The sequence below is a fragment of the Equus caballus genome, chromosome 5 (assembly GCF_041296265.1).
Source record: "Equus caballus isolate H_3958 breed thoroughbred chromosome 5, TB-T2T, whole genome shotgun sequence".
NCBI lineage: Eukaryota > Metazoa > Chordata > Mammalia > Perissodactyla > Equidae > Equus > Equus caballus.
Window position 1 is genome coordinate 27,372,422 of NC_091688.1, and position 60,960 is coordinate 27,433,381.

The 60,960-nt window shown below is 42.6% G+C and overlaps 1 protein-coding gene across 3 annotated transcripts; it reads left to right on the forward strand.

Moving 5' to 3' along the window:
* The first annotated feature begins 33,721 nt into the window (after positions 1-33,721).
* CD34 (CD34 molecule) lies at positions 33,722-58,042 on the forward strand. Of its 3 annotated transcripts, none has more exons than XM_005609830.4 (8): positions 33,722-35,403; positions 45,222-45,392; positions 46,037-46,290; positions 47,330-47,410; positions 54,836-54,986; positions 55,236-55,288; positions 55,628-55,792; positions 56,351-58,042. In XM_005609830.4, the coding sequence occupies exons 1-8, from the start codon at positions 35,325-35,327 to the stop codon at positions 56,363-56,365; spliced, it is 969 nt and encodes a 322-aa protein (XP_005609887.2). In that variant the 5' UTR covers positions 33,722-35,324; the 3' UTR covers positions 56,366-58,042. The 3 variants fall into 3 exon arrangements, with proteins under 3 accessions (XP_005609887.2, XP_001491646.2, XP_023496556.2); XM_001491596.5 differs by having other exon boundaries at positions 56,496-58,042; XM_023640788.2 differs by lacking the exon at positions 55,628-55,792 and having other exon boundaries at positions 56,496-58,042.
* Positions 58,043-60,960: the final 2,918 nt, after the last annotated feature.

The following is a 60,960-nucleotide window of genomic DNA, read 5'->3' on the forward strand; positions in this document are numbered from 1 at the left end:
GTGGGCCCCGTGGCCGAGTGGTCAAGTTCGCGCACTCTGCTGCAGGCGGCCCAGTGTTTCGTTGGTTCGAATCCTGGGCACGGACATGGCTCTGCTCATCAAGCCACGCTGAGGCAGCATCCCACATGCTACAACTAGAAGAACCCACAACGAAGAATATACAACTATATGCCAGGGGGCTTTGGGGAGAAAAAGGGAAAAATAAAATAAAATCTTTAAAAAAAAAGGTAAAGTGGCATATTTTATGTTATATAAATATTGTTCCCACAAAACAGTATGGTTCTATCTTTTAGAATCTTCTCCTGTGATATAGTAACATCCAAATGAGAGAAGTGAATGCCACCTGCATTTTCATATTCCTTATAGTCATGAACGTGGGCTCTAGAGTCACTTTGCCTGGGTTCGAATCCTCCTTCTGTCACTTACCACCTGTGCCATCTGGGGCAAAGTACTCAAATTTTTTGAACTTCAGTTTCCTCATCTGTATAATGGAGATAAAAATAATCCTTACCTCATAGGGTTGTTAATGAGGAAACTGTGACGTGCTTACATAGTGCCTTGTCTGAAGAAGGTGTTTAAGAAATAGAAGTTCTTATTATTCCTTGAGAAGCACCACTAAAGTGGTGGCGGAAGGTAGAGAGAGTCAGAGAGGGGAGTGCCCAGTGGTGCTGGGGCAGAAGCTCTTGACGCCCTCGATTCTGATTTCCCAAGATGCTCCCCATTGAGGTGGGAACTGAAGGGCTCGCTGCCCTTGGCTCTCATCCCCACGACGATCGGAAGACAACAAAGTCCTCCTTGAAGCTCTGCTTCAAGCCTGCTCTTTCCTTCCCACTTTAGGCAGAGAGCTTGTTCTAACCCTTCGATAATAGCACCTCACTACTCTTAGAATCCAGTGGAAACTCTTGAATAAGGCTTACAAGGTGCCTCACAGTCTAGCCCATTTAATTCCTCTTTCTCAACTCTCACCATACCTCACCTCACCCTTATGTTCCAACCATGTTGATCTGCTTACAGCTCTGCCCAATTGCTCCCCACCTCACCACCTCACCTGACTCTCCTCCCCATCCTTCTGGTCTACACTTGGACATCATCTCTTCCAGGCGAGTTTCTCTGACTCACCAAGGTTGAATTAGATGCTTCTCCTGTGAGCTCACATAATGCTCTTTCCTCTACTCCTGCCATTGCATACTCATTCTGATGTTATTGCCTTTTTTCTTATTGCCTCTCCAGTAAGACTATAAGCTTCCCGTGCTATTAACCTTTTCATCCCTAGTACCAAACACAGTGCATACAGTGCTGGGCTCTTAGAAACACTTGCTAGTTGAATACATGAATGAACTTGAGTGAATGGAAGAATAGATGGATGACCTGACATTGGTTCTATAAAATGCATCGGGTTGTAAGACGGCAACGTCAGGTCCTATATGTCTTTTGCCTCTTTCAGACCTTTACCAGACTGTTATGGACCCTTGACATTGTATCAGTATTAATGGGAACGAGTAAGTGACAGCGCAGGTCCCAAACAAGGGAGGTGGATTGACTATTAGTTTTTTAGAACCTTCACTGGCCCTGACCATCCAACTTCCAATAGATTTCTATGTGTGATCCCTGTCCCTTTACCATCCAAAGCTACCTGGTTCTTAACTTTCCTACTTCTGCTGATGGTGGCACCATCTTCTGAGCTACTAAAACTTAAAATCCTTGTTATCTTTGACTCATAGCCTCTTAAATCTCTACAGTCCCTCAGTCTACCAATTCGACCTTCCTTCTACTCCCACTTTCCCAGTCCTATTATGACTATAAAAAATGCTTTATAGAAGAACAAAGCTCTATTAAAGAATAAGTTTTCCTCCACACGGTGAAATCATCAAGGACACCTGGGCAACTCAACATCCTTTAGTACATACCACAAACTTCAGGCTAACCTCTGCTTCTCTAGCACCTCTAAAAAAACAGCACTATTAAAATAGTTAGATTCTCATGGCAGATACAGTACCAGTTTTAAATGGCGTCAAATGGGGCAATGACCTAGACTGCTCCTTTTTCACTCTTTATAATACTAGGAAAATTAGGTGCATATCTCTCTGCCATAGGAAACAGGAAGTCTAGCCTTTCTCCTTCGAACCAATGGCATTGTTTTATTGTCTTTGACTGGGAAAGGTCTTGAGCAGCAATTGAATTCGCAGTTTAGCTTCAGCCAGAAGGAACATTAATCAATATTAATTACACCACATTGAAATCACAGAAACAAGTAAGCATGCATCAAAATTTAAAAGAGCAATTTTATACAATCTTCTCCAACTGGTTAAATTGAATCATCCTGCTATTTACGTTGCTTTTTCACACTCTTATGTATTTGTCGCACCCAATAGACGTCTTCTTCAGAAAAAAGTACAGAATAATAGAGAAGTTTGTTTTGAGAAGGCGTAGACAAATGATAACGTCCAGCCTAATCACTTGTCAAGCTAAAGTCTTGTTTTCCCAAGTAGTATGGACTAGGGTTCTTAAGTCTCTTGGATCAGAATTGCACTCTGAGAGCAGAGTTTCCACAGTCAAAGATGCTTATATCTGATCTTTGATTTCTCTGAGCCTCAGTTTCCTCATCTGAAGAATGTAAATAATAGTATCAGGCAGCCTGTCTGAGAGCCTGTCCAGCTCTGAATATTGCAACATAGGATGGCACATTTCTTTCTTTCCCATCTTATGTCTAAAGTTATAGCTCTCATTTTAATAAACAGTTAAGAAAAATCTATGTTGTTTAGAGGATGTGGTCCTTATTTATAGGTAGTTGGCATGTGCCCAGATATTGTTTAGGCATCTGGTATTGGGGAGAGTCAGAGCATATAAATCCCCCATCAGGGATTCTCTGAGTTCTAATCATCTTATGTTAGCCCTGCAGGAAGCACAGCATCACATTTTTTCAGCCTATGGAGATGCTTTAACAAGTAAAGGTTAATAGGTAAGGGCATCTGCTCTTATTTAAAAACAATATGACAACCAGCTACCTGAATGACTCTTCTGTGTCTCATAAAACCAAGGTTAGATATCTTCCACGTTGCTGCCTAATTCCCTTCATTTCAAGGCTCATACGTTCATTCCTACTTGAGTTGTCTGCAGCTGAATTTTATTCTTCTTACTGTAAGGAAACGAAAACTATGCCATCTAATGTCTTTAGCTTTTGCTTTTGCTGCCAGAAAGCTTATAACCAGCTTATTGCCTGTGTGTGCCAATCAGATCAATGTAAAAGCCTAATTGTCTGCTTTCTCTGCCTCCCTCAAGTGTACTCTGCAGGACTTTACTGTTAGTTATCTTGTTTTGCACTATTTTTTAATCTTAGAGTCCTTTCTGAAATAAAAGGCAGTACAATATTCAACCTTAAATGAAAAAAATTAAATAGTTCATCCAATTCAACAATAGCAATACCAGCAAAAATACTGGGTAGGTATTATAAGGAAATGTGAGTAAATCACATATAGATATTTAAGATTCTGTTCCAAAAGGATTAAATAGAAGTGATAAGTAAAAAAAAAAACAAAACATTAGGGATGTTTTATATAGATACATATCATATATATAGATATATATCATAGATATAGACACATCATATATATGTCATATGTATCATATATATTTTTATATAGAAACATATTATATATATGTGTGTGTGTGTGCAAAGATGTCAAATTCTGGAGTCAGACTCTCTAGGTTTGAATCCTAGCTTCACCTGTTACCAGCTTTATGTTCTTGTGCCAGTTATTTATCATCTCATTGCCCCAAGTTCGTCATCTCAAATTTGCAGGTAAAAACAGTTCCAACTAATGTTGCTTGGAAGATTAATGAAATACTTAGGATATGGCAAGCTCTCGATAAATACTAGCTTTTCCTCTTACAACTCCTCTTTTCTAATTTATGATAACAACATTCCTGACAATGTTTGAAAGTCCAATATTCAGAAGCTTACATGTTTTAAGGCCAGATGGGATATGTCCCTAAAATGCTAAAGATTGGAAAGTCCTTAATTTTGCTTCCCGGAGACATTGCCTCACTCAGACTCCAGTAATCTAGGACTTATGAAAACCTTTAACAGGCACAACTGGCCAGGGCAGAAGCAGCTGTGACTGTGGGAGGGGGGCTCAAGGCTTGGTAACCCATAGGACCAGCACAGTAAAGCCAGGCAGCCCCATCCTTGACCCCTCTGCAGGACATTCAGGATACACAAGGACCAGGGTGGGGGAAGGGAGATGTCTTTCCTTGCTTCCAAAACAATAGCTGAATGAAAGCTTGGTCTGCTGTGTCCCACAAGCCCATCTTTGAATCAGGTCCTCCACTCACAGCCAGCCATCCCTGTACAGGTGGTCAGAGAGGAGGGAGCCTAGCAAGATACTAGCTTGAGATGACGAGTTCATGTGGTGAGCAAGGTCCACATCCTGGCTGTCAGGGATGGGGTCACCAGTTGGGGAAGGGGATGGTGTGAGGACAGCTGCTCCCTTAGAAGCCCAGCCACAGCATCCAACCATCACCCTTGGCCCTGCCCCCACCCCCAGCAGCAGCAGCAAATGGACAACAGCACCAAACTCCTTGGGCTCAAAATCATCAGCAATCAGATGACTCAGGGAAAAAAAAACCAAGGGTGTCACTTATTATGCTCCAGAAATTGTGTTAAATAGTTTACATGGAATATCCTATTTAATATAATATGTAATTAAGAAAAATGTGGAACATGTGAAAGCTAGATTTCTGAAAGTTGAGATTTTTTTATTCTTAATTTATATTTTTATTTCATTATGTCCTTATTTAGAAGAGTCACAATGAATTGTAGCATAATCATATTTTTAAAATATCTGTGAATGTGTTTTTAAATATTCACTTAAGGAGAGGGAATCAAAAATCCCTTTATGGAGGTTTTTAGATTCAGCTAGGTGTCTACCGGGTCTACTTACTACCTAATCTGAGGCTGCACTATTCAAAACAGTAACCTGGAGCCACATGTGGCCACTGAGCACTTGAAATGTGGCTAGTGCTACTGTGGTACTGCATTTTTTATTTTACTGAATTGTAATAATTTACATTTAAAAACCAAAGTAATGTAAAATATTTTTCCAATAACACAACTTGATCATTCAGTTAGGACTACACTTCACCTTAGCCATTTCTCACTGTATTGTATTATGGTATACTTGTCAAGCATGTACACTATTTCTAGTATTACGTGTAAACTGATCTAGTTGATGGCCAAATATTGATTCAGTTCAAATGATTTTTTTCTATACACCAATATAACATTATAATGTGTTTATTTGAATATTTTATAGAGTTACAATGATAGCTATATAAATCATAATTGGTAATTAAAATTATTGTTTTAATTACAACACAATTAAATTATTTTTATAGTTTAAAAAAATGAATATGGACAAATTTTTATTTTTTCTTATTGAGGAAGATTAGCCCTGAGCTAACTACTGCCAATCCTCCTCTTTTTGCTGAGGAAGCCTGGCCCCGAGCTAACATCCATGCCCATCCTCTACTTTATACGTGGGACGCCTACCACAGCATGGCTTTTGCCAAGCAGTGCCGTGTCTGCACCCGGGACCCGAACCGGCGAACCCTGGGCCGCCGAAAAGCGGAACGTGGGAACTTAACCACTGCGCCCCAGCGCTGGCCGCTGGACAAATTTTTAAATTCAAAATGAAGGCATACTATTGATACAGAATTGTGTACAGGCGCAAAAGCTAGTACAGTGATGGGAACACTAAAAGACGGAGATTGGAAAAGACGTTGTAAATTTCACATGAATGGCAATTGCAATTTGCTGAAGTGGAGCAAAATCAGGAAGCTGCTTGTTGTATAAAAAGTTTTTAAAGATAAAGTGTACAATATTAAGAGACATTTTCAGCAAATGCATTGTGAATTTGATAAATTTCCTCTCAATGCTCAAAGAAGAATTGATGAAATTAGTTACCTCAAATCAGAATTAAATATCTTAAAAAAAAAGGCTTTTTCCCCTTTGCAGACAATCTATTTTCTTTTTCAAAGCTTTATTGAAGTACAATTGAAACTTTAGAAGCCGCACATAATGTGTACACTTTGATGAGTTTAGACATATGCATACACCTGTGATACTAACACTACAGTCAAGGTAGTAAACATATATATCACCTCCAAAAGTTTCCTTGTATCCCTTTGCTCTATGTGTGTGTGTGGGCGTGTGTGTGTTAAAAACACTTAACATGAGACCTACCCTCTTAACAATTTTGTGTGTGTTTGTGAGGAAGATTGGCCCTGAGCTAACGTCTGTGCCAATCTTCCTCTATTTTATGCAGGGTGCCGCCTCAGCATGGCTTGACGAGAAGTGCCAGGTCTGCACCCAGGATCCGAACCTGCAAACCCTGGGCTTCTGAAGCTGAGCGCACCAACTTAACCACTCTGCCACCGGGCCAGCTCCCTTAACAATTTTCTAAGTGCACCATACAATATGGTTAACTATAAGCACTATATGGTGCAGTGGATCTTTAGAACTTATTCATCTGGTATAACTGTAACTTTATACCCATTGAACAACTCCCCATTTTCCCTCTCCCCCCCACCCTCTAGCAACAGACATTCTACTTTCTGCTTCTGTAAGTTTGACTCGTTTAGATACATCATATAAGTGGAGTCATGCAGCAGTTGCCCTTATATGACTGACTTATTTCACTCAACATAACGTCCTCTAGGTCCACCCATGTTGTCAAAAAATGTCAAGACTTTTAATAGGATCTGAGTTTGTCACTTTGGCCAGATATAAAATTGCTTTGATTCTCACATACAAACACAGACACATGTGTTTATAAATGGAGAGATGGTAAAAGAAACTATTATCTCAGCTATAGAAATTTTGTTAGAAAATTATGAGGAAAATACTAAAAGAAAGATATTTCACAAAAAATAAGAACTTCAATTAAGTGACCAAACAATCACTTATAAAATACAAGATATTTTTTTCACAATGTCAAAGATCAATTGATTCAAAATCTGAAAAATGGCAAGGCTCTTTTTTTTGTTTTTTGGGGGCTTTTTGGCTTTAAATGAGTCACAAGATATAAAAGACGCTGCCCAATTAGTGCTTTATGTTTTGACTCCAAAGACTTCTTAATTTACGGAGAAATATTGCCCATTCATGGCTTAAAATATCAAAATTGTGGCAGAGGTATTTTTCAATATTTTATATCTGTCAGAAAAGAATTTTGGCTAGATATTTAAAAAATTAGTTTCTAACACAACAAACAGTTTTCCAGCTATGTTAGGTTGAAAACCCAGATTAAAAACTGGAAGTTTTTAAAAGGAAGCTATGTTTCCTTTATATTTTTGTTTCACTGTATGATACATCTTACAAATATTTATACTCAGTTTTCTGAAGCAGACTCCATGAAATTTGTCCTGGATACAGTTGTTAAAATCTTTCAGAGTACACACGCAAATGCAGTGAATCATCACAAATGAATAAAACTGTTGAAAGCAATAGAAGACAGTGAATTTAATGGCCTCATGACTACTTTGCCAATGCTCTTTGGTTAAATTATGGAAGGGTTTTACAAAGATTTACTGTACTGTTAACTCCAATCCAAGATTTTCTTGAAAATAAAAGAATATTTTCCAAATATCCAATAGTCAAAGACCAAAAAATGGCAGTGTGGTTTACATTTTCACAACAATATCACACTTCATATGAATGAGCTAAATTTGAAGCTCCAAGGAAAGGAAAAGCTTATCAGGGACCTAGTTAGACAGATACAAGATTTTAAGTTGAAACTGAACCTTTTCATAATATATTCAGCAATAATGATTTTTACAGTATTCTTACATGAGTCAATATGCGGAAAATTTTAATTGTAATTGATAGCATTATGTAAAGTGGCTGCAAAAACTACAAGAAAATGCTAATGTGAAGATTGATAAAGACTGATAAAGCTTTTCAATCTGCCAATACCACATTAAGTTAAATGTAAATAATACTGAGTTCACACAAGAGTTAATAAATTTACTTAGACAGATGTAGATTGGAAACTAACATCTTTTGCTTTAAAGTTTAAGCAATTATTTTTAAAAAGATGAGTCAGTTTTGTCAATGAGGAAGCAGAGATTAAAGGAGAATGATTTTTTAGTTATGTGAAACCTTTTAGGTATGTTGGGAGCACCTTAGGTATGTAAATACACTTTTGCAACTGTAATTTATATAAAATCATACACTTCAACTATTCCCCCATAAAAACTGAGCATCCGAATTTGGTGTGCTGTTAAGTGTAATAGTAAGAAGAAAAGAACCTAAAATATCTCATTAATATTTTTTGTATTGGTTTATGTTGAAAGATAATATTTTGAGTGCATTATATTATATAAAGTATATTATTAAAATTAATATACCTATTTATTTTCTTAATGTGGCTGCAACAGAGTTTTAAATGACTTAAGTGACTTACAATATATTTCTATCAGACAATGCTGGCCCAGGGTGGGGATGCAGGGGGAGGTAGTCTGTGCAAACTGCCTCCTCAATAAATTCTGCACTTAGGTGCTTTGAAGAGCAAGGAGGGGAGGAAGTCAGCCTGGGTGAGTGACAGAGAACTTTTTGCCCTGTTGGGTATGTAAGTGTTTGTCAGTGCTTGCCATTGTCTTCCTGCTCTTTCCTCTTCTAACCACAGAAAGAAAAGAAAGAGGAAGGTCACTTCTGGAAGCTTAAAGCCAGATTTCCTCTGGACGTCTAGCTGGCTGGTTAAAATACATCAGAGTCTACTCAGAGAACCAAAGAGTGAAATAGAATGCCCTTTCTCTAGTAAGTCTAAGTAAATAACTACAGGCTTTTGACCCCAGAACCATCAGAAGCCCTGAGGCAGAGAAATGGAGAAACTCTGAGCTACTGGAACCTTTGGAAGGGCTAGGATATTTTGACACGGGAAACTTCATCTAAGAAAGTAAAAGGTTGTTTTTACAAAATAAGAAAAGCAGAGTTAAGGAAGAAGTGATTGGGGCTAAAAGTAGAAGTCTAACAGGAGAAAGATTTAATTTGCCCTCATGTATTTTCATTTCTTTCTATTTTTTTCTCTAAAACATACAAGAATCACACACAATGGTTAGGAACTAATCATGATCTAATAATTCATGCTCTTACTTTAATAATCACATTTTGAAGGAATATCAGTATCAACAATTGGATCGTCTGGTACCTTGGCTTGCTGGTGTTGGTTATGGAAAGGTTTTGTTTGTTTGAGGAGGTGGGGTGCTATGGAGATATAACCCATTTACCTGGTGGCAGATACATGGAATCCAGACATGGAAACTGGGAAGAAACAAACACTTTCTGGAGCAAGCTTACAAACCCAGCTGAGGTGCTCGGTCTGTGTCATAAGCAGCTCTCTGCCTGGCGCAGTGCCTGCCACCACGTAGGCGGCCAGCATCATTTATTGGATTGAATTGTAAAATGAGGTCATTTCCACACAGAGATTTGTTGTCTAATCAGAAGATGGAATGCAAACCACAAGAAATTAAATATAGTTGGTTTTATTTTGTGTGTTTTTGTATTTATTTTTGCTAATGATACAAATGTTTTTCCAGTTTTTTTTTTTTTTTTTTTTTTTTAGAGAGAAGACAGGGATACACAGGACACCACAATATAGATATTGAATTTACTACCTGAATTCTCTCTCTCCAAATATTCCCTGTAATGACTTGGAACCATTTTTACCCCACATGCATTACACTAATTGAAATCCTGCTATAAAGTATCTGCATGCCGGGGCCAGTGAAGATTCTTCATTTGAACGCAAGTCTGGGCAAGAGGATGGAGGGCACCCTGCTGTCTGTCTTAGCTATTTCCTCTGCGAGATGGCTTCTCTCTTGCTTGCACTGTTGATTGCATTGTTTAAACGTGTGTGTTATTGCCGTTATCTTCCTCACATTGTTAAGTGAAAATGCCTTCTAAGAAAGTGTAGAAGCCTGTGGAAAAGTACCAAAGAGGCCTAGAAAAACTCAATCACTCAAAAGAGAGTTGAGAGTGACAAAGCACTTTGAGAGAGGAAAATGAATAAAAAACACAAGCAGGTAGAAAGGACAACATAATTTGTGTTGGATACTGGACAACATGGTTGTACAGAGTTCTTGTCTGTGCTCACTAATGAGTTCATTCAATGCAATTAATTGGTGTTTTAAATCCTTTGTACCTCTCAGAAACCCTCCGAGGATTATTGTATGGATTTCTAAGAGGGTTTTAGTGATGTATGGGGAGATTGGTTGGGGTTTTAAGAAATGCTTTTTTCATTTTTCTCACTTAAAATAATGAAGTATGCCTCAAGCTGTTTGAAATTTTAATATCCAAAATATTTTCAGGAATAAATTGGACTTATACAACACAGGATGCCTGAGGTCACAGAGTGAAAGCAGAATTAGGTGGTGTTATGAACAAATCTGTTTTAGAGTTTCCATATCTAGAAAGGCCTTTAAACTACAAAGAACTTCATATTTTTATGTTACTTACAGATATTTGGTAAACATATGACTCTAGATAATGTTTCCTAACAAGAACTTCAAAGCAGCCGTGTGATGTTGAAATAAAGCTGGAATCCCAAATCAAAATTAAAACCAAAAAAACAACTGAAATTTTTGAGATCTTGTAAACTCTTCTTGCCCCAAAAAAGAAAAAAAAATTAAGGGTGGAGCCATAGTCAGTCCATGTTCCTAGCTGTTTTCTTTCTCTCTAGTCATCCCTAACCCTCCCTGTCCAGGAGTCAGCACTAAGCTCTCTCTGGTGAAACACACTATTGAATCTTAATAGCTTCTGGTTCTCATTTCTTTTTGTGTCAGATGGAAGTGTCTCCTTCCCGTGATCAAGTTCTCCCCACGTTACCCAGCCTCCTTCAACAGTCAGCATTGCTCTGTCAGCTTGCCCTCTTTTGTATGTTCCTTTGTGGTTCTTCCAAACCTCCCAGGTTGGCAGACCCTCTTGTGCTCAGTTACGGACACAGCTCAGAACCGCTTTGTTCTGTTCAGTTCTCTACTCCTCTTGGGCACAAGTACAACAGAGACATATTCCCATGTAGCTTCAAGCACAGGCTAAAGTTTGTTAAAGGAAAGAATGAATATGACATTATCTGCTTAAGCAACCATCGCCAGTCTTGAGAGACTAAGAATCCAAAGGAGACTTCCATCTTTAATCATAGGGTGGACTGGATATCCTGAAATGGGTCCTGCTGTAAACAAACTAAAATATAATTGACATCTCTTTAAATGCAAAGCTTAGCTCACAAGAAAGTAAGAGAAATCCATAAAGGAACAAGAAAACAGAGTCATAAACCTGTGTGCCTCCCAACCTCTGGTCAAGCAGAGGTTTGGGTTAAAGGACCATACGGAAGAGAAGAAATAAGGCCCATTCCACGTGGGACCTGGAACCAAAACCTCTGGAGACACTATTGGTGAAACCATAAAGGCTATTCACTTGGTGAAGGAGGATCAGAAAAAATGTACTGTACTCCCAGATATATGTGGAGGATGAACACATCATTTACTGCCGCCCTTTCTGAAGCCCCACTAAAATCAGAGCAGAGAGACTTGTTAATGAACAAACCACAAGAACAAAGAGTAAAGGAGAGAATTTGTAAGGGTAAAATATTGGAAGCTTGAAAACATACGGAAGACTGATAACTGACTCAGAAGATCCTTAGAAGACTGAATCCTAAACGTGCAGTTGGAAAAGATGAGAAACAACAGAATTTTTACTGCAAAATCTCCCCCAAAAGCTCAGAATTGGCCTGAGAATGCAAGGGGCAAAGTTGAGGTTAAAAATGAAATGATTGCTTGAAGGTCAGTTTGGTGGAAGCAGTTAATCCTCAAATTTTCACCCTGCCTCCCCTTGTCCCATCCATGGGTGACCGCCCCTTCTAAATCACAGCGAGATGACTGGAGACTTCGTGTCTGAAGGATATACAACAAAGAGTCTTTAGACGGTCAGACAGCCCTTGCTTAGGACAGGTGCTTCATTCTGAAAACAGAGGCACAAATTGAATGCCAGGATTCCCAGGCCACTTCTCCCACTAGTTCCCAGGTTACGGGCAACCAGGACTAAACACTCTAGGCTGGAGAGTGGAAAACCTTCTGGGGCCTCTGGAAAGCACAAGAGGAAAGATCTAGACGTACTGATGCCAGGGGCTCCCCAAAGATATATCCCAGCCAGAACACCCAAGAGTGGAGACCACAGTTGACAAGCCAAACCCTCTCTCTGGGAGCTTCCGTTCAGCTTGCTAGTGCCCGACTCATATATACCGAGAGTCATCAGATGTCAAAGAAAGCCTCTATCAGGAAAGACGTAGACCCAAACAAAAAAGCAAATAAACAGAAAGAAAGAAAGCAACATTGACGAAATGGAGACTGTACAGGAAGAAGAAAATTTTTTTTAAAAAAGGAAGAATAACTACCAATATCCTCAGAGAGATAAGGGAAGATATCAAGGACATAAAACAAAAACAGAATGCCAAAAAAATACAGAAAAGAAACAACTTAACATTTAGAAAACAAATTAACAAGCACTCTGGAAATAAAAAATATTCTAGTAGAAATTAAAAATGCAATAAAAGAGTCAAAAATCACCCAGAATGGAATAGAAACACAAGCTGGATAACATTATTGAAAAGATCAAGCCAGAGGACGAGTTCAGAAAGTCCAACATCCAAACAACAAAATAACTCAAGATATTTTCCCTAAATGGGCAGATACGTGTTTCCAGAGAGAAAGAACTTATTGAGTGCCCAGCAGTTACAGATGAGCATAACCCACACCAAGGCACATAACGGCTTCTCCGAATACGGAGGTACAAAGGAAATATCCTACAGGTTTCCAGAGAGAGGCAAACATATCACATCCAAAGATCAGGAATTAGAATAGCTTTGGACCTCCTAAGAGCAACAGTAGGCCCTAAAAGGCAATGGAGCAATGCTTTCAAAATTATAAAAGCAATTAGTTTATAATCAAGAATTCTATTCTTAGCTGTACTAAGTGTGAGAGTGGAATAAAGACAATTTCAAACATATAAGGTGCGAAAAAGTTTGCCTCTCGAACATTGATCCTCAGAAAGCCAGTGAAGGATGTACTTGTCGCAAGTGAGGGAGTAAGCTAAGAAAGAGGAAGACTGAGTACAGGAAACAGGGAATCCAACACAGGAGAGAAACAAAGAAAATCCCTGGGATGAGGGTAAAGGGGGAGCCCAGGGTGAGAACTGTGCTTCAGGCATAGAGGGCAGCTTGTCCAGACTGGAGCAGGTTCGAAGGCTCTAAGATATTTCTTTAAAAAGATGAAATTGATAGAATGACTGGTGTATCCGAATGTCTTGGAGAGTTTAAGACTGAATCCGTGATGAATGCACAGGAACCTAAGTAAATAAAACTTAAGACTATGGCTATTTCCAGGGAAGATAAAAAGATAGGAAAGGAAAATAATTTAAAAGTTATTTGGTTCACCTATAAATAGAGTTTGTATAGTTACAAAATAGCTAGCGCAGAATATAGATCATATAGGCCAACACTAGGATATAACTATGCAAAATGAGCCACTTACTGTCTTTCCTGGAGTTCACCTTGTGGGGACACTGAGAGTGAATGGAATGATGGAGGAGGTGACGGGAAAGATAACCGCGTCACCTGCCAACCTCGGGAATTTATGTGTGATGACTTAAATGAAAAATCTGGAGGTAGTAACGTAAACATGTCACTTAGAAGTATGGAGGTAAATACCAAAAGAATTAGCTAAAAGAGAGGAAAGTGGCTGATCTGGAGAGGGGAAATAAGAGAAAAGGTATGCCTTTTTTGTTCTTTTTGTTCTTTTTTCTTTTCTGTCAATAAGCCCTATGAAATAACAGGAATCTTTAAACTATGTTGAGACGTATTTTGATAATATCTGTGTGTGTTTGTATATACATATATTATATACGTATATTTATAAATTTGTGTATGTGTGTTCAGTATAACTGATCTATTTCGACTTCTATTTCTATCAGCTTATATACAAAGGTAAATCATAAGTGGAATTTTATTATTTTTGCCTGGACTTTGGGTCTTGTAGGGGTGGAGGTAGGAGGGACCAAAATAAAGGTCCCCTAGAACTCTTAACTACAGGCCTGTCTTCATAAAGGTGTGAGATAAGAATTCTTATTTTGGAAGATTTTGCTTACTGATGTATCCCACACTACTAGCACACTGTTGTCACATATTAAGCACTCAATAAAAATTTGCTGAGTGAATGGATAAATGTACGAAGATAGAATTAAATTAGTGGACTATAATAACATGTAAGACAAAAGGGGAAATCCTTGTATGTAGACTTTGTCAAAATTAATATACTTGTTAAAAGTTTAAGGTTAACCTCTAAAATAATTGAAATAGAATGTAAAACTTCCAAATTAGTATAAGAAAAAAATTATGAGTCATGAAAAATGACCTATCTAAAAGAATTTTTAAAAAAGGAAAAAGAATACACAACGTAGGACCAAAAGAAAATGTGAAATTAGATGGTAGAAACAAATCCAAATGGATAAGTAATCACAGTAAATGCAAATGGACTGAAAACTTATTAATTAAAGGACAGAGATTATTAAAATGGATTTTAGAAAATTCAGCTTTATACTGTTTACAAAAGATCCACCTTAAATGTAAGCACACAGAAATGTCAAAAGTAAGAGGATGAAAAATGATATTTCAGGCAAATACTAATAGAAAGAAAGGTCATGTAACTATATTAATGTGAAACAAAATACTCTTTAGCACAAAGGCATTACTAAAGATTGAAAATATCATTAAATATTGATAAGTTTTCATTCACTGTGAAAATATAACAATTATTTTTCCATATCTACTAATACAGTTTCAAACATATAAAGCAAAAATTGATAGAACTACAAAAAGAAAATAGCAAAATCCACCTAGTCAGTGGAAGACTTTAATATAATTCCCTCCAAATATGATAGATCAAGCAGGCAAAAAATTAGCTGGAAATAGAAGATCTGAATGACATAATTAACATACTTATTCCAGTGGCTGTATATGGAACTCTGAAAGCAACAATTGGCAAGTACACATTGTGCTCAAGCACACATGGAACTCTTATGAAAATGAAACGTGTGTTATTAGGCCATTAAGCAAGTCTCTGTAAGTGGGAAAGCTGTCACATCATAGAACTGTCTTTTCTGACCAAAATGGAATTATGTTTTTTTAAAATAACATAACGAACCCAATAGGTTTGAAAATTTTAAAACATACTTCTAGAAAACCCGTGGATCAAAAAATAAATCAAGAGGGCCAGTTCCATGGCCTAGTGGTTAAGTTTGGCATGCTCCACTTCAGTAGCCTGGGTTCAGTTCCTGGGTGCATACCTACACCACTCAGTGGCAGCCATGCTGTGGTGATGACCCACATACAAATAGAGGAAAATTGACACTGATGTTAACTCAGGGAGAATCTTCCTCAGCAAAAAAAAAAGAATACATCAATCAATCAATTGATCAATTAATCAATCAAGGTAGAAATTGGAAAATACATAAACCTGAAGGATAATAAAATAGTACTATCAAAATATGTGTGAAGAACAAAGGTGATATTAGTGGGAATTTTACAGACTTAAGTGTTTATGTCAGAAAATAAGAAGAATGGAAATTAATAAGGTAAATGTCTTTAAAAAATTACAGAAAGAACAACAGAATGCACACAAAGAACAAAGCCAAAAGTTGACGTTTTGAAAATCTTAAAACTGATATCTTTGACTAGATTGATTTTTTTAAAAAGAAAGAAGGAAAATAATATTAGGATTTAAAAATCATTCATAACTCTAGATATAGGAGATATTTTTAAATATTAAGAGAATAGTATGAACAATTGTATACCTTTAAATTAAAAAATTTAGAAGAAAGGGAAAATATTACACACCAAAACTGACTCAGGAAGAAGTAGAAAATCTGAATATTACTATAACTATGAAAAAAATTGAATGAGTAGTTAAAAATTGACCCACACACATACTCACTCTCACCCAAGACTCAGACTTTCTAGCAGTTAGTTCTGTAAAACAGTCAAGGAACAAATAATTCCAATTTTATACCAACACTTCCAGATAACAGACAAAGAGGAAATACTAACCAACTCAACTTTACCAAGCTAATATAACTTTAAAGCAAAAGTACATTAAGATAGCAAGAGAAATAAAAATACATATCAACCTATTAATAAATAGAAGTATAAAATTCAAGACAAAATACTAGCAAACCAAAGCCAGCAATGTATTAAAACACACTCACACACACATACACACAGAAAAAATCTATTAACATCATTTTCTATATTAAACAATTAAAGAAAAAAAACCAATATGATCACCTCAATAGATGCCATACATAATTTAATAAAAGTCAATACAGGTGCATGATAAAAAAAGATGTGAATGTTCTCAATCTAAAAAAGAGCATTGTATTAATTAGGATTAGAATCATCTGCACATAACGCAAACCTGCCAAAATATCAAGAGAGAAGATAATTTCTCTCTTATGTAGATGACATTCAGAGACACACACTACTGACGGTATGGCAGCTCTATGGGGTCACAAGGGACCTAGGCTTCTTTCTGCTTTGCCATCACAGTGCTTGGCTTCAACTTCATGGTCCAATGTGACCACCATGGTTCTGCCATTACATCTGCTTTGCATCCCTCCTGTCGCATTTTGTATATTCCTAAGATGGCCACAGCAATCGCAGATGCTCTTTTGCAATATGACCTTTCCACCCACCCCCCTTACCCATCCCTCCAACACCAAAGAGTGAAGTTATTTCTCCACCCTCTTGAAAACAGAAGGGTCCTAGTACTGCTTTGACCTAGAGAATATGGCAGAAATAACACTGCCAGTTCCAGGCATATCCATTAACAGAACTGGCGACTGCTGCTTCCTGCCTCTTTTCTGAGACCACTATGCTATGATAGTCCCAAGCCATGTAGAAACGCCCTGGAGGAAGAGACGCCATGTGAAGAGAGACCAAGGAGCACAGAGATACCAGACATACGAGTGAAGCCGCCATTTTGAAAGTGAACTCTCCAGCTCTAGCTAGGAAAACCACCCAGCCACACTCTTCCTGAATTCCTGACCCCAAAATTGTGAACAAAATAAAATGTTTGCATTAACCCACTACATTTGTGTGGGTTGCTTCACAGCAATATATAACCTGAACACCTCTCTTTTAAAGAGTCTTCCCAGACATCTCACACAACGCTTGGCTTTACACTCGTTGGCCCAAACTTAGTCACATGGCCACGCCTAGCTTTAAGGAACTCTGGGAATTGTAGTCTTTTGGCTGGGCTGCAATGTTCACAACTAAAAATCAGAGTTCTGTTACTAAGGAGAAAGAGGGGGAAAAAATGACAGGGTCGAAAATAGCAATCTCCGACAAAAATTATGTCTAAACCAGTGATTCTCAATGCCGTCCCTGGACAGCAGCATCAGTATCACCTGGGAACTTGTTAGAAATGCAGATGCTCAGATGCCACCCCAGGCCGCCGGAATCAGAAACGCTGGGGATGGGGCCCAGCAATCTGTGATTACTATAATTGCTCCAGGCAATTCTGAAACACACTCAAGGTTGAGAACCATTGATCTAAACGTAAAGAAAATGATTCTTACTCGTGAAATGTCAGAAGTATTTCCTTTAAAATCAGAAACAGAACCAAGATGTCCAGTATCACTGCTTCTGTTGAACATTGTACTTCCTGTTCTGGCCTGCATAGCAAGGAAAGAAAAAGAATTAAATATTATAAGAAATTTAAAGAAAGAGCTAAAACTGTCATATTCACAGTTGATATGATTGTTTATATAAAAAAATATATATAATAAAAAACCCCAAAGGGTTTTTCTGGATAAGCTGATTCTAAAATTCATATGGAAGAATGAAAGTTCAATAATAGTCAAGATGTTTTTTAAGAAAAAGAATGAGCTGAAGAGGATTAGCCCTACCATCTCTATATCAAAATTTATTTTGAAGCTATAGTAATTGAGGCAGTAATTAGGTAATTAAGGTAGTGGCACAAGGATAGAAATATAAGCGAATGGGATTGATTGAGAGCACAGAAATACACTTATACATACATGGAAAATATATCTGAGATTGAAATGGCATTTAAAATTGGTGAGGAAAAGATAAGACTATTAATTGATTAATTCTGGATCAGTCAACCTCATGCAAAATAACAATACTGGATCCCAATATCACTCCAATGCCAATATCAATTCCAATTGGATTAAAGACTCAATTTGAAAAGTAAAACAAGACTTTTGGACAAGGTCATAGAAAGATTTCTTTAAGGCTATAATGGAAGGAAGAATTTCTTATATAAGGTATAAAAGGCACAAATCATAAAGGAAAAGATAGATATGTTCAACTACATTAAAATTAAAACTTCTATACAACAAAAGAAACTATTAAAAAAAAAAGACAAGTCACAGACTGGGAGAAGATACTACAACATATAAGTAATAAATATTTAATATCCTGAAAAATAAAGATCTCTGGAAGCAATCCAATAGTTCTGTATTTTACAACATAAAAATAAAAGATTGAAATTTTCAAATGTACAAATCTATATAATTTTATATATATAATTTTAATTTTAATATATAAATCCATATCTATAGGATTTAAAATAAGATGCAACTAAAGAGAAAATTAGCGAAATTAGTTGAATGGTAAAATACAAATGAAGAAATTATCTAAAATGCAGCTCAGATGCTCAGAGAGGTAGAAAATATGAAAGAGAAATTAAGAGATATAGAGGATAGATTGAGAAGTTCTGATAAGTATCTAATCAAAGCTCCAGAAAGAAAGAACTGACCATTTGAGGCAGAGGACACATTTGAAGAGATAATAGCTGAGAGCTTCCCAGAACTGACTAATAAGAACAACCACAGTAGAAAAAATTTTGTCAATATTTACTAAAATTGAGCGTATTCGTTTCCCAATAATCCAGTAATCTTACCCCTAGGTATGTACGTACCATAAATAATTTCTTGCACATGTGTACAAGTTAACATGTACAAGAATGTTTATTATGTCAGTGTTTGTATTTGGAAAATACCAAAAATATTCATCAATAGCAGAGAGGAGAAATAAATTATGATACATCCATATAATGGAATGCCCTGCATCACTAAAAGTTAATAACCTGGAGCCACATATATCAACACAAATCTCACAAAAATATTGAGGGATAAAATCAAATTACAGAATACATGTGGTGTGATGCCATTTATTTAAAACATACAAGTGTGTAAAACAATATATATTACTTAGAACTCAGTACAGGTGCATTGTAAGTATGAAGAAATTCTCAACAATAGTAAACAGCAAGCCCAGGATGACGATTTCCTTTGGAGGGAGCAGGGAGGGGAGGAATTGTGATCAGAAAGGGGGTACAAAGGGGTCTTCAGCTGTATCGATAGTGTTGTGTTTCCTAAGGTGAGTAGAAGGCTCACAAGTTTCTTACATTACACTTTATAATCTTTTTTTTATGCCTGAAATGTTTCAAAATATATTTTTTAAGCAGCTGAAAGCCCTTTGCAATGGAACTGAGGATGTCCAAGAGTTGAGCTATTTTAAACTGAAATGTTAATATAATAGTTTCTGGAGACATTTGAAGACTCATAAAATACAGTTTATCCACGTGTTTTTCTTGACTCTTAATCTTCCTTTCTCCTCTGGAATACACTGAATTTCCTCTGGGCTAGCAATATAATATATCTTCAACGGCATGTATGTTCTACTGTTTCCTCTCAACTTTCACCATCTCCCCAGCTTATAAACACACGCAAGTCTCTACTATGTCTAATAAATAAGTAAGGAACTCCTGCTGCTTATACCTGCTGTGAATTCCTTGCCTCCCCCCTCGCCCAGAGTTCTCGGGGGAGCAGCCCCTACTTTCCACCTCTAACCCATCACTTCCCCTTATTCTGTAAACCACTACAATCTGGTTCCTGTCTACTCTGCCGGAAGAGCTCACACTTAGGTCTCAACGACCACTTGAAAGTCAAATTCAAAGTAACTTTTCTGTTTAATAGACATCTGCTATATTTGATGCTGTTGGTCTTGCCCGCCTCCCTGAAGCTCTTCAGTCCCTTGGTTCTATGGTACTCTTCCTTCCTTGTTCTCCTCACACTCCTCTACTATTCGTCTTCTGTAGTCTCCACAATCTCTGAGTTGTCACCTTTGTCATAAATCAGGTGACCTAATGCAGGTGGGTGTATTTCTGAACTTTCTATTCTGTCCTGGTCATCAGTTTGTCTATCCTTGTTCCAAAACTACACTATCTTAATTACTATATTTTTATAATTAATCTTGATATAGAATAAGATAAGATCACCAGCTTTGTTTCTCTTCAAGATTGTCTTGGCTATTATTGGCTCTTTGAATTTACATATACATTTTACAAAATTGGTTTTTTGAAGTCTTTTTTCCCCCTTAGATCTGTCCCCAAAATTTTTTGGAAATTTTTGAAATTCTACAGTCTGAGAATATCTAACCTAGTTATTCTCACTCTTTTTTTTTTTTTTTTTTTGAGGAAGATTAGCCCTGAGCTAACGACTGCCAATCTTTCCTTTTTTGCTGAGGAAGACTGGCCCTGAGCTAACATCCATGCCCATCTCCCTCTACCTTTATACACGGGACGCCTGCCACAGCATGGCTTTTGCCAAGTGGTACCGTCCGTGTCCACACCCGGGATCCGAACTGGGGAATCCCAGGCCTCCAAGAAACGGAACGTGCGAACTTAACCACTGTGCCACCCGCCTGGCCCCTCTTCTCACTCATTTAGAAGATGAACTTAGTGGATACCTTCTTCAGAAACTTTCCCATCTTCCCCACCACAGCCATTTTATATGCACTTGTAATTCTCGGTGCACATTTTTCTCCAGAGATCTTTTCAGAAATAATAACAATAACTATTATTTATGTGGCATAATTATTTTTATTCAATGCCTCGATGGCCCCTATTCAGTAGATATTATTATCTCATTTAATAGATTAGAAAACTGAGATATAGAAAAGTAAACCTACTTGCCTTTCACACAACTGGTAAGTTTTAAAGTTGGAATTCAAACCTGGGTCTGTGATTCCAAAGCCTGATTTTTTTTTTCACCATTTACTCTTCTTCTTCTAAAGATATAATATTTAATCATTTAAATTTAATTTTAGTTTGTTAAATTTAAATTTAATTTAAATTTAATTTGCTAGAGATTTGCTGTTTACTTTTTAGAGCCTAATGGATTATTAACTTTATAACAAATGATATTGACTATCTGTAAATAAGGGTTCAAGATAAATTTTAATTTTTGAGGTACCATATCCATATTTTCTTATTCTAAATTAAAAATGTTGCTTATGTTTGAATTATTTATTGCTGAGTAACAAATTGCCCGGAACGTATTGGCATAAAACAACAAGCGTTTCATGAATTCTGTGCATCAGGGCCCAGCAGGAAGGGCTTGTCTGCTCCCCCACGTCTGGGACCTCAGCTGGAAAACTGTAATGGCTGGAGGCCCCTTCACTTGATGCCTGGTGCCTGATCTGGGATGACTAAAAGGCTGGGCTCGGCTGAGGCTGTCAACCAAGTGCCTAGTGGGGCCTCTCCATGTGGCAGCTGGGTTCCAAGAGACGGGGCACGTCAGGAGAGTAAGCATTCCAAGAAAAACAGGAGGAAGCTGCAAGGCCTCTTCTGATCTAGTCTCTGAAGTCACACAGCAGCACTTCTGTCATACTCTGTTAGTCAAGGCAGTCACAACCTAGCTCAGATTTAAGGGGAAGGGAGATACAGCCTGCTTCTCAATTGTAGGGGTATCGACAAATTTGGGACCATATCTTAAAACCACCAAAGTTTATAAAAATATCTAGACTTTCATCATGTTTTTGATAGCTGCACCCTTGTTTCTCTCTTTACTGTTAGCATTGGGTCTGAGAGCGATGCCTTCATGGGATCTTTAGTTAGACATACTCTGCGGGAGAGACGTGACATTTCAACAAGACGTCCCATCACACATCACATCAGGAGGATTTTTGGGTGGTATTAGAAACATGTTCTAACTTTTCCATTCCTCTGTTCTGGAATTTTCCCATTGTCATGGACTTTGAAAAGGAATGGCCTCGTGTGGTACCCAAGAGATGTAACAAGGAGTGTTTCTCTGACTTAAAAGTTTTCTCTTACATTATGATAGTAATATATGGGGAGATAATTAAATGATAGTTTTAATATTTTGTTTAAATAGCAACAGGGTACATTTATTGAGCACTTGACTCACCATGTGTCAGCAGGGTGATCAGCACTAATTTGATCTTTTAACATGCTGTCCCCTTGTTACTCAAAGTGTGGTCCTCAGACCAGCAGCATGAACATCATCTGGGAGATTTTAAAAATGCAGAATTTTGGGCCCCAGCCCAGACGTCTTGAATCAGAATCTGCATTTTAACAAGATGCCCAGGTGATTCGTGTGCACATTAAATTTTAGACATACTGCTTTACGAAGTAGGCACTATGACTATCTGCCTTAAGAAATTTGCTGAAGAATGCACAATTTGTGAGTTCACAGAGCCAGGATCCAAATCCAGGTCTGACTGATTCCAAAACCTACACTCCTAACAAATAGTCCAAAATGCCTCTCAGTAAATTTCATCATCATTTTAGCAAGGGTTTTGCTGTATGGACAACTGTCTTCTGTTTAAAGGGAGGTTGTGAAAGCCTTCAATGATTCTGGAAAATGAGGCCCCGGAACAGGTTTCTCCGCCAAAGCAGCATTGCTCCATCACTCCGCAAATTGTTTAGTCTGTTTCCCCTGCTAGACTGAGAGTTGCTGAAGAGGTGGGACCGTTGCCCCATTTGTTTTCACATCTCCAGAAATTAACACAGAAGCTGGCACCGTAACATACTATCTGTTCCTTACATGCTCATTCATGAATCAACAATGGACCTCTTTGTTCAAGCAAGCTGTATAGATTGTGGACAGTTAACTGGGAGCTGATGTTATTTTGCAATAAAAGAAGGTACAGGGGTTACTCTCTGGGGTTTGCAACAAGCCCAGGATTCCAGCTGCAGAAAACCAATGAAACGAAGCTGCTGCTCTTGGCTTGTCAGCGCAGCTTATCTCTCCATCCAGGCAGCCCCCACACCCCAGACAAGCAAAGGAACTTCCTGAGAAAGTTCTCCTTTCTTTCCCAGCCCTGGAGCACAACGCTTCTGTGGCTATAATTAACCTCCATTCGATTTATGGACAGGACCTGTGAAACGCAGGGCAGCTTAATCATAATCCCCAGATTTCTGTAGTGCCTCAATTTCTAAAGCTCGTTTTTATCTATCACATCTTATCTCTTCTTTTTTTCTTTCAAACAGAAGCAACAAGGTGCTTTGTTTTTCCTTTTTTTGAAGATTGGCCCTGAGCTAGCATCCATTGCCAATCTTTTTTCTTCTTCTTCTTCTCCCCAGAGCCCCCCAGTACATAGTTGTATATTCTAGTTGTAGGTCCTTCTGGTTGTGTTACGTGGGGCACTGCCTCAGCATGGCCTGATGAGCGGTGCTAGGTGCGTGCCCAGGATCCCAACCAGTGAATCCCTGGGCCACCGAAGCCAAATGCGGGAACTGAACCACTCAGCCACGGGGCCAGCCCCTCATCTCTTCTTTTTGAGAAATCTAGGGAGAGAGAAACCTGGACACCCAGCAATACTAAATGTTTAGAACAACCAGACGTCCTGATTTTCCCGAGACAATCTCCGTTTACGCCTGCTGCCCTGGCATCGTTATTAACGATGTCCTCTTTCACTGTCAAAAACATCCATTTGGACGATAATTATATGGTCACCCTAGTCACTGGGGCCTAGTGATAGTCCTAAAGCCACCTCAGGAGCCAGAATGGGGCCAGTCGCCTGCAAGGATCTACCTTCTGCACTGCTAAATCATCCATCATCTCTTGTTTCTTAAGGTCCACTGCTTCAGGCAGCTGTGGCGCGGGGCAGGTAACCACGCGGGTGCTCACGCCCCACCTTGCTCCTACCCCATCAGAACCAGGAGCTTCTTTTCCCTCAAGGCCTTACTCTGACACTCTCAGCTGTAACCTTAGCTTACTTTGAAGAGCCCTGGTAACCTTCTCTTCCCCCAAGCACACATCCTTCCAACCCTTGGCACCCAGAATCGTTAGTTTTCAGTTTCCAGGCCTCCAGCTTCCCACTACCTTTCAGCGGGGGCCTGAATGCCACCCTTCCCCACACACCGCAGCGCTATTATTAGCGGTAGCGCCAGAAACCAGAACTGCCATCCCTGGTGGCCCTTTGATCCCCAGAGCGGAGGAGAGAATCGCCGGAAGGGCCAGCCCAGCCAGAGGTTAGACAGTCCAGCTCTCTTTCCTCTGGGCTCTGGAGGACTGCAGGCCAGCAGGAAGGAGCTGAGTTATTCTTAGCCAAGATGTGGGAGCCTGGCAGAAGCTGCAGGCACTGCCCCAAGGGTCAGAGACGGGAATTGGCCACCCACTCTGGCTGCTTCCCCTCTCTCCCTTGGCTGCTCCTCACACGAGGAAATGACCACCACACTCCCCTGACCCAGCAGCAGCTTATGGCTCAGACCATGGGCTACCCCCTCGGTCCCCTCGGCAGTAAGCAGGGCTCTGCCTTCCTCTTACATATCAGTTTGTAGGTGCAGTTAGAGCTGGGAGTCACCTTAGCAACCGTCTCAGCTTCTTCCTAGAAGCCTATCATTCTATAGACACAAGGACGGAACCCCAGAGAGGGCAGGGGATCTGTCTAGGTCCACCAGGATGGTTAGGGTCTGACTCAGAACTCTAACCAGTGCAGGGTGGGCTCATAGATTACAGGAGCTGTAAGACGGGGCTAAGGTTTCCAAGAGCCAGTGAGAGGACACGGGCTACCTCTGGCCACCTTTTCACAAGTCCTCAGTAAAATGAAGAGAATTAGGAGCTCTCCAATTGTGCTTTTGTGGAAATTGCTTTCTTCTGAGTTTATGCTCTTCTTACCCTAAGGTTGTAAAAATCTCCTTGTTTCTGTGAAATTGCTACAATAGTATATGATAATCCTATGTCAATCCCTAACATTAAAACATTTTCTTTTACTGATGAGTGAAAAATAAAAAAATAAAAGGAACCAACAGAATGGTGAATCCTCAAAAGAAAATAAAGACACAGTTCATGGCTTCATTCAGTAAATATTCAGAGTGTCTATTATTGGCCTGCACTGTGCCCGGGCACAAAAGACACAGCTTCTGTCCTCAAGTTACTTACAGCCAAAGGAAAACGACAAGGTAACAAACAAATGAATGTATGGCTGTAAAGTGTGATCTGCGCCATGAATGAGTTTTTCCAAGGCGGGTGCTGTGAGACAGAACAGAAGGGACTGGGGGAAGACCAGACCAGGAGGAGCCAGTTTACAGAAAGTGAGCAGGGGAGAAGAGGAGTCAGGCAAAGGGCCAGCTTGAGGAAAGACCTGAGGTTGTAAAAGACCTGGGCAAGTCTTGGGAACCTCAAACAGCCAGCATGGTGGAGAGACTGGGCAGGGAGGCGAGTCTAAGAGAGAAGGTCGAGAGGCCAGCTGGAGTCCAGCCCCTTCAGGTCGTGTGGGCCATGGCGAGGAGTTTGGATTTTATTGTGATAGAAAGGGAAGTCATCGAAGGGTTTTCAGCAGGGGAATGGAGTGGCCCAGTTGTAACTTGAAATACATTATCTCTGCCTGCTGTGAGAAGAATGAAAAGGAGAACCTCAAGAATGGTCATAGGGAGACCAGATTAGAGGCCACTGATGCCAGGTGAAAAATGCAGGCACAGAGCAGTGGAGATGCAGGGGAGGGGTGGAGTCAACCTCCCTGGAGAAAGCTATGTTCTACTTGTCAAGCAAACACACACACACACGAAATGAGTCAGGTTCTCTGGCAAATGTAGTAAAGTCATTTGTTTGGACACTGGTTTTTGGAGAGAAGAGCTGAGAACATTCCAGGAGCTTCCTACTCCCTCTCCAGTTCTACACCTCTGGCTTTACTCTGGGGTCTTCAGATGATCACCGTGCTTGCTCTGCTTCCCTAGGTCAATACATCATCAGAGGAATCTCCCAGGCCCTGTCCCTACTGTCCCCAGTCAATCCTTCTAAAGCTCCCTGGTTTGGATGTGGCCATCTCTGGAGAAAACACACATCTGGGAAGCAGCTGCCTGGCCACTCTCACAAAATCATCTCCAACTAATCCAATTGAAGCTGGAGTGGAGAGGAGGCGTGGAGGACTAAGGAAAAACATGAAGTCTGTCCAAGATGGGATCTGGGTAGAATGTTAGGGGCACCACCCCAAATCTTTGGAGACATGCCTCCAGGGTACCCACTGGGATTTCAACTGGCCTTTGTGGCTTCCTCTGATCCTTGCAAGAGCAGATGTGTCCCACAGCTGTGTACCATCTGCTACCCTCTACCCCAAAAGAAGCTGTAGTTTGAAGGTTAAAGAAGTGAGGGGGAAGAGAGCAACTCTTCCTTGGCTCCGGAGGGTGAGTTATGGGAATAAGGAGTCTAGACTTCCCACGAAGTAGGCAAATGGCGTGGCATCCATCTGCACGGTGGCTCCCCCAAAACTCTCCTGGCATGGGGAAAATTTTCAAAAGAATTCAGTGTTCTGGGATTTCCAAACTCCTCCCCTACTAAATGTTTCACAGACTCTAGCTTAGCAGCCTCATCTTTCCCAGTTACTCTACTCCCTGCCCCTCTCTCTTCCTCTACACCCCAAACACTTGCACCCCGAGCTCCCATCCTGAATCATCATGAATCTAATAGCATCTACTCCAGCTGACATCTACTCCTCCCCAAAGAAAGAGATCTGTACTCCCATCCAACAGATGATGTTATCGGCCCCCTCCCTGAGCTCAGAAGTTTGGTGCAGCCCAGACATATGGATCTTTTTAGAGACTCATGCAATTTGGCAACTTTGTTTCACACCCTCCAAACCCTGCAGCTCTGACACTGCTCTGCCGGAACCGCACCAGGAGAAGGAATGAGTGGATGCATGCAGGCTCTTTTATTCTTCTTTCCTTGTCATTTCTCCTGGCAACTCTCTACTCAATCTGGAAAACAAAAATTGTTTCTCTTCTGGCCCAATCTTTGGCTGAAAGCAGGAAGGAGTTAAGAAATATGCAGAGAGAGAAAGGGAGGGAGAGAAATAAGAGGAAAAAAGAACACAGAACTATTCCAGTGAGTTTTCCAAGACAAAGACTGGGAGCCCCTCAACCAACTACACATTCTGTCTTGCTCCTCCTCCTCTTCTCCACCTGTAGCCACTCCAGAGAGATCTATTTACATCCCCAAAGGCTGTGTGAATGGTGCTCCTGGATCTGTGCAGTGCACAGCCTGAGCACAATCTGCTGCAACCCTGCCGCCTCCATCAGTTAATCCATCTTGAGCCTCTGAGGGAAATTCAGCCTCACTCTGTATGGTTGGAGAGTATGGAGAATGCTTCTTCTAAGGCAAAAAGATGTCTCTGAAACTTTGCAGGCTCACACTTGCCCCCTTTTTTTTCCAGCCAGACACGTAGGAGACCAGCATGTCTTGTAGGAAAGGGAATTTCTTGCTGTCCCTAAAAGAAAGAAGGACTTCTCTGCTCAGAGACCAGCAGCCAAAACGGCCAAGGAAAGCGTTCTAGCACTCAAGGGTCTTATTCTTCCAGCATGAGATCTCTGGCGACCCCCAAGTGGAGAGTCTGCAAAATTAGAACCACAAAGGGCGGGGCCATCTTGGATGAAGATGCTAAACGAGGAGGGGTCCAAAAACTTCATACGTCTTGGGCTGTCCTTGAGCCATTCTCCCACCCTCTGCCTCCGAGGTGGTCTCTTCCAGGCTGTAGGCCTAACTCAGAAGATGAGAAGTAGAAGTGAGAAGTGAGGAATGCTTTTCCTTTTCCTTCCAGAACCAGGCCTGGATCAACCACCTTCCTTTATTTTTGATGGTTTCATGACAGAAAATACCTCTGTATATATAAAGTGCAAGAGTCAATAGCTTGGGACAGATGTTTCCTTTCCAGCCACGTTTTCCTACCCCAAGTTAAAAATAGCTACTCTCTTTGCTTTGGCTTCCATAAAATGTATGTCATTAAAGCACTCCCTTTGGGTTTCCAGAGACAAAGACTGATAGGCCCCTGGATTTTACAGCCTGTTGGCCCATGAACTAGATGTCGGATTGGGTGCAAGATGATCTAGCTCCGTAAGGTGGATTCCTGGACCCTCTAGTGAGGGAAATCACTTCCCTAACACCTACCTTTAGACAGCACCAGACCAAGAATTTCCAAGTGAGGAAGGACAGTTTGCCAAGTAGTTCCACTTTTGTTTCTCTGAATAAATCCTTCATCTTGGAATTTTCTTGAGTCAGTTACACCCCTCTCCCCCAGGGTAACCTGGCCCCCTTTGATAGTCTGGCTTTAATGGAAATATATATGCTGTCTGGTAGCACTCATAAGCAATGCTGAGATACGCCTGTGCCATCAGGAAGATTTATGGAAAGCCTAGTAAAGACACAAGGGAAATGAGCAGAGACAGTGTCCAAAGTACAGACACACTCATGTTCACAAACAATGAATTTCTGACCTATTCTCAGAGAGCCACTTCCCAGGGCTTAAAGGTTCTTTACCCAAGTTGCCCTCATCACTGACATATTTAGCCAAGCTATTTTTAGCAATCATATAGCTGCTCCTATAGACAACCCAAGTCCTGACAAATCCAAAGAAAAGAACTATAATAATTAATAATCACTGCACCTTATTCCTTTTCAAAATGAAAATAGCTCTATTTATTATTTCTGTTTGTAAAAGTGACACACAGTTATTATAAAGAACAAATGTAGATGCTGCATATAGAAGTAAAGAAGAGGAGCCGGCCCCGCAGCCGAGTGGTGACGTTTGCCCGCTCCACTTTGGCAGTCTGGAGTTCACCAGTTCGGATCCTAGGCACAGATCTACACACCCCTCATCAAGCCATGCTATGGCAGCATTCCCACATGGAAGAACCAGAATGACCTACAACTTAGAATATACAACTAGGTACTGGGGCTTTGGGGAGAAGAAAAAAAAAAGAAGAAGATTGGCAACAGATGTTAGCTCAGGGGCAATCTCCCTCACCGAAAACAAAAAGATGTTTATTAAAAAAAGTGAAGAAAATGAAATTTACCCATAACACCACCACCCAGAGATAATAATCATGTATGTATCTGATGCATATTATCACTTCACGCGTCCGCCTTTTCCCCCTCCCACAACAAAATAGCATCAACTGTGACATGCTTTTTTCCCACTTACATGTCATAGCACTAGCTCTTAATAGCTGTAGCAATGCACAGAAAAGCTGTGGATTATGTGTACGTCTAGCTGAAACGCCACATCCTTCTCTCTTACTCAGAAGCTTGTCCCTTCGGAGGCAAAACTGGGATGGGAGCCCTAGGCCAATGCTTGCAAGGGAGGAGGTAAATGAGGCATTGCATTTTACGCCTGTTTTCTGAAAATTGTTACATTTTTCTTTTAATGATATCTCCAGGGGCCTATGAAAGATGCCAACAGATTATCTCTGGCGTCTGCTCTGGTTATCAGCCCAAGTTCACTCCTTTCTAAGGAACAGCCCCACCCACTCAAGCGCAAGAAAGGGATGTCATCCCAACACATGAATAATCTCCAACCCACCTGATGTCTATACATGTCTATTTTAATATATGTATATATACATATATATCTATAAGAAATTTGAAAACTTTCGTAACAAATATTTGTAACAAATTAAGACAAATTATTCACAAACAAGTAATGATATGGACGAAAAAAGGGACATACTCCAGATAAAACACAGATTAATGAGATTAAAGGAATGTTAACAACAATTTGAAAACTTTGATAAGTACATAATTTCCTAGGAAAATAACGAAATACACAAGAGGAAATTTTTTTTAAACTGTGAACTCTTAACAATTACAGAAGTGGAAAACAGTATTTTAAAATAGTCCCACACTAAATACTAAACCCAAATGATTCACAGGCAAGTCCTAACAAATCTTTAAGGAAGTGATCATCCCAATCTTATAAAAACTCTTGTTGAGAACAGAAAAAAAGGAAACACTCTCCAACTCATTTTATAAGGACTTCATAACCCCAATACTAAAATCAGACAGTGACATAATGATGAAGGAAAAAATACAGGCTCATTTCATCTATGAATATAGAAGCAAAAATGACAAATAGAAGATTGTATTAGCAAATTAAATTCTACAGTGTATAAAAATGATAAAAAAATGACAAAGTCGAGTTTAATGCAAAGTTGGTTTAATGTTAGAAAAATCATAAACGTAATTCACTACACTGCCATATTAAAAGACAAAAACCATATATCATTTCAATAGGTATAGATACGACATTTTAAAACTCATTATAAGTTCATTATTAAAGAAAGAAATCTTTTAGTAAATTAGGAATAAAACAGAATTTCTTTAGCATGATAAAAAGCACATATAAAAAAATTAAGCAAATGTGGTCCTAAATGGGGAAATATTATAACATTACCCTTTAAAATCCAGAATGAGGCAACGCTCTCCACATCTTTCATCCTTGTAGTGGATGTTCTTGCCAGTACATTAACTTAAAAAAAACAATTCAAAGGGAGAAGGATTGGAAAGAAAAAACAAAATTATCACTATTGTGTAGTTGACATGATCATTTACATAGAAAATCCAAAAGAATCTACAAACACTTAGAAATAATAAGACAATTTAACAAAGTAGCTCATAGAAAATTAATATAAAACAATAACCTGTATTATCATACACCAGCAACAAAAATAATTAAAAAGAAGATACCGTTTACCATAGTATTAGAGGACACCAATTACCTAGGAATAAATCTAATACAAGGTGAATTAAAACCACTACAGGGAAAACCATAAACTTTCAAGAAGACCCAAATAATGGAGAGCTATGCCAAGTTCACTGAATGAAAGATTTAATTCTCTCCAAATTAATCTACAGAGAAATTTTGATCAAAATCCAAAAGGCTATTTTGGGGAGGAAGCTGATAAGAAGATTCTAGTATATACTGAAGACAGAAGAGCTAAGAATAGTCAGGCCACTTTTCTGAAGAAAGTTAGAGTCTTTACTTGGCCCGCCCATATCAGGACTTATTTGAAGCTGAAGTAAATAAGGCCCTGGGATACACATGGTGACCAACGGACAGAGAGCTCTGAAACAGGCCCAACATACACGAAATATTGGCCTATGACAGAAACGGTATTTGAGATCAGTAGGGAAAGGAGAGACTACTCAGCAAACAGAGCTAGGAAAGTGGTCATCTGTGTGAAAAATATGTGAAACCAGATTAATACCAGTGATTTACCCTGCCTCTCTCAGTCCCGACCCCATGCTTCTGTACCCTTCTCTTTAATGCTAGGTATAATGTGTCTTTTGCTCTATTATGTGAGAATATTCAGTTCAGCTACAGAGGACAAGAAAAGAAAACAGGATGGGTGATAATCATCAGACGCATTAAGTAAGTAAGCAAGTAGCTTGGGAGACATAGGCAGAACTCAGATATGCTAAAAATAGGTAGCAAGTTTGTAATCTGTAAGACATGTAAAAATAGAATGAATGGAATATATTATAAAAAGAATGGAACAAACAAGAGTGTTGCTTACAGACAAAAAGGTAAAGTCATCAGTCAGTAGGTATAGAGGATGCCACCTTGGGGCTGACAGCCAGGTCATCCCTGAGTTGTCTACCTATTAGCGACCCCATCCTGGCCTCTGTTGACTCTTCCCCAGAAATGCTGACAAAAGGGACGGCTGCCCAGAACATTAACGAGTAGTGTAAGTAAACCTGTGGCCAGGCCTGCTTGCCCTTGCATCTCTGAACAGAGCCAGTATACATTGATTCCAAGCATCTTCCATCTACTGATCCTTTACTTAACCTCAGTTCTGGTCCCCATAACTACACTATCAGAGTATAACACAATATTCAGAGAGTGTGGTCCTTTCACCCTGCTTGCACCCTGTCCCAAGTGGGTTAACCTACCCCAGCTCTTTCCTCTTGGTTCTGGCTGAATGTTTGAAATAGATTCAATAACCTCTGAGATTTGTTCATCAGAATTTGGTCTGAGCCTTCTTCATCTGTGGCCCCTGTAGCCTGCCTATAGTGTACTTGAAGGCTACCACTGCATGGAGCTAATTTCCCACAGGACACTGTGGGGCACTGGGGCCGGGAATCTACAGGCCACATTTCCCAGGCTCCCTTGTCAGCTGATTTCTGGTTAGATTCTGCCAAGATTGGAAGGCAGGAAGAGGAAAGAAGAGACTCACTTCTAACTTTAGGTTCTCGTCGTCTCTCTCTAGCATCTGAACACCTCCACCACCAAGGATCCCTTCCTTCCAAACTGGGACCCAAACCTTGAGAGTCTTCAAAGACCCAAAACAAGTGTGCACCATGGGAGAAAAAGCCTCAGTTCCAAAATATGAAATTGGAAAATCAAAATGGACAAAAGTTTTATTATTTATTATTAAATAGTTATAAAAGGTAAACAGTCATGTAAACTGCAATTCAACAGTTTTATAGAAATGTAATAAGGTTTGAATTATAAGAACAAAATGAAGAATATGTTTTAAAGCAAAAAATTTTAAAACCATTTCCTTTTTTTTTTTTTTTACATCAAAGAAGTTATATTTAACGTGGCACGAGGGACTGTTTTAAATTGAGTGGTATGACATGTGTGTGTTTTGGGGCTGGAGTAGGGGGATGTTCAATGGTAAGGGTGGTCATGACCTAGAAGTCTAAAAAGGGCCTGACAGAGCCTCTCCCTCTATTTCTGTTGCACGCTCCACTATGTACAGTATAGTGAACATCCTCTTCTAGCAACAGCTTATGTGATGCAGTAGGGGAGCAGGGATGCTGAAGAGCAGTGAAGGAAAGCTAGAGCTTTGAAGAGACTTGATAACTCAACTCTATACGGGCTGTGAAGAAACACAGAGCTGAGGTCCCAGGGTGTACGTGTGTTCAGTGGCCAGAACCTGAGTTTGTAGGTGGATGGGGCAAGCTTGTGTGCGCTTGGAGTGAGTCTCAGTGACCCTGGAACATAGGGAGAGCAGCTGGTTATCATCTAGTATCATAGTTCTGGTACCATCTACAGCCTTGCAGGCCAGAGAAGAAACAGCTCTGGTTTCTCAGAGGAAGCAATTTGTCAGCCTCCCATGCCCCCTAGTCCTATCTTCCCTCCCTGCAGTCTGACATCCACTTTGTACCTAGCATGTCTTCTCTCCAAACTGGGGTTTCTTAAACTTTAGTGTGTATAAGAGTCACAGAGAATGCCTATTAAAAGTAGAAAGCACCCATGATTCCATGTAGACCATGCTTTGAGAAGCTCTGCTCCATAGAATTATTCCCTCTCCCCTCCGGCCCCAAAGCTAGTTAAGAAGTTCAGGTGCTAGAGACAAATTCTTTCTTGTTTCCATGGTCCAGCTAAGGGAGACAAATGGCATTTGAAGTAACCGGAAGAAATTATTGGGAAGGAAGAGCCAAGTGGGTCAAATTGGTTCTCGTATCTAGCAAGGATTGCAACCCCACATTTTGTTCACAGCCTCTCACCGGGTGTGAAGCAGACCCAGCTCCTGGAGCTGAGAGAGTTGGGGTGGAGGTGGGAGGAGCTATCTCCTTTGTTAATTGGGAGTCCCAAAGACAAAAGCCTGATTTAAATATGTATTTTGTAGCCCTTTCTGTCCTCAGCTGCAGGCCCTTGAGATCACAGTGTGGTCAGATCAATCACCATTTGCACTTTGGAACAGATTCATACCATACAGTGTGTTTTATCAAATTTGCATCTTAAGCCTTTGGTTTTATTATGTGATGAAAGGCTTTGTTTCCTATTTAAAGGAAAGTTAGACAACAAGATCAGAAGAGGGAGTTTGGGGGTTTGTTTTTAGACCTGCACACCCTTCTCCTGTGCAAACCAAACTTACAGTAGGTCAGAGAAGGGCCATAAAGATACACCTATATTCATAATGCTAGAGGGTCTGCAGAGAAGTAAATCAGAAAGGATCAGAGGGTGCTGGTCTGACCTTCCTCTCCCTCTCTGAGCTACGTGGCACAGACGTCATGGAAGAGCTGGGCCTGGGTATTCGCCATCCTGTGATTCCACCGAAGATCTCAGTGCATGTTCTCCCAGATTGCACCTTATCTTATCGCCTCCCTGGTGCCGTCATCGTCTCCTCCTGGCTCCTCTCTCCTCCAGTCTCTACCTCCCCAATTCAGTCTGTGAGCAGGCTGACTGCCCAGCTCAGAATCTCTGCAGTCAGTTTACCAACATCCAGAACAACCGGTGAGGACTAGGAGTTCCAGGATCCATCAGGTAGTCCAGGGTGGAGTCAGGCGAAGCCCTTTTTCTGGTGGGGGGGGGGGGTGCAAGATGAAGCCCTGAGAATCTCAGATTCAGGGCTGGAGAGAGCATGGCTGGTGAGAAGGCATCCCAGGAGCTGGGGGAGTCCTTTGTCTTATGATGATGGTGACAACTAGGATCAAACTATGTGGGAAAATGGGGATGGTCACAGGAAAAACCCCTCCAAATTAACACAAATTGACAGATCTTGCCAGAAAAAAGGTGAAAAGAAAAATCGACAAGGATGCTTAGGACGGGTGAAATGAATAATTGCAGCCATTTATGTGTCCTGCTCACTCTTTATGCTTCATTAACATGCAGCACAGTCTCTGTATGACTCGAATTAAATGCATCCGATTGGACACGTGGTAAGTTTCACCTGAGTAGCAAAATGCTCACACTTGTAAACTCAGGTCCTCACGGTAGATTTCTGTTTCAAACTTAAAAATCAAGAAAAACAAAAAGGAAAGGACAGGGAAAAAAAAAATCAGAGGAATCTTGCCCCTGCCTTGGCGACCAGCAAGGCTGACACAAAGAGGTTAAAAGTTAAGTGGAAGTTGAACTCGAAGAAGTAAGATGGGGCCTCAATTATAAAGTTGAACAAGATGTCTGGGACCGCACAAACCTCCACCTTTTTTGGCCTCGACGGCGGCAACCCCAGCCTCCCTCCGAACGTCCTCCGCCTTTGGGACTAAACGGGGAAGCTCACGTTAGTCGCAGCCAAGAAGAGGGGCCGGCCTTGCCAGGACTAGAGAGGGAGGGGTGGGGAAAAAGCAAGAATCGCCCACCCTGCTCCCGGGCGGAGGGGCGGGAGCAGCGCGTCCCGCTCGGGCGGAGCAGAGTCTTGGGCTTGTGCATCTCTTCGGGAGCAGCTCGAGAAGGATGCTGGTCCGCAGGGGCGCGCGCGTGGGGCGCGGGATGCCGCGGGGCTGGACCGCGCTCTGCTTGCTGAGTTTGCTGCGTGAGTATCGGCCGCGCGTCGCGGCCCGCCCCACCGGCAGCGGGGAGGGTCGACGCTCTCCCCGAGACGGAGCGCGCAGAGCAGAATTACGCGGAGGGAAGGGACCCCTGCCCCAACCCACGCCCCCACGCCCACGACTGCTCCTGGCTTTGGTGGGACGAGGGCCGTTTGAACCGAGCCCAACTGGGACCAGCGCCTCACCTGGGAATCGGTGGGGGTGGGACGGAACGGGAAGGCGACCACGCTGTGAGAGGGAGCCAGCCGTGGTGTCAGCCAGGCAGCGCGACTTCGGCTTCCCAGAGTCGGACAGGGCGACTCGCTCGAGTTGTTTCTAAAATAAAGTGCTTTGAAGATGCCAGTGTCTCTTCGCGTTGCCAAAGGTGCGGAGCGCAAAGTTGGAGTTTGAACCAGGAGAGAGGAGAGGAGAGAAGCAGGAAAGTTTTGCGGCTGATGGTTGATTCAGAAAGCTGTGGCCTGAAGGGTTGCTGGGAAAAGAGCACAGGCGCCCACCGACCACCAAGACAGGGGGAGCCAGAACTGGACATTTAAGAAATGAGAGTGAAGCCAACCTGGGACAGGGCCCCAGGTCCAATGCCCAGGAGGCCGGCTGAGTCAGGTGACCAGGGGAGTTTAGACTGAAGAACAGTCCGTGAAAAAGTTATTTCATTTAAGATGGGAAAGCTAAGTTACATCTCCCTCTTCCGACATCCACACTCATTCCACTGGAGAGAAAGTGGTGGTAGATGCAGTTCGCTCTGCGCCCTGCCTCCCATTCCCCACCACAGCCCCTCACCCTCGCACAAACTCAAACTTGTTACATTTGGGAGTTTTCTTCCCCTACCCCTGTCCAAGTTCTAAAACTAGTAGACAGGTCAGCAGACTAGTGGACTCTCCTCCACTCATCTGCACATGCCCTTACTTCTTAAGCTCTTGCTCTCACTTTGGTAAAAAAAAAAAAAAAAAAAAGGCATTCAATAAATATTTATTCTTAATTGCTTTCATTTGGGTATAACATTCTCCATCTCATTTCATTGCAGTTAGAAGGTTTCAGACATTGTAAGTTGTTCTCCCTTTTGCTCAAAATTCTGCTTCCAGCTCTAGGGCTCCCAAATCCTTGCTCTTACTACGTCCTAAAGGCCACCCACCATGGCCCCACAAAGTGACCTGAGTCAGCCAGCTTGGCCTCTTTGCTCTCAGTCTCCTCTGCTATCCCACTTTGGGGCCACCCAGTTGGAGAGGGACCCCCAGCTGGAGGAAGCTCTAAGTTAGGCTCTGGATTGACCTGTTTGGCGACCCCAGACATGCCCTTGGAGGCAGGGAAAAAGCTGTTGCTGAGGTGTTGAAGCCCTAGTCTAGAAAACTCCCCTGGGTGCTAGATTGCACCCTCATAACAGGGGTGAGTTGCCCAGCGGCTCAGATTTCCATCAGATGCTCCACTCTCCTTTGGCTACACAACTTGGTGATGACCTGGTCCTGGGCCCAGTGAGGCCCACCCTTTTCTTATTTCCTTAGCTGGCCAGTCTCAGTCTCGCCTTGGCTGCAGTACTGGGGGTGAGGGAAGCAACTTAACCTCTGCAAAACCTTGGGCTGATAGGCTGAGAATGTCAGTGTCTCAGCTTTGGGGGTGAGGGGTGGAGCATGGGTCCCTATTCTCAATCTTGCCAGACTACGTGGGCCAATTTGTAGCTTTATGCCTTCCCTGAGAGGTTTCTAGGGTTTTTGTTTTTTGTTTTGGTTTTTAATATTAGGAGTCATTTTCTGTCCTGCAATACACTGTGGGATAAATGAAATGAGTGACCGTATCTTGAAATGCTAACAAAGGGACTTTGCAGAAATTCTGTGCTATTGTTACTGTGAAAATTTAGGGCAGAGGGGGATTCCATGGTTCTCTCATCACTTACCCCGACAAAGAGCTTTGTTCTGGGAAGGTCCTTTTTCTGTCCCTGTGAGAAGTTGTCACGGGGGTGGGCACAGCAGCCAACCAGAAGTTGACTCTCTTTGTTGGAGATGGAGTGGCTTTGGGTGGTGACCAGAGTCAGGGTGGGGGCTAAGAGGTCATCAGGGAGCACTGCCACACCACCAGCTGGGAAGAGAAGCCTTCGAGGTCATTAGGGAACCCCATTTGTCAGGCCCAGGGTATCTGTTTCTTCCAAGCTCTCCCTTGCCTGTCCTTGCGCTCTCCATGGCAACGCCCCCTAGTCCCGCCTCTTCACATTCCTCTTCTTCCTTTGGGTCCTTCGTGCCTGCTGACCCCACACCCATATCCTGTCTGGGGCTCCATATAAGAGGGGAAAATAAAATAGAAAAGGGAAAAGAATTTTATCAGATATTTTCCAGAGGACAGAGGACTCCACCCTTTGAATCTCTGCCACATGGCGACCGAGGAGGAGCAGCCTTGGGGACCTCTGACTAATTCAGTGGTCCCCAGTGCTCCCCCTTGTAAGGCCTACCCAGCTGGCACAACCTTTGCAAATGCAAGCCTTCAGCAGCATTCCTGTTTGACTGATAAAACACAAACACGCCTGGGCGTCTTTTTCTTATCCCTTTGGCTCCACCTCCTGGGCCTCCTCATTCACTTGTCCTCCTTCCTTCTGAGTCTTTGTCTCCAAAAGCTGAGGGCAAGAAGTGCCAAACTGCAGCAGATAAACCCAGGCGCAGAGTCTTACAAAAACAAAAAGGAGGAACCGATTCCACTTCTTAAGGTCTCACTGCCCGATTTCCTTTAGACCCTGGGCTGGAGTGCCTGGGCTTAGTTTCAGGGCTGCATTGGTTACCCAGCTCCACCCTCAGGGTGCCCGGCCTCCCCTTCTCCTTGCATTTGCTTGATCTAATTAAATAGCCCCGAGTGTGGAGAAAATGTGAAGGTATGGAAAACAAACTAAAACACCGCCCTCCAAAAGAAAGTGTTCAGAGTTGCCAGAGCAGAATTTCCCTATTTTTCTGGGCTTTGACTTCTCTATTGAGAACAATCTCTTCCCTTCTCAGCTAAGAAGTAAAAACATATTATCTGTGATTTTTAGTCCCAAGGGCTGCTGACTTTGCTCAGGAGGAGGATGCTTGCTTCTTGGGAGAAGGAGATACAAACGGATGAGGATGTCTATCAGGTGTACTTGCCAGGACCTACACTCCGGAGCCCACCAGGGAATGAATCACTTCCCTTTGGACTAAAGGAAAAGGCCTTTTAGCTTGATTGGGAAGTCTGTTCCTTCCTGATTCAAGGGGGAAAAAAACCAACCTGGGAACCCACAACTGGTACCTTCTAGGGGAGGGGCATCTTTAGGTAGCTTGTTCCATTGTTTACAAAAAGGCCTTGATGAGTCTTTGGGTGAGAAAGCCTAGACCCCTGGACAAGCCTCAGCTGTGCAGAGGCAGAGAGGAGGGTGAATTCCCGAGCATGATAAAACAAAGTGAAACTTTATATTTGATGGGCCCAAGAAACAAAAGGCTAAAGGACTCCAGAGCCTAGAAAGAGTCTGGAGAGAGGAGGGAAGGTATCTGGAGCAATAGAGGAACAGTGGTGAGTGGAGGGTGGACAAGACGTGGCTAGGAGACATTCCTTGTGGTACGGCATGATGTTTAGCACAGTAATGTCTAGAATTCAAGGTTATGCTGATGTCTTTTCTGGGACGTGCTGTAATCTCATTCCATGTTCTCAAACCTGCAGTAAACACAGGCTAGCCTTATGTTAGTGGTGCTCTGGTGGGGATAAAGGAACGGGGGCCTGGCTAGCCCAGGGTGAAGTAGTGCAAAATGAGAACTGCTGCAGCCTGAGGACAGGGAGGCACAGAGCTGCGAAACAGGAGTCAGTGGCAATTAGGAAAATGGAAGGAAGAGGTGACTGGGAGAAACGCAGGCCCCCAGAGAAAGATCAGGATACTGGGGTTCGCCATAAGTGGTGCTGTTTGAGTATGAAAGGGAAGTGTCAGTACGCGGGGAACTCTCAGGCCACAGACACCTGGTTTGTGCTCACACCTCAGCTGAGCCTCTGAAGCGTGGGAAAGCATCAGCCTAGTTCTTTGTTCTAGTCCAGCAGGGCCCACACTCACGGCGACCCATAACAAGGATGCTTCCTGAATGCTCCCAGGAAAGTTGGGTGGTTCACTATCTCGCAGAATAGTTCATTCCATTAAAAAAAAAAACTCCATTATTCTAAACTTTGTTTGTAATGCTGTGAAATTAGCCTTCCTGTAACTTCTCATCATTAATTCTAATTCTATTCTTTGAGCTGTCACAGAGTTAATCTGATCATTCTTCCTGAACAATTCTTAATGACCTTTCTAGTCAGCCCCGCTAGATTATAAACTCCTGGAGGACAGGGATTTATTGAAATTCAGATGACACTAACACCTAAGGAATCTTCTCTTCTCTTGTAGTCCGCACAGCGCTGAGCACCATACTTTGCACATCACTAGTGCTTGTGAAAAATAAGAATGCATAAATAAGTGAAATGAATCTTGAAGAAAGTCATTTATTTTCCCTCCCCCAAGTTCTTTTCTGCGTCAGAGGTCAGCAAGCTTTTACTGTAAAGGGCCAGATAGTAAATATTTTAGGCTCTGGAGGCCATATGTGGTCTCTGATACATATTCTACTGTGTTTTATTTTACAACAGTTTAAACATGTAAAAGCCATTCTTAGCTCAGTGGCCATACAACAAACAGCCCATGGGTGGGATTTGGTTCACCAGCTGTAGTTGACAACCCTTAATCTAGATGAAATAATACTAGGTCCTCAACCATACGACTTGGTTTCTAGAACTCTCCTAATTCTGATTTTCCTCCCATAGACACTCCTAATGTAATAAATTCCCTTTTAAAATATAGCATTGAATGAGACCATCCACCTGGAGGTGGTTGGTGTGAACCCGCCTGACACGTTGGTGCTTACTCTGACCTCAGGCAATTATGCTAAGCATTCTGAGTAAAACAAATGAGTATGAGAGATGGCTCTGGCATTCAAGGCATTTATAATGTAACTGAGGTGACAAGAGCTGTACTCAGGAAACAGTGTGTGTGATTTTGTGCCAGATAAGTGATGGAAATACGTATCTTAAGGTCTCCGAGAAGCAGAAGGAAGGGGGCCTATACTAAAGATAACCACTGTTTCTTGAGCATTTACCAGACAGGCTAACTGCTTTAAATTTCTTATGTCCTTTCTTCCTCCAAACAACTAGGAGTTAGGGACCATTTTTATCCCCATTTTACAGATGAGGTTTAGAGAGTTGACAAAGTGTCCCCAGGCCACACAGCTAGAACATGATAGAGAAACCTTCGAGCATGGTCTGATGGCAGAGCCCAAGCTCTTGGTTTTGAGGCTCTGCTGTCTTCTCATCAATGCAGGCTGTGAGCTCCAGCAGAGGCCAGCGTGTCCCTTCCTCCTAGTACTGTATCTCGATGGGCTGAAACATGCAGGAACTCCTCCAAGAAACTCCTCTTGGGCCAGGTGCTAGAATTTGAAAGGTTGGGCAGAATGGGGCTGGCCGGCTAGGAGATCAGGAAAGAGCACCAGCAAAAACCTGAAACTAAGAGGGTCTGTGAAAAACAATACCAAGTACAGGAAAACACAGTCTCCTAAAGTACGAGAATTTAGTTATTTAGGTAGCAGAGCTTTCTGGATCTCTGAGAATTTGTAACCTCCCTTTAAAGACTAACAGAATCTTCAACTTACTAATTGTAGGTAGAAATCTTTTTTGAATGTGTTATATAGGCCTCTGCTTCCTTAGTGTACCAAAAAAGAGGACTTAACCTTCATGGATTCAGCTGTATCATGAAAATAATTTGGTTATGGTGCAACTAAGTGACATTGTTAACGCTTATTAAGATGTATATATTTATTTACTCCTACCATAAATGATTCCAGACTAGTGTGGGTTTTGATACTTATGTCTCTTTCTCATTTATTTGTTTCTTCATTTTTAGCTGTTGTTTCTCCTTATTTTTTGCTTCTAATAGTCTCTTTCTAATTTTTAGCTTTAGCTAGGATATCAGATAACCAAGCTTGTTAGAATTGTGTATAAAACAAGAATAATTGCCTCTGAATAAGTTCCTGTAAGTTAAATGCATGACTTTTACTACATGAATTCTGTGACATCTATTTGGCTTCTCAGAATCTTCATTTCGCTAATTTCCTAACACCTTGTCTCCTCCCCTTGTTCCCAGTTCTTGAGTTGAGATTAAATAGAAACCTAGGGTCAAATAGGGTAATTAGGGAGACAGTTAATAAAGATGGAATGAGAAGTAAACAACAGAAGACAGCCTTTCAGTCTGTTTTAAATTGCACTATAATCCTCTGCTGGGTTGGGTGTAAGGACTATTCCTTCAGTCTAGAGTGGAATGCAGTGGAGGCTTCATTTATTGTCTCAGAATCTGACTGGTAAGCTGCTATTACTCCCATACAGAGTTGGGGATCAGAAGCTCCGATAAAGAAAGGTCAGCATTTGATGGTTTAATGCCATGGCTATGTGTGTGGGAAGACAGGATAAAAAGAGACATGTGGTCAGTCTTGATTCTTACAAATGTCCTTCCTCCAAGACCCAGTCTCTTCATGGGAGCCCCATAAAGGGAGCCCTAGAGCCTGTGACACTGAGACTCCCTCACTGATGGTCCCTGCACTGCAGCACCTAGGTTAGGATTGGCACCCAGGGTCCTCCCGAGGTGTCCCTTGCTCTATGGTGGCTCATCATACCCCATTGCTCAGCCTTGCCTTTCTGCCCTCCCTCTTTGTCCTGTTTCTCCAGGGTCTCAGAGGCTTCCCTGCCCACCCTAGGTTCAGGGATGTGAATCTGAGGTTGGGGTCCCATCCTCATTTGCAGATGGACCCTGCTACCTGTTCCTCAGTGCTTGGCCCAGTGGTGGGTGGGAGGGGGCTGCTGCAGCCAGGAGCCCAGTCTCAGTGGGTCGGTAGCTGGCCTGGGTCCAGGGTTGCTTCATTCATCTGGCACAGGCACCTCTTTTCTCAGAACTAGCAGCAGGTCTCTCTTCACATCTGGAAAAGTTCAAAACTGTTTGTCTGGGTGAAGGAGGCTCTTGGGGAGGGGGTTCAAAAGCATGACATCACCTCAGCCAGGCCCAGTTTCCTTTGCGGAGAGAAAAGGGCTAGGCTAGGTTAAGCCAGATGGGATTCCCAGAAGTTGGTTTATTGGGGGAAGAACAGGAAAGGATGGGCAGGAAGAGCGATGCCAAGGGGGAGTTCCAGTGGCACTTTGGAACGGTACCTTGAGAGGATTGATCCTTCATGTCAGTATCGAAATGTTCCTGCCACCTGCCCCCTACAATGAACTCATACCTTAGGGCCAGATTGCTCAGAGGGGCCTATTTAAGCACACAAAAAGACTAGATATGCTTCCCCATCTATTTTATTTTGATAAATGCACCCCCCACCTAAGCCAGACAGGAGTGCATCCTTTTCTCTGCAGAGGTGTGGAGATTGCATCCTGATCCTTAGCAGTTTAGACCCCCTAACCCTTTCGCTACTTTTTTTTTTTTTTTGAGAATGATTAGCCCTGAGCTAACATCTGCCGCCAATCCTCCTCTCCTTTGTTGAGGAAGACTGGCCCTGAGCTAACATCCATGCCCGTCTTCCTCTGCTTTATACGTGGGACGCCTGTCACAGCATGGCTTGCCAAGTGATGCCATGTCCGCCCCCAGGATCGGCAGCAGTGAACCCCGTGCTGCTGAAGCGGAATGTGCGAACTTAACCACTACGCCACCGGGCCAGCCCCACTTTTGCTACTTTTACACAAGAGTCTGCTCAACCTCAGTGACCTCATTGCTTCTTGCCCTCACATGAACTATGGCCTTCCCTCTTGGCCAAAACCTTGGTAATTCAAGTTCTCATCTCTCAAAGGGAGATAGTAATATCACTTTTTCCTCCTGCTCATTTGCCACATAATATTAAGATATGATTGTTGTGCTCACCATTAACATCAGTCTACTTGCAGAGGTTAGGGAGGGAGACAGATGTGGGAGAGTGAGACTTGTCACTACCTTCAAGGGAGACATTCCTGGCCCAGGTTAATTGCCTTGAAACTAAAGCCTAACTTCCCTCTTGATGCTGAATGAAAGAAGAGGTGTCATTCTACATTGCTGTTTACCTGGAAATCTTTGAAAAATACAGAGCTATATTTCAATCAGGACAATTTATAGATAAGCTTTAGGGTGGCCTGGGTCTAACATTTATAGGACCCAAGCCAGGAGCATGATAGACATCCACATACTATATGTCTAAATACTTCAGAGTTATAAATGAGGCCAACTAACTGATAAATAAAATATCTTCTATCCTCTTACCTTGAAGATCATACCTTCATGGCCACCTAGAAAGCCAGGTGTGAATTTGAGATTCTGATAGTCTTGGAATTCAGTGCCACAATGTGGCTAAGCAAGAAGAGACAGCCCTTGGTCCCAGCCCACCCGTCCTGTCTTACCCATGAACTGGCCCACACTGTAGGGAATCTTGCATGCATGTAAGGGACAGCCCACCGCCCCCGCCATGCTTAAGTTCTAACCCTTCTCCCTACAAACAGCCACCCTTTGACCACTGTTAGGGCTTAGAGGTGCACACCCTGGTGTTGTCATTCACCCTCATAAGGATGGACTGGGAGAAAAGGCCCATGCGGGTCCTCAAGTGAGGAAAGAGTCATTTGTGCAAGTTCTAGGACTTCTGGTCTCCAAAGTATGATCTAGAAGAGAAGGTATATCCCTTTTGGCCCCATGGACTCCTCAAGGTTTGGGGAAGGGCAGGGCAGGAGAAGGAACACAGTGTGGGCTCTGAAGCGCAGGGTCCAGACAGGAAGCTTCTCCTCCCTGGGTCTAAGGATGGCACTGCTGGGAATCCCAGGAAACATGGAAGGGCGAGGACCCTCAGGAAGATCTTCAGAGATCCAGTAACATTATACTATAGCAATTTAGCATTTCTCATCTCCTTGATTCTCCCAACAATCCATGTAAGGTAAATAGGAAAGACCTTCACTTTAGAGATTAGTAAACTGACACACACACACACACACATTAAATTACAGAGTTGTGGCAGAGCCAGAACTAAGCTCTCTATCTTCCTGCTACATTTGGCGAGAAACCAGGCCTCATGTTCTTTAGTCCACCAGTTGGATTCCTAGGTCAGAGCTTCCTAAAAGAAATCTTGGGGTTGTTTGCTACAGTTCCTCAGCCAGAGGAAGGGAGAATTGATTTGAAGGCCATGAGGGAAAGAATGAGGGGAGTTTGAGAATGGGGAACTCTGGGAAGGATACAAGATTTTTAAGGAGACTACATAGAGATGGCGTGAATCTAGCAATGATTCCAAGAGTGAATATATTGGATGGAGAGTGACAAAAAGAGAGAAAGGGTACATTAAAAAGGAAATAGAGGCTGATCCTCCCTCACATTTTAGATCTTTGCAATATTTATTCAGGTGTAGTTTTATATTTTAATGTTTTACTTAACATATTATGAACATTGTCTCATATTCTCATGTTGCTATAGTTTTCATAGTTTTTTATTTGTAATGATTATGGTGCGTTAAGTGCATATGACATTTATCCTACTGTAGTTCATTTAGTTGCTCCAAGTTATCCCTCCTATAAATAATACTATACCAGATACTTGGTGCATACAAGCTTTTCCTTCTCTATTTCCCTAGGAAAAATCTAGTAGTGGGAAATTAGTCGTCTGCACACAAGGATGTTCTTTTTGCTGCTACATTGCCAGGGGCAGCAAGGGATTGTTCCAGATGGATTCTGCCTGAAGTCAAGAAATTGAATCAGGTGATGTCATGAGACTCCAGGACAATTTAGGTTCTGACTTTCCCTCCTTGTTTCCCTATAGCCTCTGGATTCACAGAGGAAAACTCGACTGCTGTTGCCACAAGGTCACCTGCTATTTCAGTTGTTCATACGAATGCATCCACCCAGGAAACCATAACAACAAGTACTCTTGGAAGTACAAGTGTCCACCCTTCCTCTCAGGACAGCAATGGGACCACAGCAGCCATCTCAGGTAGAGTGTTTGTCTCAGGCCCCAGAAGGATGTTGCTGGTGCTTGGGGAGAGCATTAGGATGTTTGCAGACTACTACCCCTCACTTCCCCCAAAGATGGAAACATACGAGCCCCTTGTATTAATGGCATCATGCTTAGGGTACCCTGAAGTAAGTTCTAGATAATTCCCCCTATAGTGACAGCTTCCTCAGGCCAAACGCCATGGCAGCTGATCCTGATCAGTAATACTCCTTGTCCTCTGCTCTCATGCTGAGTTCAGCTTAGTAATAAAATAAGGATCATATGAGGACTCTCTAGAGATCTCTGATCTATTCTAAGTGAAGGAGGTTGCGCATGGGTTCTAATTGAGGTTCTTCGACTTCTCTAGTGCAGACCAGCATCCAGCTCAGTCTTGAAATCTTGAGGGCACCTCTAATACATTCTAGATTATAGCAATGGTTCCAACAGCTGGCTTGAAGTGAGTTTGATAAGGGTTAGGACATGAAGTAACTCTTACTACCCCAAATTCCCTTTTCTGGCTTGAAGTCCATGCCTGTGTCATTATTTATAAGGTCTTCATTCAAGACAGTGAACTGAGATGTGTGTGTGTATGTGTGTTTATGCAAACGTGCACACATGCACACTTGTGTTTTGGTCTATTCCAGAGTCAACAGTCAACTTCACATCTACCTCTGCGATCACTTCAGTCCCTGAAACCATGACCTCTTCGATCCAGTCACAGAGCTCTTTAACCATCACAGTGTCTTCCACTCCATTCACCTTTTCAACTTCAGTGATGACGTCAAAGACCAGCATGTCACCTGGAAATGTTTCAGATCCCCTAGACAATAGCACCAGCCCCGTGACATACTCCACTAAACCCTCTACATCATTTTCTCCTACCCAAACCAAAATCAAGGTGGGTGAATTGGGCCAAAAATGGCAGATTGCCCCCTCATTTCATATGTATTCAAGCTCTGTCTTCCCCTCAACCTCTCTTCATCCCAACCAATGAGATTTGGATCATGGTGGAATTAGCATGGAAAATATGTAGTTTAATATTGCTGGAAGGGATAGAAAGGGGAGGAGGAGTCAGGTGGCAAGGCTGATCTGTGCCATGGGTATTGCATTTCTAGGGAGTGGATAGTAAAAGAGATCCTTGGAGATCCATCCAATCCTCTGTGGTTCTTTCTAGCACCTCTTGGTCTGGGCTTTGATTAGAGTCATTCTTCTTTGGGCATATTTGGAAACCATCCTCCACTTAATGGGGCTACTTTTCCCAAAATATTTAAGATAAATACCATTTCCTCTATGTGAGAGGGTTTGGCAGTTGTGCCAGGCATAGAGAGGCAGTGAGGAACTGAGTAGACCAGGGAGGTGAGGTCAACCTGCACTTCTCAGCCTTGGGGCCTGTGGCTGTCAAGAGCTTTCAACAAACACGAAGAAGGCATGGAAGCTGGGGGCAGGCATGGTGGGGGCGGGGGGAGCTGCCTGGTTTCTGTTTTTATAAGAGCCAGAATAGGATCTGGAATATCCTAGGGGCCAGGAGGAAAATGAATGTCACCGGCATCTGCCTGGCCATCTCATTATCTATTTGCCTGTATAGCCTTACTGCAAGTTTATAATTCACTGGAGGGAAAACAGCCCAAATGGGTAAAGATCCTCCTCTTTTCCACTTCTGCATCATCCAAGCCAACGTTTACCAAGATTGCAAATAGCTACTTGCCTATAGGTCCAGGCTAGTAACAAAAGTTTCAAGTATCTGAGAGGGATAGAGGATGAGATGGAGGAACAGAGCGTGATTATTATAAACTTCTAGTCCCCTAACAAATTTTAAATTTTCTTTTCTCTAAAACCTCTTAGAAGAGTAGCTTACAGAAATCAAACTGAAAAAGAGGCGGAGGAGAAATGAGGAGCAAAGACACTGGCTTATTTACTTTGTTTTTGTTTTAATACAGGGAGAAATCAAATGTTTAACCGTCAAAGACGTGAAATTGACTCAAGGTATCTGCCTGCTGCGGAATGAGACCTCCAGCTGTGTAAGTGAAACGCCTACCCCGCCCCCCAATTCCTTCCCCTCCCTCTCCTCCCACAATCCCTTCTGAACATCCTTAAGCCGTCTTGGACTGGACCGGACTTTGGTGGCGGTGAGGGGAGCTTGGCATAGTCTGGCTACTTCCAATACTGAGCTTTCGGTTTATGGAGTAAGAGGCCCCATCTGGTGGACACACAAGGCAAAGACAATTTTATTTAAATTTAGTTTTTACTTTTTCCCTTCTCTACAGTACATTTAATGCATATGGTCAGATTTAAGTTTGCTGCTGTTAAGAAAGTTCTTTGAGAAATATAAACTAGCCACCTAAAATACCAATTCATTTATTATTATTTACATGTAACTCTTTAATCTATATAGAATTTCTATTGCTGTAATTCTGTATATTCAATATACCCTTTTTTCCTAACAGTATTCATTGAATGACCCCCTCATTTGTTGACTGGAATGCTTCCTTTAGCTTATATTAAGTTTTTATATATCCAAAGTCATATTCTTCAGAGATATTGTACTCGTTCAGTTTGTCTTTTTTTGCTTGTTTTAAATTTTTAAAAATTATTATACTTCTACGTTACAGTACTTTTAGTGTCCAACCAGGCAGGTCTTTGCTCACTGCAATGTAAAAATGGAAAGCATTTTCATTTATTCTTTTAGAAAAACTTTAGAAACATCTTGTCAAGATCAAAAAAAAAAAAAAGCCATTAAAATTTTAATTAAAACTACTCTGAAATCCCTCCAATTTTTCTGGTCTTTTCTTCAGCATCTTGTTTTTTAGTTTAAAAATTTTTTTCCTGTAGGTTTTTTGGATTTCCTAAGATTATTTATAGTACAGATTTTCCATTATATATTCCAACTGATTATTTCTGGTCTATTAGAAAGTTAATTGAGTTTTGAATGTTTATCTTGGGTTTAGCCATTTTCTTTAACTTGCTTATTAATTCCAGGAGTTTTTTAGTTGATTCATTTTTTTTGTTTTTAAGGTAAGCTAGCATGTTATCTACCACCATGTATTGTTTTTCTCCTTTTTAGTAATTATGCCTCTTGTTTCAGTGTCATGTCTTATTGCATTGGTAAGACTGTACAGCAGAGTGTTAATTTTTAATGATGATAGCAGACCTCCTTGCTTTGTTTCAGTAAATCCAATTTCCTCACAGCAACAAGGCTCCGGATGAAGGATGGGATGACAGGAAGAGCGATATTTACTTATAGAAAAAAACATTTTCCTACAAGTTGCGAATCTATTTAAGGGAACTATGAATGTGATGTGTGACATATGTAGATTGGGAAGGGCCTGGGTAAAGACTGGTCTGTAGAGGGGATTGAGTTACTTATTTTGTCCATTCTGACTACCGATATCTTACCTGTGATTATAGTTGGGTCGCTCTGACTTACAGATCTTTTAAAATTATACCTAAGAGAATTATTTAACTCAGCATTTGTAAAAACAACAGGAATTGTGAACACATAAGTTTACACAATGGAATAACTAAATGCAATTTGCAAAACAGTTAACTTAAACATGAATATACAGTATACTAGTAACACTCGGTGTGTTTCTAGTGCTGGATTTTCTAGATTTCCAATTCTATTCATTAAAAAAAAAATTACCAAGCCCTTTGCTGATTATAGCTAGGGAAAAGGACCATCTCCTTTTTTTTTTTCCTATCGTCTTGATTGAGCACTCATTTTCCTATCATCACACAGGTCTGTGCCAGAATGCTAATTCTTTGTACCAACAATTTAGAAATAACTGGAGAGCGTTCTGTCTGCCCATTGCTCTTCAAAGTTCACATCTAACTAGGGTCATCATACAAGACAAGTGCCAGAAACTTGCTGCTACTCCAGAAATAACTCCTCTTACTGTGCTGTGGTCACTTTCTCTCTCTTATCTGTTTTGTGCCCCAGCTGAGAAGGCCTGCCCCCCCCCCCCCGAGATTTGGGGAGTATCTGTGAGTAGCAATGTGGAAAGAGAGCAGCCCCTCCAATATCCTAAGAAGGCTCTGTACTGCCCGCCATGAATCCACTCTATGGTAACACCTAGGTAGTGCTCTTGTTTCCCTAGTCTTTCTACCCCTGTTGATCCCCTTTTCTTCCTGAGGGCTTCTCTTCCCCAGCCCCCAAGCAGCAGTGCCTCCCCAAGGTAATTTTTCCTCAGTCAGCAATCCTCATTCCAGAATTTTTAGCCACAGCTTCTGAATGTGTCCCAGATTCCTTTTCCTTGAGTCTTATTGCATGCTTGTCTGATAATCAAGCTGTTCCAAAGGCTGGGAGGAGTGTAGAGCCTGCTAATTTTCCTTAAATTGCATTTGTACTTTTGGTATCAGAGGGCCTTAAGGTACTGGTTCTAACCGTGGGAAACTCAGGCCCTACTCACAGCCTAATGAGAAGCATGAAGGATTTAGATTCCCCTAACATCACATCCTTGAGTACTTATGTTACTTAGCATACTCCTGCATCTAGTATATTCCCATAACAGATATTCGCATGCACTGTTAGCTCTCCAGACACTTGTTCTGCACTGCTACCTACTGAGCATCCAACATGTTAGCTCTCGCTATGTGGATTATTTTGGCCTCCCTTCTGTACGTGCATTCTGTAGACATTTATATCCCAACCCCTCTCCTTTTGCTTTCCATCCTTGACCTCTAGGCAGAAATTCTCTGTATCAGCAAGGAGGAGGGAAGGTGATCCCACACTCTTCTCAAGCACCTGTTACGACATCTCTGAACCCTCATTAGCAGAACCAATCACTCCAAGTTTGACTTTTCTTCTCTCTGCTGCAGTGTCAGGTTAATTTACTTTTTTTGATTATGGTTTCCCAAATAATTTCCAAAATGTGAGATCACTTTACTCTCTTATGCTATACCCATCTGTCCAGGGGAATCCACCAAAAATAAAAATTTTTTAAATGGCAGTAAAATACACGTAACAGAAAATTTATCACCTTAACCATTTTTAAGTGTACAATTTGGTAGTGTTAAGTGCATTCATATTATTGGGCAACAAATCTCCAGAACACTTTTCATCTTCTAAAACTGAAACTCTACATCCACTAAACAATTGCCCATTCCTCCGTCCTCCCAGCCCTTGGCAACCACAATTCTGCTTTCTGTCTCTATGAATTTGACTACTCTAGGTATCTCATATAAGTGGAATCATACAGTATTTATCCTTTTGTGTCCGGCTTATATCGCTTAGCATAAAGCATTCAAGGTCCATCCAGGTTGTAGAGTGTGTCATAATTTCCTGCCTTTTCAAGGCCAAATAATCTTCCATTGTATGTATATAACCCGTTTTGTTTTTCCATTCTTCCATGGATGGTCTCTTGGGTTGCTTCTACCTCTTGGTTGTTGTGAATAATGCTGTTATGAATGTGGGTATACAAGTCTCTCTTCAACACTCTGATTTCATTTCTTTTCGGTATGTACCCACAAGTGGAATTGCTGGATCATATGGTAATTCTATTTTTAAATTTTTGAGGAAGCACCATACTGTTTTCCATAGTGGCTGCCCCATTTTGTATTCCCACCAACACTGCACAAGGGCTCCAATTTCTCGACATCCTTACCAATACTTGTTTTTTTCTGGGTTTTTTGATAGTAGCCATCCTAATGGGCATGAGGTGGTTTCTCATGGTTTTAATTGGTATTTACTAATTATTAGTGATGTTGAACATCTTTTCGTGTGTTTATTGGCCATTTGTGTATCTTTTTTGGAGAAATTTCTGTTCAAGTCCTTTGCCCGCCAATTTTTCTTTTAGAACTACCTTTCTTTAGAGCCACATGTGTTTATATGCAGAGGTTGTGTTTACTCAGCTAGCTCCCATCACCGTTATTCTGTCACACTGACTTCGTTTGAGACAGACTGCCTCCCGCCTCCTGATCATACCCCCAGCCCACGGCTTCCTTGCCCTCTGCGCAAACACTAAAGGTCAGTTTCCATGCAGAAAAAAATAGCTTACAGATGGAGGACTGATGAGGACAATATGTCTCCTGGAAAGATCCTGAGATCTAGAGTCAGCCTAACTTCTTGTCCTTGGTCAGCTGCCCACTTGTTGTGTGACTTGTAGCAAGTTCTTTAACTACTCTAGTCTTTCTATGAAATTAGGGGTTTTACCTGCACTGTCAAACTCACACCCAAAAAGTAAATAAAATTATTGAGAGAGAGAGGTGATTGGTCCTAGAATCTCAGCATGGGAAATATCTTAAAGTTCATTTAGAAAAATACCTGTTCCCCTCAACGCTCCAATGCTTACATGCTTCTTTAATGTGCAAAGAGTCTTTGCAAAGTTTGAAGATGCTATTCTAGAAAGGTTAGTTGGTTTTATTATTGTGGTTATTATTTTTGTAAAGTAATATGTGTGAGCACACGTAGTTAGGGGCTCGCAATTCTGATTCTCATGAGCAAAATGGCCAGGCTGTGGCTTCCTCCTGCCCACTCTCCCATGATGTCTGCCCACAGCCTCTCTTGGGGGAGGATGTTTATTTCAAGCATCCGGAGAAGCATTGTGCTTTGTTCAGGATCCACCTGCTCCTCTCCAGGCCGAAACACAATTCACCGATACTGTTAGATTCCAGAGTGGGAGGTTGGCTGCTGTTATTCCCTTGAATTTAGTCCAAGAAACTAAGCAAGGGGTGGAGGGACCCTGTGTGGAGGACAAACCAGTTGGGATGTTAAGTAGAACAACAGTTCAAGGAGTTCTTTTGTTTCTTTGGTACTATGCTTAGCGTAGTCTGGGTTTAAAATTATGTAAATTACACCTGCTTCTCACACTAAGGAGTCTTACGGTCTAGTCAGAGAGAAATGACAATAACAGCAAGGCAGAATATGGTGAAACATCAAAAAGTGGATTCTAGATGATATAGTTTATAAGGCATTTCAATTATTAACAGTAATAGTAATAGCTGCCATTTATCCAGTGCCCATGAGGTTCCAAACACCTTGCTGGGCACTCCTCATACAACACCTCTTTAATCACCGCAGTAACTCAGTCATCAGCTGAGGAACCTGACATTCAGACTAGTTGCACAACATGCAAAGAATCTAGTAAATAGCAGAGCAAAGGTCGCTGCCCAATCTGATGGCAGATAAGACTGGCTTCATTGAGGAGGTTAGATTTGAGTTGAGTGTTGAAGGATAGGGAATCCAAAGGAGAAGGTGGTGTTCTTCATTGTCTTTGCAACCAGGGTTGTGAAAGTCATGTGCTCTCACATGCCTGGGCTCCCTCAGGGTGGTACCTCTGGTCCAAAGGCCTTTCCCCACGAGCTTCTCCTGCACACGTTCTACCCATTCTTCTAGGCCTATTTTGGGATGTTTCTGAAAACCCCAAACTGGATGTGCACTCACTCCTTTGAATGTCTAAAGCACTTTAATTGTACCTTTCTTTGATACTTACAATGTAACTAACTCTGTGACCTCTTTGTCTCTGTGCCTCAGTTTCTTCATCTATAAAATAGGAAGGATAATAATACCTAGCTCATAGGGCTGTGTGAGGCCTAAGTGAGTCAATAGGTGGAAAGCAGTTAGAACAGTGCCTAAGACATAGGAAGTGTCATTTATTTTAATTGCCATGCATCCAAACTGAGAGCTTTGACCATGTAGAATTCATAGCTACCTCACATCCCCCCGCCCCACCACACACACACACCCATGACATATGCAGAGAGGTTTTCACGCAGTGTCTTATAGTCAGGGCTTGATAAATGTCAGAACAGCTGAATCTGGTTGAAGTGCAGCTTCTTAGGATCAGCAGGTTGAGGAGGGTGCCGTTTTGTTTGGCTCATTTAGTTACGCAGAAGCCCTGTCTCTCCCCCTCTCTCAGAAAGGAGATATATTTCAACCAGAGATACTTCGGAAGCCCGGAGCCATCCAGGCAGGGACTGCCCTCCTCCTCATCCAGAAGGCACGGTGCTAGGGAGGGTGTGGTGCCCGGGAGGAAGCCATGTAAGGCTGTCTGAAGAGGAGTGGGCCAAGAGAGGAAGGAGACTGCTGATCAGCTCCAATGTGGTGCCCAGATTACCTACAGCAAATGCTGTTTTAAAGTGCCAGATTTTTCCAGAAGCAAAGTCTCTATCCAAGGACTTACTGGGAGACCTACAAAATTGATCCTTTTCCTGAGAGGTGAAACAGCAGTGGCCTGAGAATTCATTTCACTGTGACCTTGACTCTTGGTGGCCTTCTGAGGCTGCTGTTGGACTCATCTCTCTGTGACCTGGAGGTTAGCTAGCCCTGCTCTCCCGGCCTCACCCAAGCCCAGTGAGTTTCACTGAGCTCCTTCAAATTCCAACTGATAGAAGAAAGCTGGGGCCTGAGGCCAGTCTTGACCTTGCCTTGTGCAGGAGCAAAGGAGCCTGGGTTTTCCTGCCTTAAAGCAGTAGGAAAATACCCAGGCTGCTTTCCAAGCTGGGAGGGCCCTCTGGCCTTGCCATGAGGAGCAGTCCTGCCCCACAAACAGGAAGCTTTCTCCTCCACAGAGGCTCAGTTCTGATGGCCCTCACACGCCCCAGCAGTTTTCTCCTAACAAGAAGGTTGTCAGAGCTGTTCAGGCATTTCCTCCTCCACCATCTGCCATCCGGACAGAGGAGAGAGTCTTGGTTTCACTTCCTTTCCTGTGCAGGGGAGGCCTCTCTGATCGGAGGCTGCTGGAACAAATTCTGGGGGGTACAAGAACAGGATGTTGGAAGGGCACAGCCAGCGCTTCCAATTCATCCCTTTCGTGGAACTCATCTTGTTGAAGAATTATCAGAATTTATCTTCTGAGTCTGAGTTCCGGATTCCTATGGGCCAGTCACCATCCTGGGGAAAGATCTATGAGCCTCATGTAAAACTGAGTTTCATGGTTTTAATGGAGAAGGGGTATGGAAAACTAGACAGAAACACCATTTCAGTTTGAGGTATGCTCTCTGTGGGACCCCTCTGAAAGTAAGAGGGAAGGGACTGAGGATCCCGTTGTGTATATAGTCATAGATTTGGTCTCCTCTCCTTGCTTCTCTGGGCTTTTCCTCCAAGAGGCCATTGTAACCTTGAAACAAAGAATTTTCCTCTTCCTTATTATTGCAATATTACTATTTTCTGTTATTGGCAATTTCTTTTGAATTTAATTTGAATAGTATGTGTGTACATAGACAATCCTTAAATAAGATGATGTTTCTTAAATTTGTTCTCTGACATCTTACAGTGCAACCTAAGACACTGGTAGATATATGTTTGGGTACTGGGAAATTTTTGAGTTTTTTCTTATTGTGTTTTTGCACATATATAGTTCTCAGTATTTTTTTTTCCAGTTGGAATTTTAGGGAAAAAGAGGATCTCTTTGGTTTAGAGGGTAATAGTGTGACTTGAATCAGAATTATTGCCTGAGACTCTAGATGCAGTTCAGGAAATCCTAGTAATTTCATCTCTCTCTTCCCAGGAGGACTTTAAAAAGGACCATGAAGAGGCACTGATTCGAATCCTCTGTGAGAAAGAACAGGCTGAGAATGGGACTAGGGTGTGCTCCTTGCTCCTTGCCCAGTCTGAGGTTACGCCTCGCTGCCTGCTGCTGTTCTTGGCCAACAAAACAGGTGAGGGGCACGTCTGTCTCGGAGGCTAGGGAGGGAGTGGGGCCGAGGTGAGAGGAGCCTGGGTAGAAATCAGGCATCTCAGCTCAGAGAGTGCAGATGCTGGAGAGAAGGGCAGGGCTGACTTTGGGAGAGGCTCTCCCGAGATGGACCACCCTGGTCATCAGAGCATCTTCTGGAATAGTGTAGGAGGGTAGAGCAGGATGAGTTGGTCCAGCTTCTAGATTCAGCAACCCCTGTTTCTAATTCTAGAAATTCCCAGCAAGCTCCAGCTTTTGGAAAAGCACAAGTCTGACCTGAGCAGGGTAAGTTGTCTGAGATGGTGAGTCTCAGAGGGAATACTGGGTCAAGAGAGTATTATAATTAGAGTAGGGGAGAAAGTAATTATATTCTCCAGACCTGCGCTTCCTACCTATCCATCCTTTGACAGTCTTCACCTTTCTGTGCTTGAACCAAAATTTTATGGTATGGCTTAATTGAGAGATATCAGTTTTCAATCCTGTTTAGAAAATCCCTGAGGTGAATGTCTTCTTGTGTTTATTCACTATTGGGTCCCACATAGGGGTCTAGTGTGGGCTGGGCTTCTCTTTTAGAACCCACGTTCCACAAGTAGCAGGCTGTCTTTTCTGCATCTTCTCTTCAAGATGGGGATCCAGAACTTCACTGAACAACATATTGAGAGCCACCAGCACTATTCCCGCAAGACCCTGATTGCACTGGTCACCTCGGGGATCCTGCTGGCTGTCTTGGGCCTCATTTGCTATTTCCTGATGAATCGCCGTAGTTGGAGCCCCACAGGAGAAAGGCTGGTCAGTTCTGGGGTCCAGGGCAAAGGAAATGAGGAAGACAGTGGTCCTCTGGGAGGTCCATGAATGTTATGGAGGGGGAGGAAAAATACCAGAAAAGGCACTTCTGTGCTCTTACACAGTGATATGTGTGCATGCACATATTGTACCCATGCAAGAGTCAAAACAATATATAGCAGGTTGGGCAAAGGGCACTAACTAGGGCCAGACCACCTGCTCACTGTGGTAGCAGATGGTTCATGTCATCTATTTATTATTTTCCCTGGGATAGTTCAGCTGGGTACAACCAGAACAGGCTGCTAAATCAGCCACTTATTTGCAAGCATATTAAACACTCACAGTGCCAACTTCCTCACAAGAAGAGGACATGTGGAAGGAAAATCTGGTCTTGAAGTGATCTTGATAAGAAAGGACAAGGCTGGGGTTTAACTCTTGGCCTCTGGCCTGTTACCCCCTCTAGGGACTAGTTTCACCCTGGGGTCTGCCTGGTTTCTTGTGGGAGCTGGCTATGGAGCTGCAATGGCATGGTGTGGTTCCTCTCCTCTGTCCTTTCTCCTCTAGGAGCTGGAGCCCTGACCACTCTTCAGGAAGAAAGGAGTCTGCACATGCAGCTGCAACGCCCTATCTCCCTCCTCCTTTCCTTCCCCCACTAGTGTCTCACTCCCCTGCTTACCAGATAATGCTCCTTTATTTATGCACTGTCTAGGGGGAAGAGCCTTGTTACACGGAGAACGGTGGAGGCCAGGGCTATAGCTCAGGCCCTGGGGCCTCCCCTGAGGCTCAGGGAAAGGCCAATGTGAACCGAGGGGCTCAGGAGAACGGGACCGGCCAGGCCACATCCAGAAACGGCCATTCAGCGAGACAACCCGTGGTGGCTGATACAGAATTGTGACTCGGCTGGGTGGGGCAAGGCTGGGCAATGTCCAGGGAAGCGGCCCCTCCTTGCATCTGACCACGTGCTGCCTCCATCCCGGAGGTGCCATCTCTTACCTTCTACCCTTTCCCACTGCACACACCCTCCGAGGCCATTCCTGGGGCCCTGCACTGCACCAGGCTGAGGGGTTCTCTTCACCTCGGGAAGAGGCAGATCACCCCTGCCCTTTACACACTCAGCTTCCTGAACCCAGACTCCGGGTCGTCTTTGAGTAGAGGAGTGATAGGGAAAAGGCAAGATGCAGAGAAGCTCCGGGGCGGCGGTGGCGGTGGGGGGGTTGCTGATCTCGCAGCATTCGCGCATGGGCCCCTTCCTCTCCCTCCTCCTCTGCCTCTCTGCAGGAACTCCCAGGGGAAAGCATGGGCTTTTCTGGGCTACAATTTCCTCCCAGGAGGCTTTGCCTTTTTACTGCCTCTTCCTTGTATTTTCTTTTTCTACTCAAGGGAAGCCAAAGCAACCTTTAATACATGCTCCCTTGTAATGATATAGCCAGAAGAACTTGTTGTCTTAAACGTCCTCCCTTACCCCTCCTCCAAGTCACTGTGGATTCCGTTACCAGCTTCCCTCCTGCCCTCTGAGTTCCTGGAACGCCTCATATCATCGTCTCCAGTCCCCGCCCCCACCCCCCCATCTGTGTACAGAGGCCTGCACAGTTTTCTGGCTGTTTCTGGAACTGGGCTCCAAGTTTCAGAACAATGTCCTGTGTCTGTGTGTGCAGGAGACAGGGTGGGGATGCGTGGACACACCTGTCCCCACATGTGGGGGCCGACGGGTGAGAGCAAACAGCTCAGTCAGTCCTGGTCTCTCTGGGGCTGCATAAGTCCTCTGCTTGGGCTCTTGTTTCTCCATGTGGGTCAGAGTGGACAGGACTGTGGGACCAGATCTTTGAGCTAAGCCTCTTGACCTGTCTGCTTCTGAGGAATCCCCTTGCTCTGACGTTAAGACCTGGCCAGACTGGGCCTTATCCTCAGATCTCAATGGCTTCCACCTCCCTCCCCTGACTCCTGGGTTGAGCTGTGGCCTCAGTCCCCCAGCAGAGTGCCTTCTGTCTTATCCTCCCCCACCCTGCCCCCCTTCACTGCTCTGTACCCCCATCTGGTCAGGACTCTCCAGAGGACCCTCACCACAAGCCACCTCCTCTGTGAGTGACCTAGGTCCTTGTTTTTATTTTTGTTTTTTTTCCAGAGGGGTGAGCAAGGATCCTGATTTCAATGACGGTTGGAAAGAGAGCTTTCCAGAGATAGGAAGATTGGGTGGATTTTTTTCTTAATAAAAAATGGTGTGTGTAAATACTGTAATTAAAGTGATACCAAAACACATCTGTTCTGTGGCTCTGTCCCAGCTGGGTGTGTCTGAATGCCAGAGGGGTCTCCACATCAGACGTGGCTGGACTGTGTAGTGATGTGGTGGGGAGGGGCTAGCCAGGGAGATGTGGGACCATCTCAGGGACACAGCTACCAAACAGGATGCTGCCCTTTGGCTAAATCTGCCAACTACTCCCCTTCTTGGGGGGACGGGGAGACTCACGGGAAGCTGGATGTTCCTAGGTATAGGGAGAAAGGCAGACCAGAATGCAGCAGGGGCCTTCAGGATGGAGGGTAATGTGCTGAGGTCTTAGGAGCTGTGCCCTTCGTGAATGCCTTTCTGAGAAGTGGCACATTTGGTCACTGTATGCAAAATATGCAAAACCAAAGGAAGGGGCCATGTCCTCTGCACCCTCTGTTATCACACCCCTCACCACCCCCACCCCTAGCTGGGAGCAGAAGAGTGAAGGACAACATGGGGAACTTCTACTCTGGAGATCTGGCTGCCAACTGCAGGAGGGGCTGGTTTCCACCCTCAGCATTAAGACAACAGCCTAACTACAAAAACGGCTCTAAGTTCACACCCCCCTGCAGCTCCCAGACACCCCACCCCCCAAACAGGCCATAGGAAGTGGGGGAGGGAGTGTCACCGACATTACTGAGTAGCTTCAGGAAACTCCCAAGTGTGTCAACAGGGGCAGAGGCAGCTGGGGCCAAACACAGGCTCCTTCCATGCTTATCTGGCCAAAGCCAGACCTTCCCTTTAGCACTCCCACTCTCTCCCCCTGCTTCTCCCCAACTGCTCTAACCAGGGCTTCCCCCCAGGACTCAGGGGAGGTGAAGGAACGAGAGCTAAAGCTTCCCCTAGAAGGCCATGACTGATTTTGGGGGTTGGAGAAAGGGAAAAAAAATGGTAATCCAGAAAGAGAAGTCAGGTTGGCCTCCATCTTCACACAGCCATGAGAGTGACCAGATGAGGATCTGGCCTGTTAGGAGTGGCAGGGAGAAGGGGTAGATGCAGGGTACAAACTCTGAGAAACATGGGAGGAGGAGAAAAAGCAATTGGGTCTTTGAAACGTTTCCAGCCTCAGGACCAGCAATGTATAATAGAATTTACCCTAAGTTGTTGGAGTGTGTAGGCTTTGGGAGGAAGGAGTGTGTGTGTGTGTGTGTGTGTGTGTGTGTGTTTTGGGGAGTGGGATGGGTGGCATCTAGTTCTCTGATGGCTGGACAGCTTGCCCTGAGGACTGATTGCTTTCTAGAAAATCACTTTCCCACCTTTGGCTTGAGCATCCTAGTGCAGCAATGGCTCCACCTGCTGGCCATGCTGGGTCCCTACCACTCAGCTTCAGTTCAGTTGCCTCCATGTTGGGTTTCTCTCCGTTGCTGTCCCACCCTTAAACCACCTACTCCAAATGATCTCATACAGGAAGCTTGTATAACTGTGGAAAGTCACTGCTGGAGAGGACTTGAAAGATACATCCAACTCAATTCCTTTATGGTATAGTTAAAGAAAAAAGACAAACTAAGGCCCAGAGAGGGGATGTGGCTTGCCCAAATCACCTGGAATTCAGGTGTCCTGAATCTAAAGCTCTCCCCTTCATTGGATCACCCACTCTTCTGCTGGGGCCTCGGGGTTCCTCCGGTTGGATGTCCTGAAGCTGGTGAGAGCAGTGTCAGGATAGGTCTGGAGCTTCACCTCTGGAGCATTTCATTAACATGTACTATTCCAGGCCTGGCCAGAGGAGCAGATCCCAGGACCTTGGGACAAAGGAGAGGCTGAAGATTCTGTGAGGCTCTGCTCCCTCTGCTGGGCCTGCAGTCAGCACTAGAGAATTAACTCTGGGGTATTACATGGTTCATTGTGGAAAACATACCTGGAAGTGTCTTCTGCCAGATTTTCATCTGAATGGATTAATAGGAGTGTCCACTAAGTCTGGATGAATAGGTCATCCTTCTTCCACCCCCTCCAGCTAGCTCAATCCCACACTTCCTCTTCACACAAACCCAGTAGCAGGTAAGCAATTTTGTGCAACAAAATCCAAGGAGTTCACAGCCACCATTCAGTCATTTGACAAGTCTTACGGAAAACCTACTATGTAGCAGACACTGTTCTAGAGGCCGAGGGTGGAGCAGAGAATGAATCCTCATGGAGCTTACAATACTAGTGGAAGAGAAAGACAATAAACAAATACACTTACCGAAGTAAATATATGCATATATTTTCGGGTCATATTCAGAGCTATGAAAAATATAAAATAGATTCAGAGGAATGGTTGGTATTTTACATAAGGTGGTTACTCTCGAGGAGGTAAGAGTTGAGAGCATAGCTTGACTTGAAGGAAGGGAGGGAGAGATCATGCCATGCAGGGGAAACAGCAAATGCAGAGTTCTGTGATGCAGACCTTGGCAAGTGCACAAGGCTATAGGTGAAGGAGGGCAAGAAGGCCGTGAAGCCACATCAGAGTGAGTGAGGGGAGAGGGACGGCAGACCAGATCCCATCAGGTCCTTTAGGCCTCAGTAGGGAGTTTGGGTTTTATGAGCAGATCAGGAAACATTGGAGGGTTTTGAGCAGGGAAGTAATATGATCTGATTTATGTTTTAAAAGGATCGTGCTGGCTGCTGAGTAGAGAATAGAGGTGAAGAGGTGAGAGAGTAAAAGGAAGGAGACCAGGCAGGTTATGGTGATAGTGGCAAGAGGAATGGTCCTGGCTGGGAGCAGGGTGATGATGGTGGAAGTGATGAGATGAAACAGAATTCAAAGGATGTTTCGAAGGTAGACCTCACAGGCCTTGCTCTATCTGTTTATTCCTTCAAATAATGAGCATAATAACAGTAATAGTAGCTAACATTTATATGAGTACTTACCGTATCAAAGTTGAGACGTTATACCAAAATTTAAATAGCATATTTTATTTAATATTTACGGAAA

Coding starts and splice junctions, on each gene's coding strand:
- CD34 (XM_001491596.5), top strand. CDS start 35,325: ATGCTGGTCCGCAGGGGCGCGCGCGTGGGGCGCGGGATGCCGCGGGGC. Junction 54,987..55,235: donor GTTCTTGGCCAACAAAACAG/GTGAGGGGCACG, acceptor TTCTAATTCTAG/AAATTCCCAGCAAGCTCCAG. Junction 55,289..55,627: donor ACAAGTCTGACCTGAGCAGG/GTAAGTTGTCTG, acceptor CTTCTCTTCAAG/ATGGGGATCCAGAACTTCAC.